Below are 71,977 nucleotides of genomic sequence, written 5' to 3'. Positions count from 1 at the left end.
CACTTAGTGTGAAAACTAGGAGGAGTTGTGCTTTGTTTCGTCTTTGTTAGTTTTTCCGTGCTCTGTGCTTGTGGAAGTATAAAGAGGGTTCCATGGGTTAAATTCCATACTTCTTCATGCTGTAAAATGATACACCTCCATCGTTATTATTTCCTGAAACGTTCAACCCTGTTGGCATGAACTCTACCTCACTGTCATGAACTCCATGATCAGAAAGGGAACAAATCCAGTTTTGTTACCTAGCTAAAATAGTTAATTACATATGGTCACTGATGTGGAATTCTTTCTGTAGGCCTGTCTTAGAACAAACTCTGTGGTTCTTTGCAAGCTGCCTATTTGACCTTCTCCACTCCTTTTCCTGGCACTCGAAGCACCACTATACATTGACAAGTGCTGGGAACCAAGTGCCAAGGACCAGGCCTTTCCAGTGCAGGGACACAAAAGCCTCCTTGACCATATTAACTTCTGCCCCACAGCCAAGAGAAGAGTAGTACTGCTCTGAAACACAATGCATAGCCATTATTATGCTTCTTCACACTCTTCTGCATTTCTTCATTGCATGAAGCGCTGCCAGTCCAAAAATACTGCCTCATGTTTACTGTAAACATGAGGCAGTATTTTTGGACTGGCAGCGCTTCACACACACACACACACACACACACACACACACACACACACACACACACACACACACACACACACACACACAACAGGGTCAAGGAGGTATAGATCCCTTCACACACTGACAAACTCATACATATGTAGATATGCAAGTAAACCCAGCAAAATTACAGCTGTATGTGGCTCACTTGTTCAAACTCACTCATGGACACGTGGAGACAAAGTGTGTATAGTCTATCTACCGGTAAGCCAGTGGAGAGGGGCTGAGAGGAACTGTGTCACTGTGTTAATACCTACTTGGTCTGGTTCCCCCAGGGCGGCCCGGCAGGATGAGTAGCTAATCCACCAAAGAAGAAAGTGCCTGTGATCCACTTAGTCCACTGAGGAACCTTCTCTTGTCCTGTCGTCAATTTCCTTCGCTGCAGATCAAGAGCTTAACGCTGATTCTACTTACCCTTTTTCTTGTTCCTCAAATAGTACTTCCAGTATGGTTGCCAAGTCAGTCACGAGGAGTTGGACCATTTGATTTAGATGAGAAAGATACAAGCTAATTAGAAAGAGAGGTCTTTGATTAGGATTTCAGTTTTACAGTTTTTTCTAAATACTAGCCACAACTTATTTTTTTCACAGTGTATTTGATTTTGTTTGTTTAAAAAGTGAGGCTGGTTACCATGACCACAAGCATAATGGGGGATATTGATGGGACCAGCAACCTCTACATAGACACATCTGTGGCTGTGTCTACACTTGACTGAGGAGAAATCCGCACACAATGTATCCCTGGCTGTGTCTACTCTTGACACTTACATTAGACTTCTGCTATCAGAATACAAAGATCGCATTGAAAAGACAGGTCTAGACGCACAAAAGTCGCATTGAAATCCACACACAATGCGTCACTTCCTGAAGTGGTCAGCCAGATCTCAACACAATCCGACCACAATGCGACTTTTGTGCATCCAGACCTGTCTTTTCAATGCGATCTTCGTATTCTGATAGCAGAAGTCGCATGTAAGTGTCAAGTGTAGACACAGCCAGGGAGTCATTGTGTGCAGATTTCTCCTTAGTCTGGATGCAATCAGGCTACCGAAAGCGCATACAATGGGCGGCGTCATCAGCACTCTGCTCACAAGTCTCCAGAAAACTTCAGTTTTGGGAGTGAGAGGCAAATGTAGGTGTAGAAGCATTACGTGTTAGGAATTCCATGATCAGAACTCCATGATCAGAATACAAAAGCTGAATGAACTGTCATTTTACCTCATTTTTACATTCTGTCAACTTAATAAAAAACAAGTTTTCCCATTTTTAGATAAGAAAATAAGAAAAAATACTATAGTAACTGCCTATTAAGTGCCAAATAAAGTAACGGGTGACCGTAACAGGGGTGACCGTAACAGGGTTGACCGTAACAGGGTTGACGATTTCATCTTAAATCAGGAAGCTTGTGTGCAACAGGGATAGCAATTGAATGAAAGCGTAATTTATTTTTATGTTTTTAGCCTGTCTATAGATAACAGGGTTGACGTCTTCTGCTAAACCCGCTTAGTTTTCCACCACAAAACACCAGAAAATGGCCAAAAAGAGTAGAACCAGCCCACCTGCTTCTACACTATGATTTGACTATTAGATTTTCAATGTTTCTTTTGAAAAAAATATTTAAAAAGGAATAGTTTGACCATATTAAAACGATAGTTTAGTTCACGTAACAGAATGACCGTAAAATGAGGGACCATACAGTATATAAATGAATCACTAATCACAGGAATGATGGTGAAAACTTGGAGACATTTTGGGGTTAAGTAGGTTAAAATCTTCCTAGAAATCACAGAGGGTGCACAGAAGGCATTTTAGCAAGTCTTTATTCATATACAAATCTGATTTATTGAATTATCCATGTGGTCTATATTAAAGGGCACTTCATTGAAAATAACAGGCTTTTTAAAATGCAATATTAGTGCACAATTTCTACTTAAAATATCAAAAGGATGCAAAGTGCACTCATTTTGTGGAACGACCTATTATCAGTGTGACCTCGGCCCAGCCTGGCGTCAAACTTTAACCATAACATTCAACACTGGCAGACATTTGATACTGGCAGTTAAACTGGCCAAAGGTAGTAACATCAGTACTAAGTTACAACAGATAATTATAGACTCAAAAAGAGGAAAATGATTAATCAAATAATTTCCCATTACAAGCATCATCAAAGACGGTGCTGAAAGATAACTGAGGCTCGGCTGCCAGACACTCTGTGGTGTATTGATTATTCATCTACAAGCTTTGTACTGTTAGAAAGCTCAATGTTTAGCATTAGTGCTGGACAGGGGATATTAATGACAAATAGCCAAATAGCCTACACACAGCGGAGTGTTGTCCCTGATGTATGCAGTCACACCCTTTTGTTTTGACATATCTTATGAAGATCTAAACAATATTTAAGCTATATCTAAATATCTAGGCAATATGTAAACACTCACGAGACTCTCTGACTCTTACACACACACACACACACACACACACACACACACACACACACACACACACACACACACGGGCCTGGATTAGTATGGGGTTTAAATGGTACTTGGCTGTGGCCCTGAGGGGACACGCTGACACAGTGACACAGTTGTGACATACAGTGAGGAAAAAAGTATTTGATCCCCTGCTGATTTTGTACGTTTGCCCACTGACAAAGACATGATCAGTCTATAATTTTAATGTTATGTTTATTTGAACAGTGAGAGACAGAATAAACAAATAAACAAAAAAATCCAGAAAAACGCATGTCAAAAATGTTATAAATTGATTTGCATTTTAATGAGGGAAATAAGTATTTGACCCCTCTGCAAAACATGACTTAGTACTTGGTGGCAAAACCCTTGTTGGCAATCACAGAGGTCAGACGTTTCTTGTAGTTGGCCACCAGGTTTGCACACATCTCAGGAGGGATTTTGTTCCACTCCTCTTTGCAGATCTTCTCCAAGTGATTAAGGTTTCGAGGCTGACGTTTGGCAACTCGAACCTTCAGCTCCCTCCACAGATTTTCTATGGGATTAGGGTCTGGAGACTGGCTAGGCCACTCCAGGACCTTAATGTGCTTCTTCTTGAGCCACTCCTTTGTTGCCTTGGCCGTGTGTTTTGGGTCATTGTCATGCTGGAATACCCATCCACGACCCATTTTCAATGCCCTGGCTGAGGGAAGGAGGTTCTCACCCAAGATTTGACGGTACATGGCCCCGTCCATCGTCCCTTTGATGCGGTGAAGTTGTCCTGTCCCCTTAGCAGAAAAATACCCCCAAAGCATAATGTTTCTACCTCCATGTTTGACGGTGGGGATGGTGTTCTTGGGGTCATAGGCAGCATTCCTCCTCCTCCAAACACGGCGAGTTGAGTTGATGCCAAAGAGTTCGATTTTGGTCTCATCTGACCACAACACTTTCACCCAGTTCTCCTCTGAATCATTCAGATGTTCATTGGCAAACTTCAGACGGCCCTGTATATGTGCTTTCTTGAGCAGGGGGACCTTGTCCTTCACGGCGTAGTGTGTTACCAATTGTTTTCTTGGTGACCATGGTCCCAGCTGCCTTGAGATCATAGACAAGATCCTCCCGTGTAGTTCTGGGCTGATTCCTCACCGTTCTCATGATCATTGCAACTCCACGAGGTGAGATCTTGCATGGAGCCCCAGGCCGAGGGAGATTGACAGTTATTTTGTGTTTCTTCCATTTGCGAATAATCGCACCAGCTGTTTTCACCTTCTCACCAAGCAGCTTGGCGATGGTCTTGTAGCCCATTCCAGCCTTGTGTAGGTCTACAATCTTGTCCCTGACATCCTTGGAGAGCTCTTTGGTCTTGGCCATGGTGGAGAGTTTGGAATCTGATTGGTTGATTGCTTCTGTGGACAGGTGTCTTTTATACAGGTAACAAGCTGAGATTAGGAGCACTCCCTTTAAGATTGTGCTCCTAATCTCAGCTCGTTACCTGTATAAAAGACACCTGGGAGCCAGAAATCTTTCTGATTGAGAGGGGGTCAAATACTTATTTCCCTCATTAAAATGCAAATCAATTTATAACATTTTTAACATGCGTTTTTCTGGATTTTTTTGTTGTTATTCTGTCTCTCACTGTTCAAATAAACCTATCATTAAAATTATAGACTGATCATTTCTTTGTCAGTGGGCAAACATACAAAATCAGCAGGGGATCAAATACTTTTTTCCCTCACTGTAGTAGTGAAAGCCACAGATCAAAGGTGACCATTATAGGACAGATATCACGATGTCCCTGTGGCCCAGCTGTGACGTCACACCAGCCAGTCTCTGCTCTGTGAATAAGACCTACAATACGTTCTGTACTTGAGGGAAGGGTAAAGAGATGAAGAGACCAGCCAGTCACTCCCTGCTGTCTGATGGAGGGGTAAGGAGATGAATAGACTAGCCAGTCACTCCCTGCTGTCTGATGGAGGGGTATGGAGATGAATAGACTAGCCAGTCACTCCCTGCTGTCTGATGGAGGGGTAAGGAGATGAATAGACTAGCCAGTCACTCCCTGCTGTCTGATGGAGGGGTAAGGAGATGAATAGACTAGCCAGTCACTCCCTGCTGTCTGATGGAGGGGTAAGGAGATGAATAGACTAGCCAGTCACTCCCTGCTGTCTGATGGAGGGGTAAGGAGATGAATAGACTAGCCAGTCACTCCCTGCTGTCTGATGGAGGGGTAAGGAGATGAAGAGACTAGCCAGTCACTCTCTGCTGTCTGATGGAGGGGTATGGAGATGAATAGACTAGCCAGTCACTCCCTGCTGTCTGATGGAGGGGTAAGGAGATGAATAGACTAGCCAGTCACTCCCTGCTGTCTGATGGAGGGGTATGGAGATGAAGAGACCAGCCAGTCACTCCCTGCTATCTGATGGAGGGGTATGGAGATGAATAGACTAGCCAGTCACTCCCTGCTGTCTGATGGAAGGGTAAGGAGATTAAGAGACAAGACAGTCACTCTCTGCTATCTTATGGAGGGGTATGGAGATGAATAGACTAGCCAGTCACTCCCTGCTGTCTGATGGAGGGGTAAGGAGATTAAGAGACAAGACAGTCACTCTCTGCTATCTTATGGAGGGGTACGGAGATGAAGAGACTAGCCAGTCACTCCCTGCTATCTGATGGAGGGGTAAGGAGATGAAGAGACTAGCCAGTCACTCCCTGCTGTCTGATGGAGGGGTAAGGAGATGAATAGACTAGCCAGTCATTCCCTGCTGTCTGATGGAGGGGTAAGGAGATTAAGAGACAAGACAGTCACTCTCTGCTATCTTATGGAGGGGTACAGAGATGAAGAGACTAGCCAGTCACTCCCTGCTATCTGATGGAGGGGTAAGGAGATGAATAGACTAGCCAGTCACTCACTGCTATCTGATGAAGGGGTATGGAGATGAAGAGACTAGCCAGTCACTCCCTGCTATCTGATGGAGGGGTATGGAGATGAAGAGACTAGCCAGTCTCTCTCTGCTATCTGATGGAGGGGTAAGGAGATGAAGAGACTAGCCAGTCACTCCCTGCTATCTGATGGAGGGGTATGGAGATGAAGAGACTAGCCAGTCACTCTCTGCTATCTGATGGAGGGGTATGGAGATGAATAGACTAGCCAGTCGTTCCGTGCTATCTGATGAAGGGTAATAGACTAGTACAGACTCAGCGTCACTGCAGACTTCTGCTGATGCCCCTACCGTAAATCTTAATTGTACAGTAATCTTATACACGTAGACCTGGGGGTTAGGGTTAGTTGTAATTATATACATGTAGACCAGCAGGGTCAGCTCCCGTCCATGAGGACCAAAGTATCAAACGGCATTTGGGTTGTACCGTGTCCACTATTTGACGCGTCAAATAGAGGACACGATACAACCCAAACTGCGTTCGATACCAAAGTGTCCAGTTGTCATTTCAGCTGTTTGCGATGCCCTGCTGCCTGCCCTACTGGTTACCCCATCAGCTTGGCAGCTCTCCTAACACTCATAACAGCGAGGACAGCCAGTGAAAGCAATAGCATTTCATAAAATCTCAATACCGTGTCATGCCTGCCGTGTCTTGTTTCAGCTCCAACAATGACTATTTTCTGAGTTTACCTTTTCATCTACAGTAAATACCAAATTGGAAGCTGACACTTGATATGCCCAGTCTATATATAAATGCAGGAAACCAAGAGCTGGATTTTTCCTCTATAGTATTTCTCATGTGTTGGTTGTGTGGTGTGGTACCAAGGATGGCATTAAAGAAAGGGCTCTGACTGTGAGCGTGTCATCTGTGGGCACTGTGCGTTGTCCTGGTGTAGCTGTCTGATTTCATGTTTGTCTGTTAAGAGGCTGTCAACGTCTGCTCTGCTATGAAAAACGGGTCTCAAGGTGCAGTAAGAGAAAGATGAAATAATATTTTTTTACCAAGTAGGTGATAAAGGTGCTGTTTCAGTGTTATCTTCTCTGTGTGTGTCTCTCTCCCACAGTCGCTCTGTGTGTGTGTGTGTGTGTGTGTGTGTGTGTATGTGCATGTGTATGCATGCCTACATGTCTGTGCTTGTGCATGCGTTCATGTGCGTCTCACATTTTCATCTTCTCTCTGTTCCATTTCTTTGACACTTTTCTGCTAGTGGAGTGCGAAGTTAGTAGATGAAACTCTGAAATAAGTATGTGTAGAAGTTAAAGATGAGAACAAGATCAATTAGGTCTAGGATCATTTTCATAACCTGGGTTACGTCCTAAATGACACCCTATTCCCTATAGTGCGCTACTGTTGACGAGAGTCCCTATGGACCCTGGTCAAAAGTAGTGTACTATATAGGGAATAAGGTGCCATTTGGGACACATTCTCTGCCTCTCCAGGTGGTCTCTCTGAGAGATAAGAGTCACATCAGTTGGTTCTGTGATCTTCCTATCCTCAGGTTGTTTTGGTTGTTACGTGTTATAAGTCTTCAGGATCTGACAGAGTTACAAAAGTCTCCAGCTGGAATGTTTGGGTTATAGTAACTCTGCCGAGTAGATTCTGTAGCAGACTGTGAGTCCTACACACGGCTAGCCATCAAATCAGTCTTCCACATCACTTAGAGCATAACAACTCAGAGATGTCTACGCAAGAGCTTGAACTGGAAGTGGATCCAGATGTGGGTCAAATACAAGCAGTATGTCGAAACATACTATGTGCTCTTGATTTAGCTTGGAGTTTGTATTTTGGTAACACTTTATTTGGATAGTCCATCTGTAGATGCTCTACAGACTATCAGTAACATTTCAACTAACTATCTATTAACCATAGCCCTAACCTTAACCCTAAACTTAACCCTTATGCTAATGCTAGCCCTAACCCTAACCTTAACCCTTATTCTAAAACTAACCCTAACCGTAACCTTAGAAAGCAGTTGCTTATCAACATATAGTTTGTTGATAGTATGATCTACAGATGGACTATCCAAATAGTGTGACCTGTACTTTTGGGAATAATGTACAGTTTTTGACCCAGGTACAGTGCCTTCAGAAAGTATTCATACCCCTTGACTTATTCCACATTTTGTTGTGTTACAGCCTGAATTCAACAATTTTCACCCATCTACACACAATACCCCATAATGACAAAGTGAAAACATGTTTTTAGAAATGTTTGCACATTAATTGAAAATGAAATACAGAAATATCACATTTACATTAGTATTCATAAGTATTCACACCCCTTAGTCAATACTTTGTACAACACCTTTGGCAGCGATTACAGCTGTGAGGTAAGTCTCTAAGAGCCTTGCACACCTGGATTGTACAATATTTTCTTTTTTAAATTCTTCAAGCTCTGTCAAGTAGATTGTTGATCATTGCTAGACAGCCATTTTCAAGTCTTGCCATAGATCTTCAAGCCGATTTAAGTCAAAACTGTAACTAGGCCACTCAGGAACATTCAGTGTCATGTTGGTAAGCAACTCCAGTGTAACTTTGGCCTTATGTTTTAGGTTATTGTCCTGCTGAAAGCGAATTCGTCTCACAGTGTCTGTTGGAAATAAGACTGAACCAGGTTTTCCTCTAGGATTTTGGCTGTGCTTATAGCTTTATTCCGTATAGTTGTATCCTAAAAAACTCCCAAGTCCTTGCCGATGACAAGCATACCCATAACATGATGTAGCAACCACCATGCTTGAAAATATGAAGAGTGGTACTCAGTGATGTGTTGTGTTGGATTTGCCCCAAACATAACGCTTTGTATTCAGGGCAAAATTTCCATTTATTTTCCAAATCCTTGTTGAAAACAGGATGCATGTTTTGGAATATTTTTTATTCTGTACAGGCTTTCTTCTTTTCATGCTGTCATTAAGGTAAGTATTGTGGAGCAACTACAATGTTGTTGATCCATCTTTTTTTTATTTTTACAACAACCATTAAACTCTGTAACTGTTTAAAAATCACCATTGGACTCATGGTGGAATCCCTGAGCAGTTTCCTTCCTCTCCAGCAACTGAGTTAGGAAGGACACCTGTATCGTTGTAGTGACTTGGTGTATTGATACACCATCCAAAGCCTAATTAATAACTTCAACATGCTCAAAGGAATATTCAGCATCTGCTTTTTTTTACCAATCTACCAATAAGTATCCTTCTTTGCAAGGCATTGAAAAACCTCACTGGTCTTTGTGATTGATTGAATCTGTGCTTGAAATGCACTACTCGATTGAGGGACCTTACAGATAATTGTATGTGTAGGGTACATAAATAAAGTAGTCATTCAAAAATCATGTTACACACTATTATTGAACACAGAATGAGTCCATGCAACTTATTATGCGATTTGTTAAGCACATTTCTACTCCTGAACTTATTTAAGCTAGCCATAACAAAGGGGTTGAATAATATATAATAATAATAATAATAATATGCCATTTAGCAGACGCTTTTATCCAAAGCGACTTACAGTCATGCGTGCATACATTTTTGTGTATGGGTGGTCCCGGGGATCGAACCCACTACCTTGGCGTTACAAGCGCCGTGCTCTACCAGCTGAGCTACAGAGGATTCAGAATACTTCAGGTTTACATTTTTTATTAATTTCTAAAATGTTCTACAAACTAAATTCCACTTTGACATTATGGGGTATTGTGTGTAGATCAGGTGACACAAAATAAAAATAAAATATTTATTTGAATGCAGGTGAATGGGAGAAAATGTGTACTTTTTTGGATGGTGAGGTGTTATAGTGAAGTGATGTCTCAGAACAAGGTGTTGTCATCTTGTTTTGTAATCTGCAGAGTTGTGTTTGTCTAGTGGCTAGCAGAGAGCGGTGGCGGAGGAGCATAGATTACCTGTTCTGATGATAGACGGCAGGAATATGAAGAGATGTGAACAGATGGATAGACACACACACTAAGCACAAGTCACATGTCATGACATTACATAAGTACATATTTTCACATTCTTATGCTCTTTTATCTCTTTTCAAAGTTAAAAAGCCTCATTGGTAGTGTAGTAAATATATACTGCTAACAAAGCATACATACAGTTTACCGACTGTATGACAACCAATATAGTTAACTCATAATAACACTGTATAGATAATGTACATTGCTATCAATGCTGCTGAGGTTATGGAACTGTGTGTGTGTGTGTGTGTGTGTGTGTGTGTGTGTGTGTGTGTGTGTGTGTGTGTGTGTGTGTGTGTGTGTCTCTGTCTGTCTGTCTGTCTGTCTGTCTGTCTGTCTGTCTGTCTGTCTGTCTGTCTGTCTGTCTGTCTGTCTGTCTGTGCCTGCAGGCAGGCAACAGATTGAGTTTATGTAGTAGGATGGACAATGAAGAGAAAGGGTGAGGAGGGTGGTGGGGGAGGGGCATGTGAAGAGCAGAGTTTGTATCCAAGAGGTGAGAATGTAAAAGACATTTGAGTTCCAGATGAGACTTCACTTGGGAGACTTTGGGAGAGGGAGGGAGAAAGAGATGCAGAGAAAGAGGGAGCGAAAGAGATGGAAGAGAGATAGAGAGAGACGTCTGAACCAGCTTGCAGGTGATTAGCTCACTTATGTCAGGCCTGGCTTCCAGGGTCACAGTAAGCAGCTACATCCAGGTTGCCGTAGCGATGGCATAGTGTACATCACAGCGATCAGCCTCTTAGGTAATGACAAGCTGTCTGCTTATCACACCCACACTGATCTGATTCCCCCAACAGACAACACAGAGGGAAAACACAACCTGCTAGCCATGGGAAGGCAAGGTTGTGTGTTTTTGTGCCTGTGTTTGTGTCACTCAGTCATTAGACACTTCCCCTACACTCTTAGGAAAAAAGGTGCTATCTAGAACCTTAAAGGGTTCTTCGGCTGTCCCCATAGGATAACCCTTTGAAGAACCGTTTTTGGTTGCAAGTAGAACCCTTTTGGTTGCAGGTAGAACCCTTTTCAGTACCCAAAAGGGTTCTACCTGGAACCAAAAAGGGCTCTACCTGGAACCAAAAAGGGTTCATCTATGGGGACAGCCGAAGAACCCTTTTGGAACCCTTTTTTTTCTAAGAGTGTACAGACAGAGAAACAGATAGACAGACATGTCTGATATACTCTGTAATGCTTCTATAACAGACAGGCCACAACATGTTTGTCAATGTCAGCAACACATTGGCCCGGCCCTCTCTCCTCCACATGCATCATATATTCTCTCTGTCTTTTATATACACTACCATTCAAAAGTTTGGGATCACATAGAAATTTCAAAATTGATCAGAAATACAGTGTAGACATTGTTAATGTTGTAAATGGCTATTGTAGCTGGAAACTGCTGATTTTGAATGGAATATCTACATAGGTGTACAGAGGCCCATTATCAGCAACCATCAGTCCTGTGTTCCAATGGCACGTTGTGTTTGCTAATCCAAGTTTATCATTTTAAAAGGCTAATTGATAATTAGAAAACCCTTTTGCAATTATGTTAGCAAAGCTGAAAACTGTTGTGCTGATTAAAGAAGCAATAAAACTGGCCTTCTTGAGACTAGTTGAGTATATGGAGCATCAGCAATTGTGGGTTCGATTACAGAGTCAAAATGGCCAGAAACAAAGAACTTTCTTCTGAAACTCGTCAGTCTATTCTTGTTCTGAGAAATGAAGGTTATTCCATGCGAGAAATTGCCAAGAAACTGAAGATCTCGTACAACGCTGTGTACTACTCCCTTCACAGAACAGCCAAACTGGCTCTAACCAGAATAGAAAGAGGAGTGGGAGGCTCCACTGCACAACTGAGCAAGAGGACAAATACATTAGAGTGTCTAGTTTGAGAAACAGATGCCTCACAGGTCCTCAACTGGCAGCTTCATTAAATAGTACCCGCAAACACCAGTCTCAACGTCAACAGTGAAGAGGCGACTCCGGGATGCTGACCTTCTAGGCAGAGTTGCAAAGAAAAAGCCATATCTCAGACTGGCCAATAATAAGAAAATATGAAGATGGGCAAAAGAACACAGACACTGGACAGAGGAAGATTGGAAAAAACTGTTATGGACAGACGAATTGAAGTTTGAGGTGTTCGGATCACAAAGAAGAACATTTGTGAGACGCACCAAATGAAAAGATGCTGGAGGAGTGCTTGATGCCATCTGTCAAGCATGGTGGAGGCAATGTGATGGTCTGGGGGTGCTTTGGTGGTGGTAAAGTGGGAGATTTGTACAGGGTAAAAGGGATCTTGGAAGGAAGAAGGAAGGCTATCACTCCATTTTGCAACGCCATGCCATATCCTGTGGACGGCGCTTGATTGGAGCCAATTTCCTCCTACAACAGGACAATGACCCAAAGCACAGCTCCAAACTATGCTATAACTATTTAGGGAAGAAGCAGTCAGCTGGTATTCTGTCTATAATGGTGTGGCCAGCACAGTCACCGGATCTCAACTCTATTGAGCTGTTGTGGGAGCAGCTTGACCTTATGATACGTAAGAAGTGCCCATCAAGACTGCAAATGGAGGATTCTTTGACGAAAGCAAAGTTTGAAGGACAGAATTATTATTTTAAATTAAGAATCATTATTTCTAACCTTGTCAATGACTACATTTCCTATGCATTTTGCTATATTTCCTATTCAAACTAATTTCATGTATGTTTTCATGGAAAACAAGGACATTTAATTGTTACCCCAAACTTTTGAACGGTAGTGTATGTCCGTAAAATACCCAGGGCCTTTAATGTAAAGACTTATAGCTGTATATCTGGCGGTCGATTGTCGGTTGTCGCTATATGACCGTAGAGTTATGATATATAATCTATAAGCTTTAGCTCCCATATGTTACCACCCAGCCGTGGTCAATGTTCCAGCCAAACATTCCGTGACAGAGATCCTACTCTGAGACAGTCCCATTTCATTTTCCACTTTTCAGCTTTTCCCAGCTCTGTCTGTGACACTGTAAATAAAAGTAGTCCTGGTCAAAAGTATTGCACTATATAGGAAATAGAGTGCCATTTGGGATGCAACCGGAGATTGTGATTACTGGAGATTTCCCTCTGTTTTCGAGCAGAGGCTGTTTTATGGTCGCGTTTCGGCATTTACGAGCACGGAAAGTTCCTTCTTAATTAGGGGTGCGATCGGGGAAAGTCTCTGGGAAACTGGGAAAACTGCGAGCTGGTCCACATTCTGTTCAGAATCTGACGGCATTCTGACTTCAACCACAGGAGGGGAAAGATCTGAGGTTCTCCTGGGAACCACTGATCCATATCACGGCTTAATAAACTACACAGGTTTATTGGAGGGTAGATGGTTCGCTCTCGTTCTCTCTCTCTGTGTGTGTATGTGTGTGTGTGTGTGTGTATGTGTGTGGACAGAGTTCCAGTTCAATATGAGAGGAATTTTAGGAGATGACCTCAGATTAAGAAATGGCTAGACTAGCCAAACATGGCTGCCACTGTGGTTGTCTGTGCCCAGCGAGAGGCCAGTTCTACAGCCCTCAAAGGCCCTTAGATGGCAAAACGCTTCCCTAACACACTCTCTCTCTCTGTCTCTGTCTCTGTCTCTGTCTCTGTCTCACTCAATCTCTCTCTCTCTCTGTAACACTGATACAGACAGAAATACAGACATTTACAGTGGCTTGAGAAAGTATTCAACCCCTTGGCATTTTTCCTATTTTGTTGCCTAACAACCTGGAATTAAAATTGATTTTTGGGGGGTTTGTATCATTTGATTTACACAACATGCCTACCACTTTGAAGATGCAAAATATTTTTTCTTGTGAAACAAACAAGAAATAAGACAAAAAAACAGAAAACTTGAGCGTGCATAACTATTCACCCCCCCCAAAGTCAATACTTTGCAGAGCCACCTTTTGCAGCAATTACAGCTGCAAGTCTCTTGGGGTATGTCTCTATAAGCTTGGCACATCTAGCCACTGGGATTTTTGCCCATTCTTCAAGGCAAAACTGCTTGAGCTCCTTCAAGTTAGATGGGTTCTGCTGTTGTACAGCAATCTTTAAGTCATACCACAGATTCTCAATTGGATTGAGGTCTGGGCTTTGACTAGGCCATTCCAAGACATTTAAATGTTTCCCCTTAATCCACTCAAGTGTTGCTTTAGCAGTATGCTTAGGGTCATTGTCCTGCTGGAAGGTGAACCTCCGTCCAAGTCTCAAATCTCTGGAAGATAGAAACAGGTTTCCCTCAAGAATTTCCCTGTATTTAGCGCCATCCATCATTCCTTCAATTCTTACCAGTTTCCCAGTCCCTGCCGATGAAAAACATCCCCACAGCATGATGCTGCCACCACCATGCTTCACTGTGGGGATGGTGTTCTTGGGGTGATGAGAGGTGTGGGGTTTGCGCCAGACATAGCGTTTTCCTTGATGGCCAAAAAGCTCAATTTTAGTCTCATCTGACCAGAGTACCTTCTTCCATATGTTTTGGGAGTCTCCCACATGGCTTTTGGCGAACACCAAACGTGTTTGCTTATTCTTTTTTTTAAGCAATGGCTTTTTTTCTGGCCACTCTTCCGTAAAGCCCAGCTCTGTGGAGTGTATGGCTTAAAGTGGTCCTATGGACAGATACTCCAATCTCCGCTGTGGAGCTTTGTAGCTCCTTCAGGGTTATCTTTGGTCTCTTTGTTGCCTTTCTGATTAATGCCCTCCTTGCCTGGTCCGTGAGTTTTGGTGGGCGGCCCTCTCTTGGGAGGTTTGTTGTGGTGCCATATTCTTTCATTTTTTAATAATGGATTTAATGGTGCTCCGTGGGATGTTCAAAGTTTCTGATATTTTTTTTATAACCCAACCCTGATCTGTACTTCTCCACAACTTTGTCCCTGACCTGTTTGGAGAGCTCCTTGGTCTTCATGGTGCCGCTTGTTTGGTGGTGCCCCTTGCTTAGTGGTGTTGCAGACTCTGGGGCCTTTCAGAACAAGTGTATATATACTGAGATCATGTGTCAGATCATGTGACACTTAGATTGCACACAGGTGGACTTTATTTAACTAATTATTTGACGTCTGAAGGTAATTGGTTGCACCAGATCTTATTTAGGGGCTTCATAGCAAAGGGGGTGAATACATGTGCACGCACCACTTTTCCATAATTTCTGTTTTAGAATTTTTTGTGGACAATTTTGTTTATGTCCATTACATGAAATCCAAATAAAATCCATTTAAATTACAGGTTGTAATGCAACAAAATAGGAAAAACACCAAGGGGGATGAATGCTTTTGCAAGGCACTGTATAGGGTTAGAATGGCTCCAACATCTATTCTACAACACCCGGAAATCTGCACCTTTTATTCTCTGTACCCAACGCACAAGAAGACCAGTTCTTAAAGCCTTTAGCCGTGTCCTTATTCTAGTCCTCCTCTGTTCCTCTGGTGATGTAGAGGTTAACCCAGGCCCTGCAGCCCCCAGTATCACTCATACTCCCCAGACGCTATCTTTTGTTGACTTCTGTAACCGTAAAAGCCTTGGCTTTTTGCATGTTAACATCAGAAGCCCCCTTCCTAAGTTTGAGTTATTCACCGCATTAGCACACTCCGCCAACCCTGATGTTCTAGCAGTGTCTGAATCCTGGCTTAGGAAGGCCACCAAAAATTCAGAAATGTCCATCCCCAACTACAACATTTTCCGTCTAGATAGCACTGCCAAAGGGGGTGGAGTTGCAATCTACTATAGAGATAGCCTGCAGAGCTCTATCATACTATCCAGGTCTGTGCCCAAACAGTTTGAGCTCCTACTTCTAAGAATCCACCTTTCCAGAAATAAGTCTCTCACTGTTGCCTCTTGCTACAGAACCTTAACAGCCCCCAGCTGTGCCCTGGACACCATATGTGAATTGATTTCCCCCCATCTATCCTCAGAGTTCGTACTGCTTGGTGACCTAAACTGGGATATGCTTAACACCCCGGCCATTCTACAATCCAAACTAGATGCCCTCAATCTCACACAAATTATCAAGGAACCTACCAGGTACAACCCTAAATCCGTAAACCTGAGCACCCTCATAGATATCATCCTGACTAACTTACCCTCTAAATACACCTCCAATGTCTTCAACCAGGATCTCAGTGATCACTGCCTTATTGCCTGTGTCCGTAACGGGTCCGCGGTCAAACGACCACCCCTCATCACTGTCAAATGCTCCCTAAAAAACTTTAGCAAGCAGGCCTTCCTAATTGACCTGGCACAGGTATCCTGGATGGATATCGATCTCATTCCATCAGTAGAGGATGCCTGGTTGTTCTTTAAAAGTGCTTTCCTCTCCATCTTAAATAAGCATGCCCCATTCAAAAAATGCAGAACTAAAAACAGATATAGCCCCTGGTTCTCCTCAGACTTGACTGCCCTTGACCAGCACAAAAACATCCTGTGGTGTACTGCATTAGCATCGAACAGCCCCTGCGATATGCAACTTTTCAGGGAAGTTAGGAACCAATATACACAAGCAGTTAGGAAAGCAAAGGCTAGCTTTTTCAAACAGAAATTTGCATCCTGTAGCACTAACTCCAAAACGTTTTGGGACACTGTAAAGTCCATGGAGAATAAGAGCACCTCCTCCCAGTTGCCCACTGCACTGAGGCTAGGAAACACTATCACCACCGATAAATCTACAATAATCGAGAATTTCAACAAGCATTTTGCTACGGCTGGCCATGCTTTCCACCTGGCTACCACTACCCCGGCCACCAGCTCTGCACCCTCCGTTCTGAAAGAGCTGCAAAATCTGGACCCCTACAAATCATCTGGGCTAGACAATCTGGACCCTTTCTTTCTAAAATTAGCAGCTGAAATTATCGCAACCACTATTACTAGCCTGTTCAACCTCTCTTTCGTAACGTCTGAGATCCCCAGAGATTAGAAAGCTGCCGCGGTCATCCCCCTCTTCAAAGGGGGTGACACTCTAGATCCAAACTGTTACAGACCTATATCCATCCTGCCCTGCCTTTCTAAAGTTTTTGAAAGCCAAGTTAACAAACAGATCACTGACCATTTCGAATCCCACCGTACCTTCTCCGCTATGCAATCCGGTTGCCGAGCTGGTCATGGGTGCACCTCAGCCACGCTCAAGGTCCTAAACGATATTATAACCGCGATCGATAATAGACAGTACTGTGCAGCCGTCTTCATCGACCTGGCCAAGGCTTTCGACCATCGCATTCTTATTGGCAGACTAAATAGCCTTGGTTTCTCAAATGACTGCCTCGCCTGGTTCACCAACTACTTCTCAGATAGAGCTCAATGTGTCAAATCGGGGGCCTGTTGTTTGGACCTATGGCAGTCTCTATGGGGGTGCCACAGGGTTCAATTCTCGGGCCGACTCTTTTCTCTGTGTATATCAATGATGTCGTTCTTGCTGCTTGTGACTCTCAGATCCATCTCTACGCAGACGACACCATTTTGTATACATCTGGCCCTTCATTGGACACTGTGTTAACAAACCTCCAAACGAGCTTCAATGCCATACAACACTCCTTCCGTAGCCTCCAACTGCTCTTAAACACTAGTAAAACTAAATGCATGCTCTTCAATCGAACGCTGCTGGCACCCGACCACCCAACTAGAATCACTACTCTTGGCGGGTCTGACCTAGAGAATGTGGACAATTACAAATACCTAGGTGTCTGGTTAGACTGTAAACTATCCTTCCAGACTCACATTAAGCATCTCCAATCCAAAATTAAATCTAGAATCGGCTTCCTATTTTGCAACAAAGACTCCTTCACTCATGCTGCCAAACATGCCCTCGTTAAACTGACTATCCTACTGATCCTTGACTTCGGCGATGTCATTTACAAAATAGCCTCCAACACTCTACTCAGCAAATTGGATGTAGTCTATCACAGTGCCATCCGTTTTGTCACCAAAGCCCCATATACTACCCACCACTGTGACCTGTACGCTCTTGTTGGCTGGTCCTCACAACATATTCGTCGCCAAACCCACTGGCTCCAGGTCATCTATAAATCACTGCTAGGCAAATCCCTGCCTTATCTTAGCTCATTGGTCACCATAGCAACACCCACTCGTAGTATGCGCTCCAGCAGGTATATCTCACTGGTCATCCCCAAAGCCAACACCTCCTTTGGCCGCCATTCCTTCCAGTTCTCTGCTGCCAATGACTGGAACGAACTGCAAAAATCTCTGAAGCTGGAGACACTTATCTCCCTCACTAACTTTAAGCATCAGTTGTCAGAGCACCTTATCGATCACTGCACCTGTACACAGCCCATCTGAAATTAGCCCACCCAACTACCTCATCCCCATATTGTTATTTATTTTGCTCATTTGCACCCCAGTATCTCTATTTGCACATCATATTATTTTGCACTATGGCCTATTTATTGCCTTACCTCCATAACTTGCTACATTTGCACACACTGTATATATATTTTCTGTTGTATTTTTGACTTTATGTTTTGTTTACCCCATATGTGTTGTTGTTTTTTATCACACTGCTTTGCTTTATCTTGGCCAGGTCGGAGTTGAAAATGAGAACTTGTTCTCAACTGGTTTACCTGGTTAAATAAAGGTGAAAAGAACAAACAAACAAAAAACAGTGAGTATATTACCCATGTCGATGTCTCCTGTCCAAAGACCAATGGAAACTCTCTGGCTCCAAATGTTGCTTACCCAGCCACCCACTCTCATTATTAGAATCCTTGGTTACGGAATGAACACAGGGTGGCTGGGAAGAATACAGCCGGGCAGAGGATGTTGCTGGGTAATCGTGACCCTATTGAAGACAGGTATTAACAGCTTCAATCAATCAATTAAATGTATTTATGAAGCCCTTTTTACATCAGCAGATGTCACAAAGTGCTATACAGAAACCCAGCCTAAAACTCCAAACAGCAAGCAATGCAGATGTAGAAACACGGTGGCTAGGAAAAACTATAGAAGAACTAGGCACTGAGGGGTGGCCAGTCCTCTTCTGGCTGTACCGGGTGGAGATTATAAGAGTACATGGCCATTAAGGCCAGATTGTTCTTCAAGATGTTCAAACATTCATAGATGACCAGCAGGGTCAAATAATAATCACAGTGATTGTAGATGGTGCAACAGGTCAGTACCTCAGGAGTAAATGTCAGTTGGCCTTTCATAGCCGAGCATTCAGAGGTTGTGACAGCAGGTGCGGTAGAGACAGAGTCGAAAATAGCAGGTCCGGGACAAGGTAGCATGTCCGGTGAACAGGTCAGGGTTCCATAGCCGCAGGCAGAACAGTTGAAACTGGAGCAGCAGCACGACCAGCTGGACTGGGGACAGCCAGGAGTCATCAGGCCAGGTAGTCCTGAGGCATGGTCCTAGGGCTCAGGTCCTCCGGGAGGGGAGGGAGAGGGGGAGAGAGAGAGAATTAGAGGAAGCATACTTAAATTCACACAGGACACCAGATAAGACAGGAGAATTGCATCATATATAACAGACTGACCCTAGCCGCCCGGCACACAGACTATTGCAGCATAGATACTGGAGACTGAGACAGGGGTGGGTCGGGGGACACTGTGGCCCCGTCCGACAATGCCCCCGGACAGGGCCAACCAGGCAGGATATAACCCCACCCACTTTGCCAAAGCACAGCCCCCACACCACTAGAGGGATAACAACAGACCACCAACTTACTACCCTGAGACAAGGCTGAGTATAGCCCACGAAGATCTCCACCGTATATAGCTTAAGTGGAGAGATGGAGATGGACGTGCGGAGAGGTGGAGGGGAGGAGAGGAGAGTAGCGGAACAAACAGCTGTGAGGGGTTATAAAGTGACCCTGTGTGTCCAGACTGTCCACAGCTTCACACAGCTTCCATCAGGGGATGAAACGTGTCTCTCCATTAATTTCTGTGTGACTCTCTCTCTCTCTTCCCCTCTCCATTCTTCTCAGGGGTTGTGCATGTGTGCATATTTACGTGCCTATGTGTGTGTGTCTTGAGATGAGGATGGGGTTAGGTCTTGAGATCCCATGGCCCCTGGGGCCCTCAATGATGAATGGATATGAACAGTAAACAGTCAGAGAAGAGCCTGAGTCGCAGATCACTGCAGGGATAGGATAGCAGTACGGAGGAGGAGGACAGGGAGAGGACTGTTTCCTCTCCCACCAGGTTCAGTGTTACCTTGCAGATGGTGGACTGGGGCTGGGACAGGAACTGGTGGAATTTGCCACTGTGGTGGTGTAGGCCTTGTCTGGGGCATTTGCCAGCCAACTGTCAAATCTACTTATTAAGTCTGTCCTTTTTTCTTTTTATTTCTCTCTCAAAGTATAAAATACTTAAATTAGCGTCAGGTGAGTTTTTTCTACAGTCTGGCTTCCTAGAAGATGGGGTTTATTTTGTATGTAGCAGGGTCAGAGTTGGTCTGTGGGTCAGGGTTGGGCTGCTGAGCGATGGTCTTGGTTTGACCGGGTCACACCTAACTATGTGACATGCAGACCAGACCAGTGTGAGTCAAACACTGACATACTGTACTACACACTACTACACAGATCTGCTGTGACCCTACACTAACCTGTTCCAATATCCACACCAGTAGGCTATACTCAGAATACTTGCCCAATACATTGCTTTGTTGTAAGTAGTATGCTTGTATGGACATTATAACATAGCCTACAACCTGAACGTTAGGACGTAGTCATAATCATCTGTTTATCATAACACTTAGGCTAATTGGACATGAGATTTAACTTAGCGACATCCCCCCACCTCCTCCACTTCCACTCCATATGGTCGGAAAGGACCATGGTGAGAATTTTACAGCAGATGGAAATTACCTTTGAACACAGATGAGACACAGTGGGGCTTATTTAGCAAATGTTCTGGTGGTGTTTTCGCACATCTAAAACTGTCACCACAAGCTAACAATTATCAATCGTGCTCAATAAGTATTTTTCTAACTTGAAATCTTATAGGCTATTCGGCAGCTACAGTATCTTAGTGAATAAACTCCAGTACGTTGATAAATCACCATCAGTGAGAGAATGATCAGGAGGAAGATAAGTATGAAGAAACACAAAGACACTGTATGGAAGACTTGATGGATGAGAGAGCTTCTTCAGAATCCGAGCTGAGTCCCGGCAGTAGGACGGCGGTACTGTTGGTATTCTGACTGGGGGTGACAGTTCCTGGTGCCTGTGAAGCAGCAGAGAGACTGCTCAGAGACCGGGGTTAGCTTTCTGTCTCCTGTCCAGCGGTGTTGGTGCCAGGGGTTAGCTGGTCGGCGGTGTGGTGCCTCTAGTCCCCTCACTCTCAGCTGAGATGAGGCAGTACCAGTAGCCGTGTCAAACCGCCAGGCGAGGGGACATACCGCCGGGGCAAACACTGACAGACAGGACTGTACACACCATGTATACCATCCAGGCATTGCCTAGTCCCCTGTGCCTAGTCCCCTCCCTGTCTGCCTGTCTGAGTCTATAGGGGCTCGAGCTGAAGCATATTAGGAAGGATTACTACTATGGGCTGTAGAGCTACTGTGTCACAGGGTTGGGTTGCAACCCAATGACACAGAGTCAAGGGCAGGCTCGGTCACTGGTGGGGAGTTTAACTGAGGATGTTCCGTCCTTTGATCCTACTGTATCCTCAGTAAATACAGGCTCGGTTGTCACACAAGTAAGATGTCAGGCTTTGTAGAAACCATAAAACACACTAGGAGGGATTGAGAGAGAGAAAGAGAGGGAGAAAGTGAGAGAGAGTAGAGGAACGAAAGCAGCCTGGGGGACTGAGAGGATCAGGGTATTTCTTGATGCTTGGAGTTGTTTAATGAGTGTCATGTGTGAGCTAATAGACTGGGGGTTTTGGGGTTTGTTGGACAGGAATTACATGACATTATTTGTACACAACGTTTCCAATATTATTACCTACAGCCAAAAATAACTTTGGGATATTAAATCGGCGTTCACTCACCAAAACTTCTACCAGAAATTCGACTTCCCTGACCTGGATCCTTTGTTTGAAATTCCCGATGCAGCCCCATACATCCCGGGTGCTACACCAAAACGTCAACACCGGAGGAGAGGGAGGAGAAATGGGGTTTCGGTCAGCCTCAGGCGGCAAGAAAACCATCCACTGCTTCCGAGTATATTATTCTCTAACATTCAATCACTGGACAAAAAAGTAGACGAGCTCAGGGCGAGAATCTCCTTCCAGAGAGACATATCCCACTGGGCAAAAACTGGTTGAATCAACCTTGTTTCCACATCATTTCAACACAAAAATGATATGTGATGACGTTGACTCAATGTGGAAAACTGATTGGATTTGCAAAAAGTCATCAACGTAAGGAAATGTCATATTTTTTCACCCAACTTTTAACCTACAGTAAATCCAATGACAGGGTGAAATTTTGGGTTGATTTCACATTGAATTCACGTTAGTTGACAACTCAACCAAATGTAAATCAAAACTAGACGTTGAACTGACGTCTTTTCCCAGTGGGAAGGGACTGTAACATAATCTGTTTTACGGAATCATGGCTATCTCCGGATATATTGTCCCAGTCCATACAGCCAGGGGTTCTCCGTTCATTACATTTTACATTTTAGTCATTTAGCAGATGCTCTTATCCAGAACGACTTACATACTGGCCCCCCGTGGGAATCGAACCCACAACCCTGGCGTTGCAAACGCCATGCTCTACCAACTGAGCTACACGGGGCTCATCACGTGGGCAGGAAGAAGGAACTCCGTGAAACGGAATTCCTTTTCTTCTCCCGATCTGGAATACCTCACCATCAAATGCAGACCGCATTACCTCCTGAGAGAATCCCCCCAAGCCGACACAGAGACGGCTCTCAAGGAACTACACTGGACTCTGTGCAAACAGGAAACCGCATATCCCGAGGCAGCATTTACGGTAGCTGGGGACTTTAATAAAGGAAATCTGAGGAAAACGCTCCCGAAATTCTAACACATCTCCTGTGCTACACGCGGAGAGAACACGCTTGACCGAAGTTACTCTCCCTTCCGGAAAGGCTACTAGGCCCTCCCCAGCCCTCCCTTCAGCAAATCAGATCACGCCTCCATGCTGCTCCTCACCACCTATAGGCAGAAACTTAAGAAGGAAATACCCATGGTAAGGACTGTTCAACTTGGGTCTTACCAATCAGATTCCTCAGGAGGTGCATAGAGGATGTTGTTCCTACTGTGATGATTAGAACTTATCCAAACCAAAACCGTAAATGGATGGCAGCATTCGCACCAAACTGAAAGCGTGAACCACCACATTTAACCACGGCAAGGTGACTGGGAACATGGACATGTACAAACAGACCAGCTATGGCCTCCGTAAGGCAATCAAACAGGCAAAACGACAGTACACGGACAAAGTGGAGTGACAATTCAATGGCCGGACACAAGACGCATGTGGCAGGGCCTCCAGCAATCATGCATTATAAAGGAAAAGCCACACCGACGCCTTGCTCCTGGACAAGCTCAACACTTTATTTGCCCGCTTCGAGGAAAACAACACCGAGATGCCGATGTGGGTCCCCACCACTCTCAAGAACTGTGGGCTACCTATCTCCGTGGCCGGTGTGAGTAAGACATTTAAGCGTGTTAGCCCTCACAAGGCTGCCGGACCAGACGGCATCCCAAGCAGTAGTTATATATCCACCACCATGCAAATCAAATCAAATCAAATGTTATTGGCCACATGCGCCGAATACAACAGGTGCAGACATTACAGTGAAATGCTTACTTACAGCCCTTAACCAACAGTGCATTTAATTTTTATAAAAAAAGTAAAATAAAACAACAACAAAAAAGTGTTGAAAAAAAAATAACAGAAGTAAAATAAAATAACAGTAGGGAGGCTATATATACAGGGGGGTACCGTTGCAAAGTCATTGTGCGGGGGCACCGGCTGGTTGAGGTAGTTGAAGTAATATGTACATGTGGGTAGAGTTAAAATGACTATGCATATATAATTAACAGAGTAGCAGCAGCGTAAAAAGATGGGGTGGGGGGTGGGGGGGCAGTGCAAATAGTCCGGGTAGCCATGATTAGCTGTTCAGGAGTCTTATGGCTTGGAGGTAGAAGCTGTTGAGAAGTCTTTTGGACCTAGACTTGGCACTCTGGTACCGCTTGCCGTGCGGTAGCAGAGAGAACAGTCTATGACCTGGGTGGCTGGAGTCTTTGACAATTTTGAGGGCCTTCCTCTGACACCGCCTGGTATAGAGGTCCTGGATGGCAGGAAGCTTGGCCCCAGTGATGTACTGGGCCGTACGCACTACCCTCTGTAGTGCCTTGCGGTCGGAGACCAAGCAGTTGCCATACCAGGCGGTGATGCAACCAGTCATGGTGGTGCAGCTGTAAAAAAAGTCTCGATGGTGCAGCTGTAAAAAAAATTGAGGATCTGAGGACCCATGCCAAATCTTTTCAGTCTCCTGAGGGAGAATAGGCTTTGTCGTGCCCTCTTCACGACTGTCTTGGTGTCTTTGGACCATGATAGTTCGTGGTGATGTGGACACCAAGGAACTTGAAGCTCTCAACCTGTTCCACTACAGCCCTGTCGATGAGAATGGGGGCGTGCTCAGTCCTCTTTTTTTTTCTGTAGTCCACAATCATCTCCTTTGTCTTGGTCACGTTGAGGGAGAGGTTGTTATCCTGGCACCACACGGCCAGGTCTCTGACCTCCTCCCTATAGGCTGTCTCATCGTTGTCGGTGATCAGGCCTACCACTGTTGTGTCGTCGGCAAACTTAATGATGGTGTTGGAGTCGTGCCTGGCCATGCAGTCATGGGTGAACAGGGAGTACAGGAGGGGACTGAGCACGCACCCCTGAGGGGCCCCCTTGTTGAGGATCAGTGTGGCAGATGTGTTGTTACCTACCCTTACCACCTGGGGGCGGCCCGTCAGGAAGTCCAGGATCCAGTTGCAGAGGGAGGTGTTTAGTCCCAGGATCCTTAGCTTAGTGATGCGCTTTGAGGGCACTATGGTGCTGTAGCTGTAGTTGTAGTCAATGAATAGCATTCTCACGTAGGTGTTCCTCTTGTCCAGGTGGGAAAGGGAAGTGTGGAGTGCAATAGATATTGCATCATCTGTGGATCTGTTGGAGCGGTATGCAAATTGGAGTAGGTCTAGGGTTTCTGGGATAATGCACAGTAAAAAATGGGGTGTTAATATTTCAGAGTAAAGTTATTTTAACCCAGATAGAGTATTTTCAACATTTTTGAGAGTAAAGTTGCTCTATCAGTGGAGTTAAAAGTGAGTGTAAAAATCTGCAGATACGCAGTGACAATTTCAACTCTACAGCAGTGATGAATACCCGCCACTCTGCTTTGCTGAAGTTTGGCACGTACGTTGGTGGAGGAAGATTGCGAAGGAGTAGCTAGGCCACAGATATTGCTAGGTAAGTTACATCCCCGTTTTTTCAACACCAAACCGGTATTTTTTAACTTTACATAATTTTAGAGTTGTGCTGATGTCAAGGTCATATTTTAAGTTACGAGTTCCATGCGGCGGTCCCCCTTGCAGTGACCTCGTCATCAGCCAGCTAAATTAGCTTGTAAGTTCAGATGGTTGACAGTAATAACTGTTATATGATATACCCATGGAATATGTTTGATATTTTTGTGAATGGCTTGCTGTTTCATATGGCTAAAAATAGGTAACGTTAACTTAGCTAATCAGTTCGTTTGAAGGACACCACCGTTTGGCATGAGCGCAGATTGTGCTTGTCATGCGGTTAGCTAGCTTGCAATCAGTATTGGTAACTGTCTTTCTTTGTGTTGCAATATTTTCACGAATGAAGTTTGTCAGAATGGTAAATACGTAAAATAACGTTCGCTAACAACAAAACATTTATACAGATAGTATTGTTAGCTAACGTTATTGTATAGCTTCCCAGGCTTCCTTACACTAACGTTAACTGTTTTTTATAAAGCTATATATAACGGTAATGTTAGCATGCTTCTGATAGTTAGCCAGCTAATGTTGGTGTTATAAAACGATAACTTAGATCACTGATTTGCATGACGGGTTTGTTTAACATTGCTTAACCATTTTAATGGTTAGCTACTGTTCGAACTAAAATGGCTAATGAGCTAGCTAACTTTGACACATAGCTAGTTATTTGGTAGCTAATGGGACAATGTGCCTCTAAACTTGAACTAGCCTACACCCATTTGCTGCAGAAAATGGCAGCTTAACGTTATATTCAACCAGCACAACTTTGTCTACTTCAGCCTTTGTAATTGCAGTGTAACGTCTAAGTAATGCATAGTGCATTGCGTAGCTAGTACTACTGAGATAAATGGATAGTTAGCTAACGCTTAGTTGAACCAGCACTAAATGATGATTTTGAATATATATTTTCTTTGTTAACAGAGGCAAAATGCTGTTGCGTGTTCAGCTCGGGGAAGAGCAGAAATACGTCAAGCTGTCTGAGCTGACATTCAATGCTTTCTTGAAAGAAGGTAGGTATAATAGGTTAAAGCAATACATATCACCCTAATGACAAAATAATACAGCATTAAGCTATTATCTTATGATATCTATTTAGGTCTATAGTCATTTCTGCTGTGCTTTATATTTTCAGTAACATAAAATCAGGTGCAGATCCTTGTCTTTCATCATTTTGTGAACACATGAGGCAACCTTAAGTATGAACTTGGATTCTTGTGAGAAGGGAATGCATGTTTTTCTTTTTTTTCTTCTTTTTTTAACAGTGTGTCTAAAATTCAACATACCAGAAAGCAGAAAGCCAGACATTAAGGTGTATGACCAGTCTGACACAGAAGTTGACTCAGATGTTTTTGAAGAATTAGTAAAGGAGTCACCTGGAACTTTCAGAATCATGCTGGGCAATGGACTTGGTATTCATTCATTCAATTAGTTTTTTAGTTTAAAGGCCAGAATGAGAACCTTTATTGTCTTAAAAATAACAGTTTATTGTAATATGTTTCTATGTTTTGCACAAATTTAATAATGAACAGATACCTCTCATTCATCATCATGCTCGGGTACATCTGATGACACCATCATTCTGAATTTCACTGTGTGTGACGATGTTGAAGAAGTAGCGGCTGGCGAAGGAAGCCAGCCTAAAAGGCCATGCCACATAAACTATGAGGCAAAAGCAGTAAGTGGTGAACATTGCTGTTAAGTCCAATCTGAATGTTGTTTCATCATGTGACAGCATTACATATTGTTTTACAATTACGGAAAGCACATTTCTTTCCACCTATAGCTGATTGAAAAAATCCTAACATCAAAGCCTGGTGGTGAACGCATTATGCAAGAGTATGGAAAAACCAAATCTCTGACAGATGCCACCAGAAGACAGATGATCAACATACTTGCTGCTGAGATGACAGAAACACATGGGTAAGCATTAAGCATATAGATGGGCTGTAAAGAAACATTGTTATTATTTTCCGGTTATTAATTATGTAAAATGTGTTGTGCAATATCAATTCAGTGTGATGTTAACTTTGAATTCATATGCTAGGACATCCCCCCCCAAAAGTGTCAGAGTGATGTATGCACAGGGGATAGTAGCTTTGTTTCCCTATCTAGAAGACCCATACTCACAACATGGATATGTAAGTAAATGGGTTATTGCAACATTATGCACATATTCACTCTATGAAATGGGAATAGTACTCCTTTATAATTTATTTATAATAATATAGGATCATTACTACGATCCGGAGAGTGGTTCCGGATACCTTGCATGGCGATTGAAGACCATACAAAGAAAAACAGCAGAGGAAAGAGGTGCCTCAGTCAGCAAATCTCCTAAAGGTATGTTTTCTGATCAGTGACATGTAATTATAATGGTGACCTGTGAATTGTACAGAAAGGATTTCTTAACACTGTATTTTGTCTTAAGTTGGTGGGCCAGGCCGTGATCGTCAGCCCTTCACCTATGACAGAGAGCCATCTGATGAGGATGTGGAAGCAGCTATTGCTGTTTTGAGACACTCTGCTGATGAAAACACTGTCCGTGAGAAGATGAAAATGACCTTCATATATCGGCAAGCAATGGTCAACGATGAAGCCAAATCATCAGATGTCTTCTCGGTCTTCCCAAGATTTCTGGACACACCAGGACTGGTATGACAACTTAATTCACTGCATCACCAAAAATATCCAATGAAGAATAAGGTAACACTCATTATTTCTGTCTTTGTGTGTTACATTGCAGATAGAACAAGATTTCAGACTTCTGTTTGGTGAGGCCACAGCCAACAAATTCTTGGAGAAGTGGCCAACCACTTTCAAAGCAAAAGTAATAAAGGAAAGCCATGGACTTGTATCCACCACAGAACTCTTGGATTTGATGCGCAATGCTGAGTCAGCTGCTGAAGTTGAGAATGGTATGAATGAACTGTTTTACTTTTTATGTGGATAATGTAGGTGTGCATTATATGTCCATAATGGTGCAAGTTGTGAATAAGAATGTTATGCTACGGCACAATGTTAACCAGGTTTTTATTTACTTATTTGTAGGCTGGGACAGTGACATGTCTGCCATCTTGCTGCTGCTACATTTGCTACCACCATCTGCACAAGGTAGAAAGAGGCCGGGAAAGATGTCTGCATATCAAGCTGTAGATCAGCTCATCAGATTTCAAAAGGTATGCTTAACAGTTGTTTAAAATATATATTCCATCATCTCAATCTTGTGCACAGTTTGAGGTGATCTTATCTATTGTCAGAGGTTAGTCACCAAAACAATTCTGTTGAATGTGTTTTTTTTGTAGGTTGGAACCAGTGTGCAGCAGCATCTTGACAACATCACCCAAAGCAGTCAGCCCTACCTTCTCGCCCAGGGATCCACACAGAGCAGCATTCACTCCTACTTCATTGTGGTTGACAAGCATGCTCTTCCATGCAAGGCAACAGGTTCAGTAGGAGCTTTTGACGAAGTCTTTAAAGCCCATTACGTATTTGGTACGTCATACAGTTCTTCCTTGAGCAGCTTTTTCACTTTTGTGCAAACAACCATCTATAACATCGACATGGGGGAAACAAAGGAGACTCCTAGAGTTGCTGAGTTGCGAGCAAGAATGGTGCGTTAGTTGAGATAAAACTATGAAGTGTTTTCTTTGCAAAAGTGACCATGGAAGTCCAAACAACCTTGTTAAGCACCTTAAGATAATTCATGGGCTATGTACAGGCAGGACTCTTTTTCTGAAATGTGGTCAAGAAGGATGCTCACGTTCTTTTGGTAGCTTTTCTGGTTTTAGAAAACATCTTAACAAGTGCCACGGAGAAAGTTTAGTAGATTCTATAGAAGATGATCTTTCAGACCCTCAAAGTACCGTCAACACCAGTAATATTTCTCATGTTGAAGTGTCGACTGAATGTTTAGAGGCTGAGTCAGAGTTATCTTCGCCATACATTGTAAATAGTTGTGCAGCTGTTATTTCTGATCTAAAGGCAGCAGGTGTTGGTCAAAGTACAGTAAATACTGTAGTGATTTCCATGGAAGAGATTGTTCAAGATATTCATCAGCATGCTAAAGAAACAGTGATAAAGCATGTATTTAGTAATGAAAGAGAAACAGAAATGTGCAAGAAAGTTGAGGCGTGTTTTGAGGGGTTAGAGAATCCTTTCACAGTTCTAAATTCGGAATACAAGCGATCAAAATTTATGACTGCCAAGTGGGAAATAGTAGAACCAGTTGAATGTGTGATTGGTTCAAGATTTGACACAAGACGAAATAAAAAGACTGGAACATATGATCAGGTAGTAGTTCAAGATAAATTCATGTATATTCCAATTTTATCTACACTGCAGTCAATATTTAAAAGTCAGTATTTTGCAGAAATGTTGCAAAGCTCAGCTACCAGCAACTCTAGACTGAGAGATATTTGTGATGGATCTTTTTTTAAAAGTCACCCCCTGTTCTCAACTGAGAAGCAGACAATACAGGTCCAGATGTTCTATGATGATTTTGAGGTCGCCAACCCATTGGGTTCCAAGCGAGGTATTCATAAATTGGGTGGAGTATATTTTACTTTAAGAAACTTCTCTCCAAAATGGAATTCTTTTTTGGCTAACATACACCTGTGCGCCTTATTTCATACTCAAGATGTTAAACGATATGGTTTTAGTGAAATTTTTGCTCCCATTGTTCGAGACATTAAAGTGTTAGAGAGCGATGGTATTGAGATTCCATTATACAGTGGTTATGTACGTGGCACTGTAGTACAGGTAACAGGTGATAATTTGGGTTTGCATAGTTTGTTTGGTCTGGTGGAGTCTTTCAGTGCAAGGTACTGTTGCAGGTTCTGTTTAGCAGAAAAGGAGGACTTTCAAACAGAATTCTCTGAAGATTCTTCCAAAATAGTTTTACGCACCAAAGATATGCATACTGCTCACTGTCAAGAAATGGCTTGTAATCCATCCCTTCCGTATGTTTTTGGTGTGAAAAGGTCATGCATATTAAATTCATTGAGGTATTTTCACACAACTGAGAACTTCTCAGTTGATGTGATGCATGATGTGTTAGAAGGGGTTGGCCAGTACGAATTGAAGTTATTATTTCTGTATTTGAATGAAAAACATGTTACATCAGGAGAAATACATTCAAGAATACAAAGTTTTGATTATGGTTTCACAGAGAGAAATAACAGGCCTGTGACTGTTAATTTAAGTGAAGGATCTAATGATCTGGGACTGAATGCAATTCAGTCCTGGTGCTTACTTAGGAATGTTCCTCTTATCTTTGGAGATTTGGTAACTTCTACTGACCAACACTGGGGCCTGCTTCTTTTATTATTGCAAATAATTAACATTATATTCTCGCCCATGTTATCTCAAGGTCTATGTGTATATTTAAAACATTTGATTGTTGATCACCATACACTGTTTAAGAAGTTGTATCCTCAGAAAAAACTTTTACCAAAGCACCATTTTCTTATCCACTATCCCCGCTGCATCCAGAAAATAGGGCCTGTACTTCATAGTTGGTGTATGAGGTATGAAGGCAAACATAATTTTTTCAAAAAACAGCTTAAATCGTTTAAAAATATTACCAAAACGCTGGCAAAAAAGCATCAGAATCATATGGCATATAGTTGGCGAAGATCAACAACTTTTAGTCGGTTAGATATTGGTCCAGGAAAAATGGTGGCTTTAAATATGGTAAAAGGAGGTTCTGAAATTGCTTTGGCAATGCAAGTGCCCAGTAGCATTCAGGTTATGAAGGTTAATTGGGCTAAACATAATGGGTATGTTTATCGCCCACACTTGGTTATCTGTGGCGAAGTTGACTCTGAAGTGCCCTTGTTTTATCAGATTGAGTCAGTTCTGATAATGTGTGAAAAACTGTTACTACTCACAGTGCCTTTAGTTACAGTAACTTTTCAAGAACATTTCCATGCATATGAGGTGATCAGATCAAAGCATGATTTAGTTTTTTTTCATGTCGACAACCTGCACTACCCTAGACCTTTTGACATACAAAGGTCATATGGAGGAAATGACACAGCTCTCCTTGTTGTGCCATATTGCTTTCTCTGGTGAACATTTTTATGATGTTATACTTCTGTCATAGACAAGGCAATGGGTGTACAATGTAAATTCACGGACATTGAAATTATACTTTTTTTTTTCAATAAATGTGGGTGCTCTCATCTTGTATTATTGTGCTTTGTTTTATTTGATAGTATTGATCTTTCTATAATTCAGTAACACTACATCATATGATTTAAATTAAAAAAAAAAAAACACTGTAGAGAAATGAAAAGTAAATATCATTACACTTTAAAGTGTCATTTTTTAAAGTAAAATTGTAGTTGACTTAACTCTATACAGTGTAATCATATTACTCTCAACAGTGTGATTAAACTACAGTGTTAAATATTTTGACACATTTCATTGTTATTTTTTACACAATATGGAGTAGAATTAACTCTAAAAGTTTTACACTGACCAAAGAGTACATTTTACACTGATTTTGAGTGGGACCAAATGTTATCTGAAACAGAGTTAAATTCAACTCGATAGGAGTTAAATTAACACTTCTGTTTTTACTGTGTGGTGTTGATGTGAGCCATGACCAGCCTTTCAAAGCACTTCATGGCTACAGACGTCAGTTAGTCATTTAGGCAGGTTATCTTAGTGTCTTGGCTGGAGTGTTTATGGACATATTCAATCTCTCCCTATCCCAGTCTGTTGTCCCCACTTGCTTCAAGATGTCCACCATTGTTCCTGTAACCAAGAAAGCGAAGGTAACTGAACTAAATGACTATCGCCCCATAGCACTCACTTGTCATCATGAAGTGCTTTGAGAGGCTAGTTAAGGATCTACTGCTGTACAGTTGAAGTTTACATACACTTAGGTTGGAGTCATTAAAACTCGTTTTTCAACCCCTCCACAAATATCTTGTTAACAAACTATAGTTTTGGCAAGTCGGTTAGGACATCTACTTTGTGCATGACACAAGTAATTTTTCCAACAATTGTTTACAGACAGATTATTTCACTTATAATTCACTGTATCACAATTCCAGTGGGTCAGAAGTTTACATACACTAAGTTGACTGTGCCTTTAAACAGCTTGCAAAATTCCAGAAAATGATGTCATGGCATTAGAAGCTTCTGATAGGCTAATTGACATAATTTGAGTCAATTGGAGGTGTACCTGTGGATGTATTTCAAGGCCTACCTTCAAACTCAGTGCCTCTTTGCTTGACATCATGGGAAAATCAAAAGAAATCAGCCAAGACCTCAGAAAAAAAGTTGTAGACCTCCACAAGTCTGGTTCATCCTTGGGAGCAATTTCAAAACGCCTGAAGGTACCACGTTCATCTGTACAAACAATAGTACGCAAGTATAAACACCATTGGACCACGCAGCTGTCATACTACTCAGGAAGGAGACGCGTTCTGTCTCCTAGAGATGAACGTACTATGGTGTGAAAAGAGCAAATCAATCCCAGAACAACAGCAAAGGACCTTCTGAAGATGCTGGAGGAAACAGGTACAAAAGTATCTATATCCACAGTAAAACGAGTCCTATATATCGACATAACCTGAAAGGCCGCTCAGCAAGGAAGAAGCCACTGCTCCAAAAACTGCCATAAAAAAGCCAGACTACAGTTTGCAACTGCATATGGGGACAAAGACCGTACTTTTTGGAGAAATGTCCTCTGGTCTGATGAAACAAAAATAGAACTGTTTGTCCATAATGACCATCGTTATGTTTGGAGGAAAAAGGGGGTGCCTTGCAAGCCAAAGAACACCATCCCAACCGTGAAGCACGGGGGTGGCAGCATCATGCTGTGGGGGTGCTTTGCTGCAGGAAGGACTGGTGCACTTCACAAAATAGATGGCATCATGAGGAAGGAAAATTATGTGGATATATTGAAGCAACATCTCAAGACATCAGTCAGGAAGTTAAAGCTTGGTCGCAAATGGGTCTTCCAAATGGACAATGACCCCAAGCATACTTCCAAAGTTGTGGCAAAATGGCTTAAGGACAACAAAGTAAGGTATTTGAGTGGCCATCACAAAGCCCTACCTCAATCCTATAGAAAATGTGTGGGCAGAACTGAAAAAGTGTGTGCGAGCAAGGAGGCCTACAAACCTGACTCAGTTTCACCAGCTCTGTCAGGAGGAATGGACCAATATTTACCCAACTTATTGTGGGAAGCTTGTGGAAGGCTACCCGAAACATTTGACCCAAGTTAAACAATTTATTGGCAATGCTACCAAATACTAATTGACTGTATGCAAACTTCTGACCCACTGGGAATATGATGAAATAAATAAAAGCTGAAATAAATAATTCTCTCTACTATTATTCTGACATTTCACATTCTTAAAATAAAGTGGTGATCCTAACTGACCTAAAACAGCGAATTTTTACTAGGATTAAATGTCAGGAATTGTGAAAAACTGAGTTTAAATGTATTTGGCTAAGGTGTATGTAAACTTCCGACTTCAACTGTACATGTCATTCTTAATATATCTTGTGTAAATTCATCCGGGGGTATATACGTATAGAGTGCATTTGGATTACTGTTACAGTGCTATTTGGGTTGTTAATTGGATTCATTCCAACATTCTTGATTTCTTGTTATGTTTAAAATTACTTTTTTGATTATTTGTGTACTTGTTTGACATTTTACTGCATTGTTAGGAGCTAGTAACATAAGCATTTCACTGCACCCACTATAACATCTTCTAAACTGTGTATGCGACCAATAAACTTGATTTGGAAAGTGTTGCTGAGGAGGATCAAGGAAGATTAGTTCCAGAGGCTCCTGCAGGCTCAACACCAGGCATGACAGGGTGGGCCGGACAAAGGCAGAGTTCCAATACTGCTAATAGGTATCCTTCCTTCTTAGCTACCTTTAAGTAATCACAGATGTGAGTGAATTGATTGGATTAGTGAAAGTAATGGGGTGGTAAACTTGCTTACACCTATCCAATCACTTGAGGATCTGTGCTTAGTTCAAGTAAACAAGAAAGGAAGAATGTATTTCTAAAGCATTGGAACAGAGACGGAGACAGAGACAGACCTGGGAGGAGGATCCTCAGAGGACCAGGAACAATCCAACAGACAGTGTGGCTCAGATTCTGGAAAATCCAATCAGTGTAAATCTGTGGAAAGTTTCCTGACAGACAAACCCCATTTCAGCCCAAAGTCAACACTCACGCCTCTTGCTCCAAAAACACAATCCTATGCCTGGTCCCCTGTCTGAGATGGGATACTAACGTCTGCAAACCATCAACGGATTAAGACTCAACTGTGAAGTTAAGGAGCATCATACTGTTTTCAGCTTTCAAGACAAAATAAACAGTTTAATCCTTAAGAGTCTATTGATGCACCCCATCAAAATCTGTCAGTTTAAGCTAGAGAGATGTTTTTTTTGCATGGTCTGCATCTTAATGCACCGCATTCACCTATGTCAGCCTTCAAGAAGGTGGCCGAGCAACAGCGGTGTTTGTCAGACTATGAGACATCCCAAAAATCGGTCTTCTCACGAAAACTTCTGTAGCGTCTGAATGGTTTGGCCTACTAATATAACCACTAAGATGAGACTCTCACGAACACGATGGTGTTCTCCGTTTCGCTCTACGACCCCCACAAGCAATGTTCCCTCTAAACTGCGTGCGTGCGCGCACCTTCTCCAGGACTGCCACGCAGAAGAAATGCCATCCAGCGCAGAGACACAAGACATTGATCTTCACTGAGTTCGCCCCATTAGTTTGCACTTTATAGATTCATGTTTTTTCTGTGATCGAATCAACATTATATCAGCCCCTTTTCAATGCTACAAACCAAGACAAATCTATCTTTGCAAGATTGATTCTGTGATTTTCAGTGTTGGAAAAAGTACCCAATTGTCATACTTGAGTAAAAGTAAACATACCTTAATAGAACATTACTCAAGTAAAAGTAAACAGTCACCCAGTAAAATACTACTTGTGAATAAAAGTCTAAAAGTATTTTGGTTTTAAATATACTTAAGATTCAAAGTAAATGTAATTGCAAAAATATACTTAAGTATCAAAAGCTAAAGTAAAAGTATAAATCATTTCACAGTCCTTATATTATACAAACCAGACGGCACGATTTTCTTGTTTTTTTTAAATTTACCGATAGCCAGGGGCACACTCCACATCAGACATAATTTACAAGCGAAGCATTTGTGTTTAGTCAGTCCACCAGATCAGAGGCAGTAGGGATGACCAGGGATTTTCTCTTGATAAGTGTGTGAATTTGACCATTTTCCTGTCCTGCTAAACATTCAAAATGTAACGAGTACTTTTGGGTGTCTGGGAAAATGTATGGAGTAAAAAGTACATTATTTTCTTTAGGAATATAGTGAAGTAAAATTAAAAGTTGTCAAAAATATAAATAGTAAAGTTAAAGTAGAGATACCACAAAAATATTTTTACTTAAGTACTTTACACCACTGGTAATTTTGTTGTAGGCAGAGCCAGAGCGCAACGGAGTAGAATTCTATCGCCGGGGGAAGCCCACAAGCGGTCTTTCAATCACCTGCAAGTGAATGTGCTTTTCAGATCAGTTCAGATCAGAGCCACGTGTGTGTACATTTGTTGATATTCTTTGCTAGTTAGCGAGTTATTAGCCCAGTTATAGATAAGTATAGGTCAGCCATGGGGCGTTACTGCTTCCTACAAGAGCACAAAAGGTGTAGGCCACATTTCAAGCTGTCTTTGAAAAGCGAATCAGGTAAAAGGCTTATGTCTTAATTGTTGTATTTTGAGACAGGCTTGAATATGCAAATAAGCCAATTGGCACAGGGGTAGCCTACATTGTCTAATTCTTTGTATGGTAATAATAATTAATTGTATTTTGTAAAGTGTTTACTTTGCATCATACAACACAACACAACACAACACAATAGAATACAATTTACAGTCATCTATTTGGCCCATGGTGTTACAGACCAAGTAAAAAATAATTAATATTAAGCCCTTCATAATGTAAAAACGTTTTTAATAGGCTCATGCAATCTAGGCCTGCATTGAACACTACTGTAGGCTATATCATAGAAATCAAAAGCTATTTCCATGTGAAAATGTTATGGGATTTGCTCCATTGGTTTTGTTGGTAGGCCTACATTATGCTCAAATAGCCACAATAGCCTATTGGCTACTGTCTAAAACTGTAAGGGTACAGCCTCAGTGTTCACTGTAAACGCACCCTGGAAGTTGCACAAAATTCTCAAAACGTTTAAGTTTCTGCTCAGAATACCTACAATTTGCTCAGTGCCCCAAAACATTAGAGGGAACATTGCCCACAAGTGTCATGGGACCTGTCTGAAGTCGATAAGGCTGATGTGCCAACTTCTGTCTGTAGTGTCCGAACCGTTTGGGCTACAAACTAATATTACCCCACTGTGGATTGCTCTACGACCCCCCACAAGTGTCACGTCACAGGACTCGTCTGAAGGTAACCCATACAAATGAATGGAAGTATGGAGGTATCCCCCCCCCCCCTCCAAACGGCTTAGACTTTTAGAGGTTAACTGCATGAGATTCTAGCATTTCCCCCTGCTTCCAAGAGTTCATGTTCCACTGTTGAAGGACAACATACATTAGCTTGATGATATACAAAACCTGACCCTATTTTGTTACAAAAATGCTTTTTCTAAGACAGACAAAACGACAAAGCAATCTTGCAGCTGATGTGAGCAGGGTGAATGGCTGAATGACTCACTGTTCACTCACTTTACTCTTCTTATTACATTATTAAGACCAGTTTAACCCTCTTTTTAGGTTAACCGCTCAAAGCAGAAACTATTTTCCAAAGTACACATTACCTCTCCAGAGCGTCAGAGTATGGCAGGAAGATAAGTGGTAGTAGCCGTGACAAAATATCCCTAAGCCCTTTCCGCCTGCTGGTAGTGACAGCAGGCAGGTCACAGTCTGGTATTTACTGAAGGCTGGGCCTTAATAGGGAGGCAGGCATTTATAAATCCTCCAGCAAACGTGGCTGTGAAATGACAGATTCTGCTTTTAATTAGTCGTTATCACATCAAACACAGAGATGTGCATAAGGTCTCTGTTTTGTGTTTGATACGAATGAAAGGAAAGGAAAATAAACCGGCAGTAATTTCAAATATAAAGGCTATTGATTTTGGCTAATGATACTTTATAGTCACCAATTAGCGCTCTTAAAATCTCCCATATAATTTGTCATTAGAGCGATAGCACGTGTCAGATGGCCAGCTTGCTCAACACGTTTCAAACGGAGCTCCAGATGAATCAGGGTAATAAGGCAATAATACCTACCACTTTCCCTGCCTAGCCCCCTCCAGCTCCAGCCCCTAGCCCCATCCTCCTCAGCTCCCGTAGTCCCCTCCAGCCTCAGCCCATGGCCCATTCCTCAGCCCATGGCCCGTTCCTCAGCCCATCATGGCCCGTTCCTCAGCCCATCATGGCCCGTTCCTCAGCCCATCATGGCCCGTTCTCAGCCCATCATGGCCCCTTCCTCAGCCCATGGCCCCTTCCTCAGCCCCTGGCCCCTTCCTCAGCGCATCATGGCCTGTTCCCCAGCCCATGGCCCCTTCCTCAGCCCATGGCCCCTTCCTCAGCCCCTGGCCCCTTCCTCAGTAAACACAGTGCTTTGATGAGATAAAAGGGAACACATAGCTGGATCCATGACTGCCCGTTCTGCCTAATGTTCCATCCCAAGGCTTTCCCCCTGGATTTCCTTCTCAGTTACCCCCATCACTCCATCCCCATTCCTCCACCCTCCCTGAGCCTCCGTCCCCCTGCCGTTTCCCCCACAAGCCCCCCGTCCCCACTACCCTCTTTCCCTCTATCTCTCCATCCCCCCCATCCCTCCATACCTGCCCTCAGCGGGAAGCTAGAAGCCAAGGTGGAGGGGTTTAGGGGATTTAGGGGTTTGGGTTGACGAGGCTAAGGGGGGTTTAGTTTAACAAGTAAGGGGCCTAGAAGGCACAGAGGTGTTTCATATAAACTTCTCCCACAGGGCTCCTGTAATTCTTCCCCCCGGTGTTCCACCTGGAACCTCAAGGGGGCTGTTCTGTCAGAATGGGGGGGGGGGGGGGGACAAAGAATGTGTGCACGTTGACAGATCTCTCTACAATGAGTCCCAATGTGTGGATAAATTGGGGCATGTGTAAAATTGTAATGCGCCATGGGGAAAGGGGGCTTACTAACGAGGTGAAGAGGTATTTCAGTGTTACACATATTACACAGATGTTGCAGAAACATTTCCTCCACCACGTAGTCAGTCAGTCATATAGACAATACCTGCTTTATTTGCTGAGGTCAGCTGAAAGGGGCTTCAATGGTAGGTAAAAAAATAACTACCATCTAACCACACATTTTGAGAAATCACGTGACTAAACAAAAAGAAGACACTGTACTATGAAATAAAGATAAATGACATAAAGGATCATAGTAAAAAGCTTTGTAGCACCTTAAATGAAAGGCGAACACAGCTCCATCCTTCATTGAATCAGATGGCTTATTCATCACAAAACCATCTGATATTGGCAACTATTTTAATGATTTTTTCATTGGCAAGATTAGCAAACTTACACATGACAAGCCAACAACAAACTCTGACGCTTCAAACACACCAACTGCATCATTGCGCAAAATAGTATGAAGCATCATCTACATATGTGTGCAACAAAAGTTCAACATTCACCTTCTGCTACCATTTCTGTCAACCCGTTTATGCATACAGTTTGACAGATGCGTTCGACAAATCCGCATATCTAGTGTGGGTGTTTCAATGGGGCACTATGTATTTAGTAAGTGTTAAGGATCCACAAGGCAGCAGCTAATATTCCCACACTATGTCACCCACACTATTTCAGAGTAAACAGCAAGCTTATAGGGTAGGGCACTCAACATCTACGGCACTTACACAAATGACTGAAGATTGTCTGGAAGAAATTGATAATAAGAAGACTGTGGGAGCTGTTTTGTTAGACTTCAGTGTAGCTTTTGACATTATCAATCATAGTCTGCTGCTGAAAAAAACATATGTGTTATAGCTTTACATCCCCTGCATCTAACGTAAACCAGGTAGAGTTTGGCATACCTCAAGGTAGCTGTCTTGGCCCCTTACTTTTAAAAATATTTTTACTAATGACCATCCACTAGCATTGATTAAAGCTTGTGTGTCTATGTACGCTGATGACTCAACATTATACACGGCAGCCACTACAGCAAGTGAAATCACTGCAACACTTAACAAAGAGCTGCAGTCAATTTAGGACAAATCATTCACTAAACCCTAAACCTCATCTAAATGTTGTAATGAAGAATGTGGCAATTGAACAAGTTGAGGTGACTAAACTGCTTGATGTAACCCTAGATTGTAAACTGACATGGTCAAAGCATATTGACTTAACGGTAGTTAAGATGGGGAGGGGTCTGCCCTTGATAAAGCGCTGCTCTGTTTTCTTGACATCGCAATCGACAAAACAAGTCCTACAGGCCTTAGTTTTATCACACCTGGACTACTGCCCAGTTATATGGTCAAGTGCCACAAAGAAGAACAGAGGCAAATTACAGTTGGCCCAGAACACAGCAGCACGGCTGGCCCTTAACCCTTTACACTTGTGGGAATTGGCCTATATAGATAAGGCTAAATTGAAATGTTTCTTACAGAAGAAATATGAAATGCATAACCATGGTAGCAATTGAAAGGGAACAGTTTGGAGATAATGGGAAATTATTAGACCAAAGGTGAGTACACACCAGTCCAAACATTACACTGTTTATTTTATCTGCATTTTACATTTACTGTACTTTTCACCGCATTTGTTGATAACTAAATCCGAAAATACTCTGGATACATTCAGTAACATGATAAGACTATTCCTGGAAAATGTGGGGTAGGTGCAACATAAGACAACAAAAATTACAATGGTTTGAGTGAGAGGACTATTTGATATGTGTATATACAGTATATTATATATACATCACATGCGACTCGTAATAAGACTAAGCAATTAGCCTATTAAAATGTTTATCTGACTCCATAAAGATAATTAGCAATATGCAAGAACACTACAGTTGAGTTACAGTAATAGTCAATTAAGAAATAGAATGGAATTCTAAATAAAAGTGTATTTTGCTTTGTAAAATGAGTGGATTCACATGTCCAGTTGTGCCCTGGACACCATATGTGAATTGCTTGCCCCCCCATCCATCCTCAGAGTTCGTACTGCTTGGTGACCTAAACTGGGATATGCTTAACACCCCGGCCGTCCTACAATCTAAATTAGATGCCCTCAATCTCACACAAATTATCAAGGAACCTACCAGGTACAACCCTAAATCCGTAAACATGGGCACCCTCAGAGATATCATCCGTAATGGGTCCGCGGTCAAACAACCACCCCTCATCACTGTCAAACGCTCCCTAAAACACTTCAGCGAGCAGGGCTTTCTAATTGACCTGGCACGGGTATCCTGGATGGATATTGACCCCATTCCGTCAGTAGAGGATGCCTGGATGTTCTTCAAAAGTGCTTTCCTCTCCATCTTAAATAAGCATGCCCCATTCAAAAAATTCAGAACTAAGAACAGACATAGCCCCTGGTTTACCCCAGACTTGACTGCCCTTGACCAGCACAAAAACATCCTGTGGCGTACTGCATTAGCATCGAACAGCCCCCGCGATATGCAACTTTTCAGGGAAGTCAGGAACCTATATACACAATCAGTTAGGAAAGCAAAGGCTAGCTTTTTCAAACAGAAATGTGCATCCTGTAGCACTAACTCCAAAAAGTTTTGGGACACTGTAAAGTCCATGGAGAATAAGAGCACCTCCTCCCAGCTACCCACTGCACTGAGGCTAGGAAACACTGTCACCACCGATAAATCTACGATAATCGAGGATTTGAATAAGCATTTTCCTACGGCTGGCCATGCTTTCCACCTGGCTACCCCTACCCCGGCCACCAGCTCTGCACCCTCCGCTGCAACTTGCCCATGCCCCCCCCCCCCCCCCGCTTCTCCTTCACACAAATTCAGACAGCTGATGTTCTGAAAGAGCTGCAAAATCTGGACCCCTACAAATCATCTGGGCTAGACAATCTGGACCCTTTTTTTCTAAAATTAGCAGCCAAAATTGTCACAACCCGTATTACTAGCCTGTTCAACCTCTCTTTCGTATCGTTTGAGATCCCCAGAGATTGGAAAGCTGCCGCGGTCATCCCCCTCTTCAAAGGGGTGACACTCTAGATCCAAACTGTTACAGACCTATATCCATCCTGCCCTGCCTTTCGAAAGTATTTGAAAGCCAAGTTAACAAACAGATCACCGACCATTTCGAATCCCACCGTACCTCCGCTATGCAATCTGGTTTCCGAGCTGGTGATGGGTGCACCTCAGCCACGCTCAAGGTCCTAAATGATATAATAACCGCGATCGATAAAAGACAGTACTGTGCAGCTGTCTTCATCGACCAGGCCAAGGCTTTTGACTCTGTCAATCACCGCATTCTTATTGGCAGACTAAATAGCCTTGGTTTCTCAAATGACTGCCTCGCCTGGTTCACCAACTACTTCTCAGATAGAGTTCAATGTGACAAATCGGAGGGCCTGTTGTCTGGACCTCTGGCAGTCTCTATGGGGGTGCCACAGGGTTCAATTCTCGGGCCGACTCTATTATCTGTGTATATCAATGATGTCGCTCTGGTGACTCTCAGATCCACCTCTACGCAGACGACACCATTTTGTATACATCTGGCCCTTCATTGGACACTGTCACGTTCGTTTATAGACAGGTCGGACCAAGGCGCAGCGTGATATGCGTACATGTTTATTTAACGATAAACACACGACAAAACAACAAAGGAAACGAAACGTGAAGTCCAAAGGTACAACACAACAAACCTTACACGGAACAAGATCCCACAACTAGACAGTGCCAAAAGGCTGCCTAAGTATGGTCCCCAATCAGAGACAACGAGCGACAGCTGCCTCTGATTGGGAACCACACCGGCCAACATAGAAATACACATACTAGAATACCACACATAGAAAAAGCACAACAAGGAATATACACACCCTGACTCAACATATACGAGTCCCCCCTGTCAGGGCGTGACAGACACTGTGTTAACAAACCTCCAAATGAGCTTCAATGCCATACAACACTCCTTCCGTGGCCTCCAACTGCTCTTAAACGCTAGTAAAACTAAATGCATGCTCTTCAATCGAACGCTGCTTGCACCCGCCCGCCCGACTAGAATCACTACTCTCAGCGGGTCTGACTTAGAATATGTGGACAACTACAAATACCTAGGTGTCTGGTTAGACCGTAAACTCTCCTCCCAGACTCACATTAAGCATCTCCAATCCAAACTTAAATCTAGAATCGGCTTTCTATTTCGCAACAAAGCGTCCTTCACTCATGCTGCTAAACATGTCCTCGTAAAACTGACTATCCTACCGATCCTTGACTTCGGCGATGTCATTTACAAAATAGCTTCCAACACTCTACTCAGCAAATTAGATGTAGTCTATCACAGTGCCATCAATTTTGTCACCAAAGCCCCATATACTACCCACCATTGTGACCTGTACGCTCTCGTTGGCCGGCCCACTGGGTCGCTAGACCCACTGGCTCCAGGTCATCTATAAATCACTTCTAGGCAAATCCCCGCCTTATCTTAGCTCATTGGTCACCATAGCAACACCCACCCGTAGTATGCGTTCCAGCAGGTATATCTCACTGGTCATCCCCAAAGCCAACACCTCCTTCCAGTTCTCTGCTGCAAATGACAGGAACGAACTGCAAAAATCTGTGAAGCTGGAGACACTTATTTCCCTCACTAAGCATCAGTTGTCAGAGCAGCTTACTGATCACTGCACCTGTACACAGCCCATCTGTAATTAGCCCACCCAACTACCTCATCCCCATATTGTTATTTACATTGTTATTTATTTTGCTCATTTGCACCCCAGTATCTCTATTTGCACATCATCTTCTGCACATCTATCACTCCAGTGTTAATACTAAATTGTAATTATTTGCACTATGGCCTATTTATTGCCTTACCTCCATAACTTACTACATTTGCACACACATTTTCTATTGTGTTATTGACTGTACGTTTTGTTTATTCCATATGTAACTCTGTGTTGTTGTTGTTTTTATCGCACTGCTTTGCTTTATCTTGGCCAGGTCGCAGTTGTAAATGTGAACTTGTTCTCAACTGGCTTACCTGGTTAAATAAAAAATTAATAAAATTACATTCTAATGACATTTTATTTGTCACATGCGCCGAATATAACAGGCGTAGACCTTACAGTGAAATGCTTACTTACAAGCCCTTAACCAACAATGCAGTTTTAAGAAAGAATACCAAAAAAAATCACACAACAAATACAGTATAAAAAAATACGAAATAAAAGACAAATAATTAAAGAGCAGCAGCAAAAATAACAATAGCGAGGCTATATACAGGCGGTACCGGTACCGAGTCAATGTGGGGGGCACCGGTTAGTCGAGGTAATTGGGGTAATATTTACATGTAGGTAGAGTTATTATAGTGACAAAATTAGGGGCGAGCCTACAGACTCACTGGTGTCTCCAAGTGGCCACACACCTCTCCAAAGTGTGCACAGTTCCTAAGCAATTTTAATGCAATTTTATGACTCAAAGAAGAGTCTTCAACTAGAAGTTATTATTTTTGGCTCTCCTAGCTGTGCCGTTGAGGAACTAGAGCAAGCACACTTGTAGTTGTTTTGTTTGGAACACAACCCTGCATCCCCGCCATCACACAATTACTGTTGTTGTTTACGCAATCCAAAAACGGTCCATTATAATTCGCAATCTGGGTCAGGTGGGCATGATCTGAAAGCTTGTTCTATTGCCAACATGACTAGCTGAGTTATAAAATATGATCTTACAGTGTTAAGCTTTCACAATGCAATTCAGAGAAACAGTTTGTAATTTTGGTGCGCATAGAAAGGAGTCATGAGTGCATTCAGGTGCGTGGTCCACGGCAAATTTTCTTCACAATGAACAAACATAGGCTCATTCTGTTCAAAACAACCCAGGATATGACTCGATGTCATGTTGTAACTATACATCAAGCATAGTGATCATAAACTTTTAAACTGTATATGTGAAGTGCACATTTGAACTCACACGTGTTTGGCTTGCTTGTATGACACCAAAGCGGTATTTATTATAATCCTCAACGTCTCATCTTTCAAAATACATTGAGTCATCTTCATTTACAGCATTTCCCTCACTCAGAAAACAAAACATTTGCCCAATTAGCGGGAGGGACGGGGGCAACTTCTTGTCGCATGCGGTGCTCAAGTTCAGAACGGCTGTCAATCAAAACCCATACAGCTCTGTGAAGCCCAGAGCTCTGTTGTCATGTATAGCATGTTACTGTACAGCCACTACGTACCAATTTATTAGTGCCCAAATCTACCATTTTCAACCCGTATGCAGGTATGAGTGTAAGAGCTACATGTACACAGAGGGCTAATATCAATAATGTATGTCAATCTCTCCTGGCTCAAAGTAGAGGAGCGATTGACTACTTGTGTTTGTGAGAGATATTGACATGTTGAAAGCACCGACCTGTCTGTTCAAACAGCTAACACGCAGCTCAGACACCCAAACATTCCCCACAAGACATGCCACCAGGGGTCTCTTCACAGTCCCCGAGTCCAGAACAGACTATGGGAAACGCACAGTACTCCACAGAGCCATGACTACATGGAACTCTCTTCCACATCAAGTAAGTTAAGCGAGCAGTAAAATCAGATTTAAAAAACTGATATAACAACACCTACCGGCACAACTCGGACTGAGAAGAGACACACACACACACACACACACACACACACACACGCATACACACACACATTCTAACACGCGCACTTTACACACACACACACACACACACACACATTGTAATGTTTTGGTATTGTGAATGTTATATTATAAATGTGTAATATTAGAGTAATAATGTCTTGTATGATGTATATTTTTATTTATGATGTAGGCTGTTGTTGTGTTTTGTTATGATGCAACTGTTTTAACCCTATTTTGACCCCTGGAATATTAGCTGCTGCCTTGTGGATCCTAATACTTACTAAATACATAGTGCCCCATTGAAACACCCACACTAGATATGCATGATAGCCACACCACAGTAGACAATATCATTCAAAAAGAGACAGCTCACCAAGCAAAACTGGTTGTCATTTCAACCAGTTTTGCTGGGATGTCACTCAATATGTTCTTCTGTTATTTTCCCACATTCGTGTTAGTGAGGCCTCTTAGTGATTCACATAGCCACCTTCTGCTAAATGACTAAAATGTAAATGTAATAGCTGACATGTGATAGTGTTGCTGACCCCTTTCACTAACAGACCCAAATCACCAGTCAGTCTGGGTACTCCATTAGTCCATTCCGTAATCTGCCACTGAGCTGGTCTGAGTATCCGGTCTCCGTGACAGTAAGGCTGTTATAGCGCTGGCTGTAAGGGCCCTCTTTACAGCAGCCTCTCCCTGGGGTCTCCACACATACCATATTGCATTACTCTTACTTTTCCTCTCCACTCGACCTGCTCAAAGAAAATATAGAAAATACATTTTTTGAATATTGTAAAGGAATCCTGGAAGCCCCAAAGTATTCCAAGAGAGGCTATATAGGCATAAATTGAAGTATTTTCCCTATGTGCACTTAGGCCGAAAAAGCGGCCTAAAAAGCGTGGTAAAAAGCCATATACCGGTGTGATTCCATGTTCTACTCTCAACCCTTCTGTCATCGCATATTGTATTTGACTTTAACTCCACTGTGGCGTGACGCGATGGGTTAGAACCATCATACACCCTTCTAACGGATCTCTACTGTTATTTCACATGGATTTTTAGAGTTTAAGAGGAAAAAATACCCAAAAGAAGTCAGGAAAAGAGAGAGAGACAGACAGTTCCACAAATAGTCAATTGTTTCCCCCCTCTTAATCATCTTTTAATGTATCATCATGGTGATTCTATTACAGGTCACCTGCTTTAGCCATTACAGCTATGTCCTCCACTCCCATTGGCTGCAGGGCTAGCCATGCCCACAGTAACAGCTCCTCTCATTGGCTAGAGGGCTGGCAATGCCCCCAGTTAACAGCTCTTATCACTGGTCAAGGGGAATAAAAGGAAACAAATAGGTTTTTGTGAAGTGGTTCTTTTGTACCATGGTGAACATGTTGGACTGGGTAATATGTTGTGAAAAGCATAGTGACCTGGTAGATAGCAAAATAAAAATATTAATTCACACATTTTTATTTATTTAACTAGGCAAGTCAGTTAAGAACAAATTATTATTTACAATGACGGCCTACACCAGCCAAACCCGGTGTCACGCTCGTCGAACAGAGATGAGGACCAAGGCGCAGCGTTGCAGGCAAACATACTCTTTATTAGAGACACGATCAAAAACAACAAAACGAAACGTGACAGTTCACGGTCTAACACAACAGACTAGAAACAAGATCCCACAAACTCTGTGGGGAAACAGGCTGCTAAAGTATGGTTCTCAATCAGAGACAACAAGCAACAGCTGAATCACGTTGCCTCTGATTGAGAACCACACTGGCCAACATAGAACAACAATACTAGAATGTGAAACCTAGAACAAAACACATAGACTTTACACACCCTGGCTCAACATATTAGAGTCCCCAGAGCCAGGGCGTGACACCCGGACGACGCTGGGCCAATTGTGCGCCGCCCTATGGGACTCCCAATCACGGCCGGTTGTGATACAGCCTGGAATCGAACCAGGGGGTGTGTAGTGACGCCTCAAGCGCTGAGATGCAGTGCCTTAGACCACAGTGCCACTCGGGAGCCCAAATGTCCATTCATAAACACGAATACAGTACAAAGGCCTCAGAAATTAAGATTTACCAATGATGTGTAAAAAGTTGTTAATTTCTCTGATATAAGGTTTTCAATCTACAGTACATAGCCAGTCACAACTCCCTTTCTTTGTCTTTAATAGACAATATATCTGAAATACTGCTGATACATGGCCATGAGTCTTAGTGGATGTTACCAATGGTGTCTAGTGCCAGACTACTGTACCTCTATGTCTATGCTCTACTATACTATAGTCCCTAGCCTAACACCCTGTTAACCCTGTCCTATGGGAGGGTGCTAACTGATCCGAAACCAGGGTTGGGTAGGTTACTTTCTAAATGTAATCCGTTACAGTTACTAGTTACCCGTCCACAATTCTTATCAGTAACGTAACATTTGGATTACCCAAACTCAGTATGGTAATCTGATTACTTTCAATTACTTTTGGATTACTTTCCCCTTATGAGGCATTAAAAGAAGACAAAACTGATTAAACACATTTGGTGTGTCATCATAGTGCTGGAAAAACTTAAACTTGCGCCTTTTTTTCCAATGCTGAATTGAATGTCATTGAGAAAAGCAAGGTGTCATAATGTATTTTATCCCAAACATCCATTCTGAATTTAAAAGTAATCCTAGAAGTAAGCATTTCAAAAGTAGTTTTTCAAAAGTGTCTGTAATCTGATTACAATATTTTTGCTGGTAATGTAACTGATTACAGTTACAGTTTTTTTGTAATCAGCTACTCCCCAACCCTGTCTGAACCATGTGTGTAAGAGGCAGGTTTTATCTCCAGGGCTTTGGGCCCTCTCCAACTGGCCATTACTGCTAATGAACCACATAAATCACACATATCATTTGTGTTTTTAGAAGCGCCTTGCCTTTACTCAGCGTCTGTTGTATTAGGCTCTAGCCAGCTCTCCTCTCCTCTAGCTATGTGGGGTTTCTCTATGTGTATGGTTTAATAACATTACACTCTTGGTGCTATAGTGTACCTGTGCCAAGTTCAATAGCTTTATACTTTACCTGGATCACAAGTATGTGAGAGAATATATGTTGGATCTCAGGTCTGAGCTCTGATAGGCCAGACACCTCCACATGCCTCCTTGGAAGCTGCCAAGTTCAACAGCTTTGTATCTGATTTGACCAGAATCCCATTTGAGCAGAAACTAACACGTGATGGATGTGAGCAGAAACAAACACATGATGGACGTGAGCAGAAACCAACACGTGATGGACTTGAGCAGAAACCAACACGTGATGGACTTGAGCAGAAACAAGCATGGTCTGGTTCCAGTAAGTCCTCTAACTGGGGTCAGACATCAAGACAATGTCCAGGGTAACACTTTATTAGGAAAATCCTCTACAGATGGTGTATACAGTAGATGTTCAATAACTATCAACAGACTGTTCAGCAAAATATGCGCTAAACATAACACTAACCCTAAAAAGTTGCAAATCAACAGAGTTGCAGTTGACAGTTTGAGCATCTTCAGACCATCTATAGGGGGCCAGCCAAACAAAGTGCAGCAGTCTCCCCTTACTGAAAGGCTTTAATTTCGAAACAGCTTGACTATATTACAGGTTCTATTCAGCCTTTTGTTGACCAGTGGTTCTCAAACCTCTCGCCCTTTTACGGCTTCAACAAAATTGTGAAACGTCTGTGGGTCCCCGAGGAGCAATTTGAGAGCCACTGACTTAGAACAGATTTAAAATATATTTTATCAGTGTCAATAATGTCTTTGTCCTTCTCTCGTTTTCTGTGTTTTACAGTAAGTGGCTTTTTGGATGCTGGTCAACTATAACCACAGGCTTAAACAGAGGTTCTTCATATGTTTCTAATTATTCAATAATACTTTTACTGAAAAACTTTAGGAAAATCTAAAGTATTTATGCTTCTCCTTCAGCAGCCTGGCTTTCTGTCTTTTGTTCTAAATCTGTAACTTGAGCTATGCAAAGAGAGAGCACCAGGGCAAATGCCACCGTGCCAGCGTCAACATGCTTCAATTCCACTCGCCTCAAAACACAGACTATCCTTTTGGAGCTAAATGGCCCCTTCACAAACAAACCAGCCGGCTCTGAGTCTAATGTGAGATGAAAAGGGCCCCGGCTGACTGACGAGGGCTGGTGTAACTACACGCTAGGCGAATGTTACTCCCCCTCAGAAATTGGGTGCATTCGTTTTAGCTCGCTCGGTTCCCCAAGTGGGCAGGGTTTTCCCTTTAGCACCAATGGAATTGTTTAAATTGTGTGAACCCAGTGCCCCGGTCGAGGTAAAAAGGAATGCACCTTCTGGCAGTGCTGCCTTGTGCCCTGTGCCCAGGTCCCTGCTTAAACCTTGTTTTGTAACTATATCCCGGGGATGGCTGGTGTTGTGTTTAGCAGTGTTCAATGAGCAGTTCAGTGGCCTTTGTAAAGCAGCCTGTTTCAGTGGCACCCTGACTGAAACTCTGACTGACTGTTATAAAGGAGCCTGTTCCTGACTGAACGGGGACAAAGGAGAAGCCTGGGAACCGACACACAGTAGATCCATGATACGCTCCCCAGTCCCCAGTCACTGGGTGTCCCAAATGGCACCATATTCCCTATATAGTGCTCTACTTTTGACCAGAGCCTTATGGGCCTAGGTCAAAAGTAGAGCATATGGAATAGGGTGCCATTTTAGACGCAACCACAGGCTTGTTTTTGTCATTATAGTCCTCTATAATGTAGCAGGGCCTCTACGCTCTGCCTCTGTTTCTGTCTCTGTTTCTGTCTTTGGGTGTTAAGGGTCACAGTGGAGCTACACACATCCTTTCTTTGTGTGGGTAGTCTGGACTCATTACTGATTGACTGACTGACGGACTGTTTGTGGGTTAGAGAAAGGTGTGACCGACCATGGTTGGAACCCTTGTGTCTCTTGCACCCACAAGACAGTGTTAGCCCACTGAGCTAAAACCCAGGCATTAACTCAGGGAGCTAACACAAGTTTTCAGTTCTCAGAAAAGAACCACCTCCATTACAGAGGCAGCGTGCCAGAGTTAAGAGACCAAAAATAATTACAGAGGCAGCGTCCTACCTAGAGTGAATGTGAGGCTCGTTTTAACCGTTCCACCCTTCCAAGTTCACAGACAACATTATGCCAGGTCCCAGTTCAGGACAGGTTCATCCCTAGCATGAGAGGTCCCATATGTGGACAGTTTACACCAGCTCTCCAAATCTATCCCGTTTTGTTGTTTAGATTCGAGGGAGTCAGCCATAAACAATTGAAGCGATCCAGAATCAACAATATATAGTAAAGACTGACAGAGCTGTTCCATCCACCCCTGCACGGTCAGAGGATTCATCTGAGAATCTCATTCAGATAGAGGGAAGCACAGACAGCAGATATGGGAACCCAGTCACAGGAATCTGGCCACTCTAAACGTTCCTGTTGACATTCCCGATTTCCCTGCTCTACTTTGAGACTTTTTTATTTACTACTATTTTGGAGACGTTTGCATATGTGTTAAGTTCTTCTATTTATGTTTTTACTACTGTTATATTTACATAAAATATCGATATATAAGTCTGTATCTAAAAGCTACAGTTAGTTTATAGATCCACAATTTAAATCCTATAGATACACTGTGTATAACTATATTGTATGATTTAAACAGTGGAAATAAACCATCTACAGTATAAACTATATAGTGATGAATAGGGCCAGGTTTTTATCTCGCTGGACCCCAGGGCCCTCCTGGTATTCCTCCTCCGGCCATGGAGCAGAGCGGTCCGTAGAGACGAGGAATCTTTGGTATGCAGAGAGGATTGTACGTTGACTTTTGTTTGCCTCTCTCTCTCTCTCTCTCTCTCTCTCTCTCTCTCTTGCTCTCTCAGCACAGGCTTGATATCGCTGCTTTTATATTCCAATGGCTTATAAACTGGGTCTCACAATGACGTTCACAAACATCTTTATTCCTCCTGTTGTGTTTGATTTGTCTACACTCAGCGGATGGAGGGCTGGGGGCCGGGGGGCTAAGACAGGGGCATTTCCTTTGAGGAGGATAGGTCTCTGACTGTCTCTCTCTCGTACTCTCTCTCTCTCGCCATATTTCTGTCACAACCTATTAGCCATTAGCCACCCATGGGTGGTCCTTAAACAGACACACAGTTCAACAACGCCTTCCCAAAACAGCTGTAAATCTAAGCATCTCTCCCTCTTATGTTATTTTTCCCTCTCCCTCTCTCTATTTCTCTCTCTGTCTCTTCCCATCTCCCACTTTATCCCTCTTCCATCTCTCCCTCTCCATCTCCCTCACACACTTTCCATCTCTTGCTCCCTCTCTCGCTCCCTCTCCATCTCCCTCTCTTCCTCCCCCTTTCCCCACATCCCACCCAGCCAGCCACTGAGCTGCTGCTATAAAAAGCCGTCCAGCTCGCATCCAAACCCAGGAAAATCCCAAGCTCCAGCCGCCACCCTCACTTAACCCTCGGTATACTTCTTCCAGAGGCTCACTCTGAAAAGACTGCAAACTAAGGTTCTAGATAGGAATGTTGCATCCGTACCGTACTGGTTTTAATGTGTTGCTCTTAGAGAATCTCCAGGAATAAGATTAATCTGGGTCCGGGAAACCAGCCCTTGGAATGTATCAGTAGAGAGTGATCCTTCTACACCAAACCCAATAGCCATAGCATTTGAACACTGAACACATTTACCCCAGTCCCACAAACGTCATAAGGCAAGGGTAGCACCATAATTCACACAGCATATGTCATTGTGGAACACTACCTCATATGTACTGCTTTCCTTTACAAAGATAAGGAGATCTTTATGGACTCTAGACCCTCAGATCTCTTTATTCACAGTGGAAGTATGTATGTCCAGTCTGATTTACATGCCAGCAGCAGCCAGGGGTTACACAGGGTTACACACCTTCAGTGGGGACTTCAAATGAGATGTGGAGAATTTACAAGAAGGTCAGTGGCACACAGTCAGCCATGCTTTAAACCTAGGGAGAGATGGATGGAGGGAGGAGGGAAGAGGGGATGGGTGGAACATGGAGGGTTAGGGCAAACGTGCATAGGCACGCACACAAACACACACACACACACCCCCCGTCTGGTGATGAAATGGAGAGGTGGACCAAAGGCATGATTAATGGATGTTGCTCCTCAATCGCTGACAGTCTCTGATTTATTGAGAATTGATTGTTCAGGTCTGAAAGGTAAGGCCCAGTAAGAGACGGGGTATAATTCACTAGAAGCCACACATGAAATAACTACTTTACCACCATAGTGAGCTGGTTGTGGTCTCTTTTTAGCTTTGTTCTGTTATTTACCGAAAATGGAAAACAACTAATGTTCCTTTTAATAGAAATCAAAGAACAAGCTCGGTAAAGGTCTTCCAGACTTTGCTTTCTGACTCTATATGTGTGAGTGTGTGTATGTGCGTGCGTGCGTGCATGCATGCCTGTGTGTGTGTGCAAGTGTGTGTGTGTGTACGTGCTGTGCATGTATATGAGTGCGTGTGCCCAGTATGTGAGTCACAACATGAGTTATTTTCCTCTCGGTACAGTCTGTACAAGCACAATAGTGTTCCCTGTCTGTCTCTCTGGCTGACTAGGAGACTAGAGACAATACTGTGTCCCTAATGGCACCCTATTCCCTTTATAGTGCACTACTTTTGACTAGGGGCCATAGAGAAATTTGCCATTTGGGACGAACCCATTGTCTGCACCAGAGGCTCAGCTGGAAAGAAGCATAATTAAAGATGAAATACATAAAACATTTCAATGTTTTTTATAAAGTGTGCACATCAAGGGATCAAAACGCTTTGGTAATAGGAACATCTTGAGCTTTTCTGTAGGTTTTTGATGGTAGAGATGACATGGTGACAATTTTACAATTCAAACATTATGAAGATGACGTCAAAACAGAATGTATTGCAGGAATACAAGGAAAGGAATGCAACAGATCAGATTGGATCGCAGTCATTGCATTTCAATGTTTAATCTTAACTAATCAAAAAGGGACCATGGCGATCTCTCAGAAGCTTGGCTGGTGCGTAAAACCTGTCAATTCAGACATAATAGATGTCGCATAAACCCTACATAATGCCCTCTACCACTTAATAATTTGATTTTAATATATAACTTTGTCTAAATACAAAATACTGGAAACTGCAATATGATTGCAAAATATAATCTCCCTTTTCTGCTGATATGCCAGTATTGTCTGGTCAAACCCAAGGCTCAGCAGTCTTCCTTCTCTTTCCTTTCCTGGCACATGAACATCTCATCTAGCTAACTGGGTTAACTACTGGTTTTGATTTGTCCTATAATCACAGTGTTCTGGAGCGCTGCACTTTGATATTATGGTACAAAGGCACACACACACACACACACATGCACGCACACACACATTCACACAGATACACACACTATGGTATAAAGGCATGAGTCCCATGATGATGCGGTTTGACATACACTACATATACAAAAGTATGTGGACACCCCTTCAAATTAGTGGATTTGGCTATTTCAGCCACACCCGTTTCTGACAGGTGTATAAAATTGAGCACACAGCCATGCATTCTCCATAGACAAACATTGGCAGTAGAATGGCCTTACTGAAGAGCTCAGTGACTTTCAACGTGGCACCGTCATAGGATGCCACCTTTCCAAGTCAGTTTGTCAAATTTCTGCCCTGCTAGAGCTGCCCCTGTCAACTGTACGTGCTGTTATTGTGAAGTGGAAACGTCTAGGAGCATCAATGGCTCAGCCGTGAAGTGGTAGGCCACACAAGCTCACAGAACTTGACTGTCGAGTGCTGAAGCGCGTAGCGCGTAAATATAATCTGTCCTCTGTTTCAACACTCACTACTGAGCTCCGAACTGCCTCTGGAAGCAACATCAGCACAAGAACTGAGCTTCATGAAATGGGTTTCCATGGCCAAGCAGCCGTACACAAGCCTAAGATCACCATATGCAATGCCAAACGTTGGCTTGAGTGGTGTAAAGCTCACCACCATTGGACTCTAGCACAGTGGAAATCACACTTCACCTTCTGGCAGTCCGGCGGACGAATGAGTTTGGCAGATGCCAGGAGAACGCTACCTGCCTGAATGCATAGTGACAACTGTAATGTTTGGTGTAGGAGGAATAATGGTCTGGGACTGTTTTTCATGGTTCAGGCTAGGCCGCTTAGTTCCAGTGAAGGGAAATCTTAACGCTACAGCATGCAATAACATTCTGCACGATTCTGTGCTTCCAACTTTGTGGCAACAGTTTGGGGAAGGACCTTTCCTGTTTCAGCATGACAATGCCCCTGTGCACAAAGCGAGGTCAATACAGGAATGGTTTGTCGAGATCGGTGTGGAAGAACTTGACTGGCCTGCACAGAGCCCTGAGCTCAACCCCATTGAACACCTTTGGGATGAATTGGAACACCGACTGCGAGCCAGGCCTAATCGCCCAACATCAGTGCCTGACCTCACTAATGCTCTTGTGGCTGAATGGAAGCAGGTCTCCGCAGAAATGTTACAACATCTAGTGGAAAACCTTCCCAGAAGAGTGGAGGCTGTTATAGCAACAAACGGGGGGCCAACTCCATATTAATGGCCATGAATTTTGAATGAGATGTTCGACGAGCAGGTGTCCACATGTAGTGTATATTTCACTGTTTAAAAACAGGAGGACGGCAGCTTATTTCTTTTCTTTCATCTCTACTGATGTTGTTGTTCCAGCTGCAATCAGAGTAGCCTCAACTAAGCAAAATCATTGAGAAAATCAAACATAGTGTTTGTACTGAATGTCAAAGAGTATTTGTGTAACTTTAGAAGCCACGTATACAGTATATATGAGGCCAAAACAATGCTGAAATGCAATTCATAAATTAGAGTGTGAGGATTCCAGTAAGCTTGGGCGGTATACCGTATATACTGTATACCAGGGTATTTGGATAAAGCTAAACAATGTTTTGTCAATACCATCAAAACTATTTATTTGAAGTTTTTCAATAAATGTGAATATTTGTAGCTACTTTTTAAGTGAATACCTGCAGTCAACTTGTGGAGATAAAGCAGATTGCATTCTTAATTTCACCTGTCACATTATTTTACATTATGAAGCTTACCATAGTTCCCCAGAACAGTTGAGCCAGTCACGTGTTTGTTTGTAAATAGCACAACATGAAAAAGTGGTAGCTGGTGTGTCCATAGCGTTCTATATCTATCGCCGATTCTCTGTTCTATGAGCTGGATTTGCCTGTCTTTGCAATTAGTTTATGTTTGTTTTTGCTCATTAGCATTTAACTAACAGTGTCTGTGTAATTTTGCTATTAATTAGTGCTAATTTTGTTCACATTCTGGTAATAGAAGCCCAATGGCCTTTTCTTGCATTTTTCAGTTTTTCGTCAGAAATGCCTTCTGGAACATGAACTTTCATGTGCCTTAACAACAAATTTGTATTCCATCAATGAATACGAATAACATTGTTAAATTACGAGCCTAGTTGGTTTAGCCAAGGAAAAAGACAGGAACCTTCCTGCTAGCCATGATTGGCTGAGATAATGGATGGGCTGGACATGCCGGGAGATGAGTTTGGATTGGTCTGCCATGTAGCGCGCTTCTGTCTATAACGTGAGCTGCTCAGTATGTGTTGACAGTCCTTTCTACCACTTCCTTTTTGAAAGATATAACGTTAGCCATTGAGAACTACAAAAGTTTTGCTACTTTTCTCAACAACATTGATGCCCTGAATTTAGCAGGGACTATCGACAGATCAGTTGGAAAATGTGATGGGCTACTTTCTGCACACGCCACGGTCAGTGTGAACCGCAGTGACTTGACACAGTGCTGGCCAAACAAGATGTAGCTACAAACAACATGGAGTTAAATGGTTCCAGCCTGCCGTGAAGCATTCATCCATGTATACGGGTAAGAGTCTAGCTACATTTTCAGATATAAGTTTCGAATTTTGTCAGAAAGTCGTTTTTATTGCAAGTTAAAGCGTACTGTTAGTTAGCTAGCAAACATTAGCTTGCTGGCTCGCTAGCTAACGTTACATGTATGATCTGTGTAGTAATATTATTCAAATCAGAAATCCATTTGCATTGCTAGTTATAGCCTAATGTTAGCTAGCTAACATTGAACCTAGTTTGTTAGCTTTAGCTACCTGCAGATTTATACTACAGCTATGACAATGTTTGTATTGGTAGTAGTATGAGTTGGGATTATGTCGGTTCATTGTTTAGCTAGCTAGCTAGCTACCTAGCTAGCTACATGTCTAAACAAAAGACTCCACTTCGGCCGGATTATTACATGACCCATCAAATTAGCCAGGTGTGTTTGGGGGTGATTACGGCCATCTATTGTATTTCATGAACATGTGAACATGTCTAGACAATAGGGAACCATCCACTTAGCTAGATGTGGCTGGGGGGTGGTTATAGTATTTCCTTCACATGACCCATCTGTTTAGACAAGTGTGTCGGGTAAGAGTCATCTAATAATGATAAAATATTTGTATCTGGACACTTTCTGTTTTTGATATTGCTACTATGAAAGTAACCACTTCACTGTACCATTTACACCTTCTGTATCCTGTGCATGTGACAAATAAACTTAGATTTTGATATGATATAACATTTTCTAGCTCTGAGTCTCTACTTATATCCAATGTAAAAAACACTATTTCAAATTTTGCTCCATAAGACCGAATCGAGGTGGTCGGTCACAATATGAACATCTGGATACCGCCCAAGCCTAGATTCCAGTGAGCTCTCTACTGTTCCAAGCCGTGTCCTGACTGTTGGGATGGGGGTGGAAGCTGACTTTACACATAATTAAATAAAGCTCTCCATATAAAGTAGTTACACTTCTATTTAGGAGACATTTCTATTTAGAAGATGGATTCAAAATTGCTCAAGCGGAAAGAATACATTTACATAATATGTTGAAAATGTCTCTAACTAATCACTTTCAGTTTGTGTATCATTTGTCTTTTTTGCCAAGATGTTTGTCAAACTCAAAGTACGATTTTACTGTGGATTATTACATATTAGATTATTACAACTTGATGACCACTATAAAGCCTTCTCACTGGCCTTCTTTAAACAAAGCTCAGAGGGTAATTTTGGGGCAGGGTTAAAACTCACAGCATCTTGCCAATGTCAAACATCTCCTCTAACCCCTTCAGACATACTATAGAACCTGTCTCCACACCACAGCATGTTGCTATCCAAAGATATTCAAGCAAGTGCTTCTAATAGACAGAACAAATATAACCCCAAGATCCAAACACCTAAACCCATGACCTGGTGGTTTAGAGACAAAATAATGGTGCTCATGATAACTGCTTGTGGTTAAGCACATTAGATGAACAGATCAAACATTGGTTGCAACGTGGAATTCTCAGTAAATTCCTATAAGTTCATTTAGGGTTGAAATGTTCTCTTTGGGATGGAAAACATAGAATGAGAAGACCCTAGGGTCTATTTATAGGTTTAGTTTTTTCCAAGATGGCCACCAGCTGGCCTCTTTCCAGAGAGAGGAGGGGTTCAAGCCCATGTACTGTAGACTGTAGATGCACTATGTAGATATACTGGAATTAGCATACGTTTCGGTAACACTTAGTTTGGATAGTCCATCTGTAGATGCTCTACAAAATATATGTAGACTATCCGCAGCATTTCGACAGTATATCTTCTCATTTTCAACAAGGAAAGGAAGTTTATAGTCCATGCATTTGAAATGTTACTGATAGTTTGCAGAGAATCTACAGATGGACTATCCAAATCAAGCGTTACCTACACTTCGATGTAGGATGTAATACCAAAATCTGTTGGGTTTTATCACAAAGAAAGATTTTTGGAGATTCCATTTTTGCTCCAAGAGCAGCTGAATATCTTTGGAAAACCAATTCTCCTCTCCACCAACTTAACCAAGAAGGAATATAATATCCATGTGTGCAATCAAAATGGGATGAGTAGGGATTAATTTAACTGAATAGACAGGACTCTTTCTCCATACTGGGTCGACGGCACAATTTAATTTAATCATGATACATTATCTAGTATCATGAAACAGATGAGATGAGTAGTATTCACCAGCTCCTTGGCCTTGGCCTTGATTGTCTGGCAGACATCTGATAAAGCCTGTTGGAATCTTTCTTCCACATCCTCCCTAACTGCTCTCCACTGGGACAAGCTCAAGCCACTGTCTGATGTGTGTGTGTGTGTGCGTGTGTGTGTGTGTCTGGCTGACTGAGTTGATTAGTGTTCATACAGTCACGGACGGCTACTGCCAAAGATTGGATAAATTAGAACTGCATGGATTTTGTCTCTGTGAAGCTGCTGGGTCATGGTTCTGCATGTGGCAAAACTGTTTAACGAAACGAGAGATGATTCTATCTCATGTTTGCCGAAGCCAATGGAAATTATAATGGTCTATTATATATTCTGATTACAGATAAGATAAAGCACAAGCCCATCTTTTTGGGTTCTTAAACCCTTAACTATATTGCCTTCATGAAGAGCCAAGACCAAAAGCATCGCTCCAATAGATAAAAGGAATAAACTACTTTACTACAGTAAATAGCCTTCTCAACGCACTGCCAAGGAGGGATATTCTCTAGTCGGTTAAAGTAGTTAAATTTGATAGAATCAGCATATATTGTATATTTCTGTATCCTTCCATATAGAGCGGGGGGGGGGGGGGCAGTAGGAGGAAAGAGAGGAGAAGAGAGAACGGGGTAGATCGAATACCTTTTTTCCCAGAGAGGGATTGGAGCTCAGCATTCCTGGCATTGGCACTGGCCAGCAAACAATCCTGACTCTAACCTGTGTGTGTGTGTGTGTGTGTGTGAGTGTGAGTGAGAGACCTAACTCTATCCTCTGTGTGCTAGGCGGGAACCGGCCGGCTGAATGGGCTTAGTGTCTGGGCCTCCAGGTCCCAGTTTGCCCAGCGATGGCAAGCAGCCAACGGGCCAGTGCACTCAGAGCCCTGGCCGGACTAGCCTCAGACCCCTGCTGCTAACCCAAACACTGGAGGCCCATCCCAAATGGAACCCTATTCCCTATATAGTGCACATCTTTTGATGGACCCTGGTCAAAAGTAATGGACCCTGGTCAAAAGTAGTGTACTACATAGTGAACAGGGTGCCATTTGGACCGACCAATGGTGCAAACACACTCCAGAAAATAAACAGGGCCCAGAGAAGAGCAAATATTTGATACATTTGAGAAAGACAGAGAAGATGAACGTGTTTGAAGGAGAAGGAGGAGAGAAGAGGGAGAAGCCATGGAGGATGGGAGATGAAAGCTAACTCCACTCCAGATATTTTTCCTCCACTAATTGGAATCATTCTGAAGGCACCTGTAGGGTGATATCATGTTAATGATTACCAGGAGGAGGAGAATGGTTCAGGAACTTGACTTTGAGAGAGAGAGAGCGAGAGAGAGAAAGAGAGGGAAAGAGAGAGGGGTGTACATTACAGCAGCAGACTCCCTCACCTCCTCTTCCGACCTCCCCTCCTCCTCACCCTCCTTCACCTCCTCTTCCTACCTCCCCTCCTCCTCACCCTCCCTCACCTCCTCTTCCTACCTCCCCTCCTCCTCACCCTCCCTCACCTCCTCTTCCTACCTCCCCTCCTCCTCAACCTCCCTCACCTCCTCTTCCTACCTCCCCTCCTCCTCACCCTCCCTCACCTCCTCTTCCTACCTCCCCTCCTCCTCACCCTCCCTCACCTCCTCTTGCTACCCTCCCTCACCTCCACTGGAATGTCTGCTCTGATATGGCAGTACAGCCTGTCTCCCCTCCTCCTCACCCTCCCTCACCTCCTCTTCCTACCTCCCCTCCTCCTCAACCTCCCTCACCTCCTCTTCCTACCTCCCCTCCTCCTCACCCTCCCTCACCTCCTCTTCCTACCTCCCCTCCTCCTCACCCTCCCTCACCTCCTCTTGCTACCCTCCCTCACCTCCACTGGAATGTCTGCTCTGATATGGCAGTACAGCCTGTCTGTCTGCAGATCCTCTGTACAATAACTTCTCATGCCTCACAAATGGCTCCTTTCATGCAACAGATTATTCCAGACAGCTACTGCTGCTGCGTGTTGCTTCACACCCAGGGAAGAAGCACTGCTCTGGAATTCAAACAGGGGTAACAAAAGAATGCTTGACAAATGCTCATGCAATCACTCAGATGTAAAGACAGTAGGTGTGTTTGTGTCAGAGATCAATTTAGGGAATTTAGAAGGGAAGCACCTTTTTTTCTCCAGCCTACTGTTTCTTTTCCCTCCAGCCACTAGCACCCGAGCCCCCAGACTGCACACTTAGAGCATACTCCTCTCATCTCCATCTTGGAGCAGACTGAATGTAATTTCCCCCTGAAACCAAGCCAGGCTGAAACCTCTGCCATGTGGCCACAAGATCTCTACTTCTCCACCCCAGCCATCATACAGCCCAGGGATGAGCCACATTGTGTGGGTGTTGGGGAGAGTGGGGTAATTTGAGCCAAAGGGGTTAGGGTTGAGCCAAAGGGGTAAGTTGAGCCAAAGGGGTAAGTTGAACCACCCTTGTTTCTAGGAAACCATACACACAATTAATCATTTGACCAAATATCTAGGAAGAGGTCATCATTTTATGGAGTCTGTGAAGGAAGAAACCACATGGAAAAAGTGGTAAGCAAGTTAGGTAAAAAAAAAGGTTTCATGATGCTTGTATCTAAACACAAGCATATCATTTTAAGATTGTTCTATACATCAGTTGGGGTCTCTATAAGCTTCAACATGAGGTCCTAAACCTAACATGAAAGTGCATCCTTGTAGCTGTGTGCGTGGCCGTAACTACATATGAAGACAAAATCTATTACAAATCAACATCTAAATATTGCGCCCAGCGTTGATCACAGCTCAGAACACTTATATTCTTGATCTGACTGTGTTCTATTAGCGCCTGCTTCTTGGCGAAGGAGTGAAATCATGAACAGTGGTTTGTCATGTTCACCTGCGTCCCCTGGATTGGCCTTTTTAGCAGCACATTCACCACTCGCTGATGCTACTTGTCAGTGTGAATAATTTCTCATATTTTTCTCCATTCAGGGCTATAACATTACAATTGTATAACTAACTCCGCCCTCTCGCGGCACAGGCTGAGGGACTGAGACTTGAAACAAACTACCCAAGCTTGGAGTCCGCTCAAGTAGGCAACTAGATACCGGAAAAAAGCAATTTTAAAACCGTCCCGCGACTCCTGCCATGTCTACAGGCATCCCCCAAACAAACAAAAAGCAGACTCTCAGAGATTGAGTGCACAACTGGTAATAGTCGCTTATAGATATGTTAGTCAGTCAGGTGGCTAGCTGCCGACAGACTTCTATCGCAGTAATGTTGAAGGGCTCTGGCTAGTATTACTTAGCCAGCTAGAAGGATGAAGTAAGAAGCTGATGTTAAACGGACCCTACCTCAGCAGGAGCAAAAAAAACAACTACTAAGTTCTCATAATGACATTGCTTTACAGAGAGTAGGCTACTGAGACAGTGATGTGGCGCTCAGTGCTGAGGCTGAGGCAGGCTGCAATGCATGCAGGAGGAAGCAAGGAGACAGAGAGAGAGAGGAACCAAGCAGAGAGAGAGGAACCAAGCATAGAGAGAGAGGTTAGTACAGTGGTTCAAACTTGGGGTCAGGCACCATATGAGGTCCCCTGAGACAATCTGTACTAATCTCATCAAACAAGTTAGGAACCAAAAAAAAAGAAGATATGATTCAATATGAACATCTCCACATGGCCTATCTTCCATATAGGCCTACATTAACATGCAATCAAAATGCAAACAATACAGTTCTAAAAATGTCATACGTTTTCGTTTCGTTGCTGATGCTACGTGTCAGTGTGAAGAATTTCTCATATTTCCCCCCTTTCAGGGGTATAACGTTACAATTATATAGCTAATAGGCTATGTGTTTGTAGATCGACTGAGGGGAATGAACCTACAGCAGCGAAGGTGATAATTTTTGGGGTAATTTTTGCTTGTTTTTGCTGTTCTCCAAATAGCATTTTAAAACCTTTTTTATTGTATATAAATTCAGTAAATGAGCTTCAACCCCCATTTGCTATTTAAAACCACAGTTTTTGTGACAAAACTATCATTAGAGTTTAAAAACACATTGAACTTTAATCTTTATTCAGTACAAGAAACTTAAGCGTCAACACACACTGATTTTTAACGCAACAAGGAAAGTGCGCAAAACTATCAGTATGCGGATTTCAGAATATTTGCATGAAAGTCTGTCACCAATTGGATGGAAACCTAGCTATGGTTTTAAAAAGTATTGGTAATATTTCATTCAGTACAGACATTTGGGGTAAGTTGTGCCAAGAGACCACTTTTTTGGACAAGCTATGTTTTCAAAACAATAATGTTTACATGCATTCAGATTATTTCAAGGGATACCAACACTGAAATATATGTAGATATCCTTGTTAGAAAGAATACTATATTTCCCTTGACGGAGTGATGCTGAATGTAAAACATTGCTCAACTTACCCCACTCTCTCCTACTGGTGGGCTGCTGTAGGGGAAATAATGCAACAATGATACACTTGTGTGAAGACATTGGAAACCTATTTGTTTTTCCCAAGATTATTTAGTCAAGTAATCCTGGATTAAAATCCAGGCCATTTAGATAAAGTTTGGTGATGTTTACAAACTGGTAAGTAGGATATGATAGTTTATTAAGTTTAAATGGTATCATGTCATAATAGCTGAATAGCCAAAGGACTCCCCGTAACCACCTGTGTATTCCGAATGTCGTTCTTATATTGGAGGTCCTGGACCCAATAGACAAAAATGTTCATGCTCAACCACCTGTAGCTATGTAAAGGAGAGGGTGAAAACCAAATGAATAAGTTATGGTTAACATTAGTTCTCCCAAAATGTTTCATATATATTTTCTCGACTTACTGACCTATGGTTGTCTTGGAGCAAAGAGGTATGCTCCTCACTGTCCAACCCTGGCCAGCCCCGGGCCAGCCTGTCCAGCTCTCACATTGTGGCTTCCAGATGTGGGATAGTTTGTTTGCGCCTGTAGGGAGGGCAGGGGAGGGAGAAGTCATATATAGAAGTCATATACCAGTCAGTCAGACCTATCCTACATGTTATGCTATTAGATAATTATGTTACATAACGCAGCCTGTTTTATTTGTCAAGCAGGGGGTGACTAGGGGCAGGAGGAATGATTCAGTTTGCAATCAATCAATCAATCAATCATGATATACTGTAGTATAGTTTTACGGGTGCAGATTCTTCAAGTGCTATATATATCCACACCTTATATAGCAGGTGATTAAACTTCTGCTCCTTTTATGATTTACCTGTAGTGATAAAGCATAAATGGAAGCCAAGCCAACCTAAGCACTCCCTTGAGCCATAACACATTCAGTATGCCAGCCAGCCAGCCAGCCAGCCAGCAGTCTGGCTCCATAAGACTAAACCGATCCATATGCCCAGCAGGCCTGGAGTAAGGAACTCCACATGCCCAGGCAGAGCCACAGTATCAGGGCAGAAGAGTTCCTAGAATTCAGTCTGCTTTCCTTTCCCAGGTGTGTGTTTGTGTGTGTGCGTGTGTGTGTGTGCCCTGCCAAGGGTGGTGGAGTCTCTTGCCGTGTTGAAAGGGAGAAGCCTGTTAACAGTCGGTGGCGCCATTCACTACAGTGGACATTAATATTGATGAAGACGGGGGCCCAGGGGGGACAAACAGTGCCACCTTTCAGAAGGCCAGTGTTTACTGTGGCTGACAGGAAGCAGGCTGGATGGGGCAGAGACCCCTCTCCTTGTGGACCGCTCGTCTACCCCCCTCGCCTGGCCCCCTCGCCTACCCCCTCTCTAAACTAAATGAAAGCAAGCTGGTGTTTGGGCCCAAGCAGATGTTCTTCAATGGTTGTTGCAATAACATTTGTTTTAGCCTTTTGATGCTGTGACGACATCGCACTGTAACAGAGCTATGTGTGTGTCACGTGCCTGTGTGTGTGTGTATGTGTGTGTGTGTATCTGTATGTGTGTGTGTGCGTGTGTTTAACCTCCACCTCTCACCATCTGATATAAAAATACCTTTTGTGCGTCCATTTCAAGACATTTCCATTTACAGCGACTTTTCCAAAATTGTCTGAGGATACATCCCAAATGGCACCCTATTCCCTACATAGTGCACTTCCTTTGACCAGGGCCTATAGGACTCTGGTCAAAGTAGTGAATTATGTTGGGAATAGGGTGCCATTTTGGATGTAGTCTGACACACTCCCAATGTGCTTTGTTCTTTGTTTACAGACTCCACCCTGTCGTATGGTCTGGTTGTCTCTCCTAAGAACTGTGTTCATTATTTTCAGTCTGGGAATGTTTCAACAGGATAAGACTCAGGGAACGTTCCCTTTCCACCCATATTTGTCATGTAAACACAGAGAAGGGCTCTGTGGAGTATCTATGATGCCAGTCATAATACGCAGGCTAACTAACGTCTCCCCCGAAGAGAAAAATATGGAGAAATCGGTGACGGTACAGCATGTTCAGCCAAGGACATAGTGAAGAAGGTCAGAGGTTGAGAAAGCTCTTTCTGGAAAAGTTCTCATGACTACACACACACATTCGACTCAATAGGCTATTTGAATGAAAGAGAGTCTAACTAGAGTCTACTATGGTGACAAACTTGACTCCTTCATAGAGTGTGGTCACAGCGAACCTTATGTAGGCTAAGTAAGGATTTCATCCAAACTATGGAGGCAACCTAACCTGGTCCCAGATCTGTTTGTACTGTCTTGCCAACTCCTATGCTTGCGTGTTAACTATACAGCACAGTGGCTGTATTCATGGATGCCAAGGGAAGCCATGCTTCCCCAAAAAACCTGACCAAGAAAAAAACATTTTGTCTCTGTGTTTCATACATTTCTTTCAATTCGGAAAGTATTCAGACACCTTTACTTTTTCTACATTTTGTTACGTTCCAGCCTTATTCTAAAATTGATTAAATAGTTTTTTCTCCTCATCAATCTACACACAATAACCCATAATGACAAAGCAAAAACAGGTTTTTAGAAACGTTTGTACATGTATTTATTTTAAAACCAGGAAATATCCCATTTACATAAAGTATTCAGACCCTTTACTCAGTACTTTGTTGAAGCACCTTTGGCAGCGATTACAGCCTCAAGTCTTCTTGGGTATGACACTATAAGCTTGGCACATCTGTATTTGGGGAATTTCTCCTATTCTTCTCTGCAGATCCTCTCAAGCTCTGTCAGGTTGGATGGGGAGCGTTGCTGCACAGCTATTTTCAGGTCTCTCCAGAGATGTTAGATCGGGTTCAAGTCAGGGCTCTGGCTGGGCCACTCAAGGACATTCAGAGACTTGTCACAAAGCCACTCCTGCGTTGTCTTGGCTGTGTTCTTAGTGTTGTTGTCCTGTTGGAAGTTGAACCTTCCCCCCAGTCTGAGGTGCTGAGCGCTCTGGAGCAGGTTTTCATCAAGGATCTCTCTGTACTTTGCTCCGTTCATCTTTCCCTCGATCCTGACTAGTCTCCCAGTCCCTGCCTCTGAAAAACATCCCCACAGCATGATGCTGCCACCACCATGCTTCAGCGTAGGGATGGTGCCATGTTTCCTCCAGATGTGACGCTTGGCATTCAGGCCAAAGAGTTCAATCTTGGTTTCATCAGAACAGAGAATCTTGTTTCTCATGGTCTGAGAGTCCTTTAGGAGCCTTTTGACAAACACCAAGCGGGCTGTCATGTGCCTTTTACTGAGGAGTGGCTTCCGTCTGGCCACTCTACTATAAATAACTAGTTGGTGGAATGCTGCAGTGATGGTTGTCCTTCTGGAAGGTTCTCCCATCTCCACATAGGAACTCTGGAGCTCTTTCAGAGGGACCATCGGGTTCTTGGTCACCTCCCTGACCAAGATCCTTCTCCCTCGATTGCTCAGTTTGGCCGGGCGGCCAGCTCTAGGAAGAGTCTTGGTGGTTCCAAACTTCTTCCATTTAGGAATGATGGAGGTCACTGTGTTCTTTGGGACCTTCAATGCTGCAGACATTTCTTGGCACCCTTCCCAGATCTGTGCCTCAACACAATCCTGTCTTGAAGCTCTACGAACAATTCCTTTGACCTCATGGCTTGGTTTTTCTCTGACATGCATTGTCAACTGTGGGACCTTATATAGACAGATGTGTGCCTTTCCAAATCATGACCAATCAATTACATTTACCACAGGTGGACTCCAATCAAGTTGTAGAAACATCTCAAGGATGATCAATGGAAACAGGATGCACCTGAGCTCAATTTTGAGTCTGATAGCAAAGGGTATGAAAACGTATTTAACCTCGGTGTCCCGTATATGGGACGGTTGCGCTAACATGCGCTAATGTGATTAGCATGACTGTTGTAAGTAACAGCAAACTTTCCAGGACATAGACATGTCTTATATGGGCAGAAAGCTTACATTATTGTTAATCTAACTGCACTGTCCAATTTACAGTAGAAAAAAGACCATGCTATTGTTTGAGGAGAGTGCACAACAACAAAAAATGTATCACGGCAACTGATTTGATACATTCACCTCTGAAGGTAAATCATGTACTGACATTCAGTAACCTTGCTCTGATTTGTCATTCTGAGGGTCCCAGAGATAAAATGTAGCATAGTTTTGTTTGATAAAATCAATTTTTATACTCAAATGTAGGAACTGGGTTCTACAGTTTGAACCCTTGATGTGTCTGGCTCCACACCCACCCTGCCCAGCCATCTAGATGTGTGAAAGTTGGTGTATAAGCTAATGATCCATCATGTATGACATTCCTGGGAGTGTGTAAAGTTACATTTTGTATTACCTTGTCATTTTTGTATGTTCTCTATAGTTATGTACTTGAAAATGTATCAGTTGACCAATTCGGCACATTTGGGCAAACTTGATACAAATAGACCCAGTATTGCAATGCTTCACTGCATCAATCTGAAACTTTGCACACACACTGCTGCCATCTAGTGGCCAAAATCTAAATTGCGCCTAAACTGCAAAATTATATTATGACCTTTCTCTTGCATTTCAAAGATGATGGAAAAAAAAGAAAATGTTTTTTTGTTTGTATTATCTTTTACCAGATCTAATGTGTTATATTCTCCTACATTAATTTCACATTTCCACAAACTGCAAAGTGTTTCCTTTATTTATTTTAGTCATTTAGCAGACGTTCTTATCCAGTGCCTTAGACCGCTGCGCCACTCGGGAGGCCAATAATATGCATATCCTTGCTTCAGGTCCGGAGCTACAGGCAGTTAGATTTGGGTATGCCATTTTAGGCGAAAATTTAGAAAAAGGGTCCGATCCTTAAGAGGTATTTCTGTATTTTATTTGTAATACATTTGCAAACATTTCTAAAAACCTGTTTTTGCTTTGTCATTATGGGGTATTGTCCGTAGATTGATGAGGGGAAAAAACTATTTAATCAATTTTAGAATAAGGCTGTAACGTAACAAAATGTGGAAAAAGTAAAGGGGTCTGAATACTTTCCGAATGCACTGTATCTCACCGGAGAAAGCATCAGAGAGAACGAAACAGCACCCCTCTGTCTCAGGATGTGTAGCCCATATATCTGATGCTGTATGGTCAAAAAAAGAGTATGACATTGTTGCAGCCCGTAGCATTGAATGCAATGGAAGCCAGCGAGCATTTGGCCTGCCTTGATAAAAAATTAAAAAGAATAATATCCAATCAGCGTTGAGCTTAACTGAGTGAGCTCAGCTGTGAATAATCCTGGCACACAAAATAAAAGTGTCAAGGGAAGCCAGTTTGTATGTTGCTTCACACCAATCACATCACATCAGTAGCCAAACGTCATTGACAGAAAAAACTTGAATTGTTGTGTCGTTGTCCTCCGGTGGCTAGCTAGCGATTTCCTAAATTATCCATGAATGGAGATAGGGATTTGGACTTGTGGTTTTACTTAATTCTCCGTACTGGCCAATGATTATAACGGTGTTGCCCATGAAAGGAAGTTAAGGCTAGCGAGAAAGCATTTTAGCCAGGTAGCCTAGGACAACAAAAACTGAAAGTGTGTACTGTATGACAGAGTCATAGATCGTTTACCAACATTAAAGTGGAGGATGGCATTGGCGTTTCTCTACAAGTAGGTTGAGTCAACATGTTTTTTCTACACGCACGCACGCACGCACACACACACACACACACACACACACACACACACACACACACACACACACACACACACACACACACACACACACACACACACACACACACACACACACACACACACACACACACACACACACACACAGAAATCAGTACCATGGACAGCCACATCATATTTAGCTTACGTTGATTGGACTAAATCGTTTTTGGTATCTTTTAGTTGTCACTGTATTAGACTAAGCATAGGTGATTTGATGATGTTGAAATGTTGAAGTTGAAATGGTGCTGGAATAGGGGAGGCAGCAACTGTTTTATGTGTGACTTGCGGTAACTCTAAAATCAATATTTGTTTAGAGTAGTCCGAAAATGTCGGACACATTAACTTGCTTGACCATGCATGCAATATGTTTTGTGGACTTCGACGGACAGAGATTGCTCTCCAGTTTTGTGATGAAACAAAGGTGTGGTTTAATTTATTCGTATTTTCTCGGCCTTAGGCCTATATATCACGGTGGCAAGGAATATGATATGAACTAACAGGTTATAGAGCTGTTAGATTAATTTGTATTTTAAGAATAATGACTAAAGGATTTCACCCCAAATACAGTATAAATGTGTGAACGGTGTTAAGAGTTATAATGTAGTGGCAACCCACTAACAGAGGGGGGCGGGACTAAACATTCCAGGGTGAAGGAGACTGCGGAAACTGTTTAAGAAAGCCTCCTAAAGGTGGGCGGAGCAAAGTGCCTTTGTGTGTCAAGGGGTATAAAACAGTAGTGTATGGGTTTTGGCGCCAGAGCTCTCCATGAATAAAAATACAGATCATTCTTGCTGGTTGTGGACCTTGAATCATTTATGATTAAAACCAGGGCCTTACAACCCCTGGTAATGATTCAAGCTTAGGTTGAATTAGAGATAGAAATTCTCATGACAAGAGCAAACAACGCAATTATCACCACACGTGATAATTGGCTTCCCTGGTGATTTTACCAACGCACAGCTACTGATACAGCACAAACAGATCTGGGACCAGCCTTAGCATTGCCTCTCAAGGCAACAAATAAACACCATCACCAGGCAGCAACCACTATGAATGCCCTTGTGTCTACAAATAGAAGTTCTGTTCTGCTGCTCCTCTAAACTGCCTGCCAACAGCCTCCATGACGATGGAGCATCACCATGTCTGAGTCCCAAATGGCAACCTATGCCCTATGGGCCCTGGTCAAAAATAGTGCACTTTATAGAGAATAGGGTGCCATTTGGGATGCAGCCCGTGCAGTGTAATAAACAGCGTTTATAGGAGAACCTCCAGCACCACTTCCTCCATTCTACACCATAAAGACTGAAATAACTATCAATCTGCTTGCACCCATTAATTCACTGCATCTTGAATTAGGGTATTTATTTGGTTTGATAACTTCTTGATTGGGGCATTTTTGTTATATTTAGTTATTTTACAACACTGTTTGTATTTCATGTACATGATGGTGGCTTCCAAGCTTGATATAAAAGCACAGCTGTCTTTGGCGTGCCTTCTAATTTGCCGATATCCCTCCTCACATTGTAATCACTTCTCCTATAACCTATTTCCTCCTCTTTTCCTCCTTCACCCTATCATTCTCCTGTACTTTGCTTCTTTCTAGCTCACCATGCTGGTTGTCAAGATGTGTGGATGGTGGAATCCCCATACCCTTCACTACTCCAGGCTTTGGTTTCTTCAAGAACTCATCAGGAAAGATGGACAAAATCTCTCAAGTATGTCGTGAAACAAAAAAATGTCCCCCATAGATCCACATTACTAGTCTGAAACAATACTGAAAGAGAACAATATTTAGTTTGGATTCCAGGCTAATACACTACTAACTCATTTTGTCCTTGCCCTCAGTTTATCACAAGATTATTTTTGATCCTCTTCTGACCAAATTCAGACACTTTATTTAGGAATGTGTTGTTTATTTATGTATATCCTGGTTTCCGCAGCGACCACCAGTGCAGGACAGTTGGGTGTTGGTGTGGTGATGTGAGGCTTGTTACTGTGGAGACAGAGTTTATCCTCTGGGGCCTCTCAGACGGACGGACCTCTTTCCTACCCCTGCTCAAAAACACGCGCACGCACACATGCACACGCACTCACACACACCGAAGAGGCTCTAAACAGCCAGCCAATATGCCTACGATCCTATCAGCCTGACCCAGACAGACAAACAGGCACACACACACACACACACACACAGTGAGGACAGTGGGCTTGGCATCCACAGCAGATGACTCAGCGAGGAAAATATGATAGTGGGTCAAATTGAGCTGTACAGTCTGTGGTGGGAGAGAGAGAAACTTGCCTACCCTCATGGCTGTGTGTAATAGAGGGCAGCCCACCCACGTAGCTCACAGAAGACAGGAGGAGATGAGCAGAAGCTTTTGCTGCTGGGTTAGAGAAGTTCAAGACTACTGGGAACTCTGGCTATGTCCCAAATGACACCCCAAAAGTGCCAAAAGGCTGTATAGTGCACCATTTTTAATTTTTAATAGGGTAGGGTTTTCATCTCGCCTCTTTAATCACGATGACAGACTCTTTTCCTCTCAACTGAACTTTTATAAAGAAATAATTTGTCATTTTCTGTGTTTTTCTCAGTTAACTGTTATAATAACTGTTCAAATTCCCTGTGTTCTGTTTATATCAGATGCAACATTCATGGGGTGTGTCTGTTATACATTTACATTACATTTGAGTCATTTAGCAGACACTCTTATCCAGAGCGACTTACAGTTAGTGAATACATATTTGTTTTTATACTGGCCCCCCATGGGAATCAAACCCACAACCCTGGCGTTGCAAACGCCATGCTCTATCAACTGAGCTACATCCCTGCCGGCCATTCCCTCCCCTACCCTGGACGACGCTGGGCCAATTGTGCGCCGCCCATGAGTCTCCCGGTCGTGGCCAGCTGCGACAGAGCCTGGATTCGAACCAGGATCTCTAGTGGCACAGTTAGCACTGCGATGCAGTGCCTTAGACCACTGCGCCACTATACACTCCACTAGTGGTGTAAAGTACTTAAGTAAAAATACTTTTGCTTTTACTTCACTACATTCGTAAAGAAAATGATGTACTTTTTGCTGACACCCAAAAGTACTCGTTACATTTTCAATGCTTAGCAGCACAGGAAAATGGTCCAATTCACACACTTATCAAGAGAACATCCCTCGTCATCCCTGCTGCCTCTGATCTGGCGGACTCACTAAACACAAATGCTTTATTTGTAAATGATGTCTGAGTGTTGGAGTGTACCCCTGGCTATCCATAAATAAATAAAAACAAGAAAATTGTGCCGGAATAAGAAATTATTTATACTTTTACTTGTACTTTTGATACTAAAGTATATTTTAGCAATTACATTTACTTTTGATACTTAAGTATATTTAAAACCTTTTACTAGACTTTTACTCAAGTAGTATTTTACTGGGTGACTTTCACTT

The 71,977-nt window shown here is 42.8% G+C and overlaps 2 long non-coding RNA genes across 2 annotated transcripts; both read left to right on the top strand.

The window, feature by feature from the left end:
- The first annotated feature begins 25,152 nt into the window (after positions 1 to 25,152).
- On the top strand, positions 25,153 to 28,043 carry LOC311124127. The gene is made up of 8 exons (XR_014612692.1): positions 25,153 to 25,390; positions 26,368 to 26,456; positions 26,709 to 26,855; positions 26,976 to 27,121; positions 27,230 to 27,366; positions 27,491 to 27,584; positions 27,675 to 27,786; positions 27,875 to 28,043. It is a non-coding gene; the product is annotated as an uncharacterized lncRNA (long non-coding RNA).
- Positions 28,044 to 28,049: 6 nt separating this feature from the next.
- On the top strand, positions 28,050 to 31,633 carry LOC311124120. The gene is made up of 4 exons (XR_014612691.1): positions 28,050 to 28,098; positions 28,190 to 28,361; positions 28,495 to 28,622; positions 28,749 to 31,633. It is a non-coding gene; the product is annotated as an uncharacterized lncRNA (long non-coding RNA).
- Positions 31,634 to 71,977: the final 40,344 nt, after the last annotated feature.

This window comes from Coregonus lavaretus (genome assembly GCF_964263955.1).
Source record: "Coregonus lavaretus genome assembly, chromosome: 3".
NCBI lineage: Eukaryota > Metazoa > Chordata > Actinopteri > Salmoniformes > Salmonidae > Coregonus > Coregonus lavaretus.
Note: the sequence above shows the minus strand (reverse complement) of the source record. Positions and strands in the feature narration are given on the sequence as shown.